The following is a 64,974-nucleotide window of genomic DNA, read 5'->3' on the forward strand; positions in this document are numbered from 1 at the left end:
CTCGGTTTACAAGGGGCCGTCAGACACCCTGGCCAGCCCAGGAGCTGCAGTTTTCGTGAGAAACTTAGAGTCATGGGATGTTTCCCAGTGATGGAGCCCAGCCGTGTCCCCCTGGGGCAGCGCAGCCGCTCAGCAGCCGGGGCGATGCTGGGTGTGTGCGAGGCTGCCCGGCTGCGCTCACCACTTCCTCCCCCGCAGTGTGCTGAGCTCATGAAGGGTTGTACTCAGGGTTACCAGCTGACATTTCACTGCTTACTCTTGGGTCACGCTGTTCAGCTTTGCCTCTGAATCCCAAGAGCTGGAAACACATGCACACATTTTTATATAGGAAGCTCTCTCTTCTGATGTAAACCCATTAGCCCCAAAGTCGGGGTGCTAGAGCAAAGCCTACAAAGTTCATGTGTCCTTTGCTAATCCAGAGAAGCAGCCTGGACACCCAGCCAGTGTTAGGAAGCCCTCAGGACATGTACTGTGGTTGGCTCCATGCAGAACTGTGGAAGCAGCCCTGAAAAGCAGTATCAGTGTGTCTGCACAGAAGCATTTTTTTGGTCTGACCTTCATTGCTGTGGCCGCATCCTACTCTCAGCTGTAGTTCTTCCAGTGTACAATAACCAGCACTAGCTTAGAGACTCACATTTCAAGCAGTTCCCCTGGAAAAAGTTATGTGTTCAATTACATTAGTAAATTTCATAATCCTGAGAGAGATTAATGTTTATTTTAAAGCAGATAGGATGACAAACTGCAAGCTAAGCTGCAAGGGAGACAGAAGGTTGGCATTAGGAAATCATAGACTCACCAAGCAGTTTGGATTGGAAGGGACCTTTAAAGGTCATCTTGTCCAATACCCCTGCAATGAGCAGGGACATCTGCAATTAGATCAGGTTGCTCAGAGTCCCATCCAACCTGAACCTGAATGTTTCCAGGGATGGGATGTCCACCACCTCTCTGGGCAATCAGTTCCAGTGCTTAACCACCCTCATTATAATAAATTTGTTCCTTATATCTAGTCTCATTCACCCTCTTTTACTGTAAACCATTATGCTTTGCCCTATCACTACAGGCCTTAGTAAAAAGTTGTCTCCATATTTCTTACACACCTGCTCTAACTGTACTGATAGCACTGCAGCTGCAGATCCCTGGAGAAAAATGTGAAATTACCACCAACTCAGGTTTTTAAGAAGAGTTTGGCCATATTTGACCCTGCTCTAAAACAGATACAGAGAACTGAGTGATGTCTCTTTATGATTACTTTTCCAAGCTTCTGGGCTTTTATCTGTGATGCTTATTCTCTCTTCTCACAGCAGTGAGTTAGAGACTGAATGTTTTAAGACTTAAGTGAAATTAAATTACAGTGCTATTGATGCCTTGAGAAGGATGACTTAGAACAGAGGCTAGACAGAATTAAGAATAAAGTAGGTGTTTATTAAAAGACCTTAAAGGATACACCTTGGGCAGTACAGGACTACATCCAAGATGGACCCAAAACGGTCACAAATTGGACAACTGGTCATGAGGTCTCACATTTTTATAAGTTTTGGTCCATCTGCATATTTGGGTTAATTGTCCAATTACAGCTTCAGATTATGAAGTCTTATCCTTCTTGTTATTTCTCTTCAGTCCACTATTTATGCTTTTGGGCCTGATGATTATCCTTGGTATCAAGCTAGAAAAGGAATTGTTTTGTCAACCTGCTCTGTGAAGAGAGCTCACTTACACTTAATATGAAGCTCAAAACTACACATCTAGACAGCACAGCATCTGAAAAATATGAAAGCTAAAATGTAAGGCCTCACTATGAAATGCTTTCAGAAAAATATGGAAACACTGTTAATGGGAATATAAATATTCTTAAATAGGATGACATATCTAACAAAAATCTTAGATATTTGAAGTAAAATCCAAAGTGAACATGAGCTAGGTAGCTATCTTTGTTACCTTTTCTAATAGATTATAGCTGAGTTTGTCTTCTGCTTTTATAGTTGATAGCTGCATTTTCACAGTTCTTAAAATGGTACTCTAGGGTTTTTTAATAGTTTGCTTTCATTGTTAACTTTGATAATACAACATCCAACATTTCCTGAGAATAAAAGACATACTTTTTTTCCCATGTTCTTTGACAGTGCCCAGATGAGGTGGTAACTTATAAACAAGTGCATTCTTTACAACCCTTTCATTACCCCATTTATTTTAATAGAACTTTATAGGGCTTTTCTGCTATTTTTGCTTACTCAGAACAGCCAGACAGATGTCCGTTCTTGTTCTGACAAAAGCATCAGTTGCTTTGTTTTTAATAAATACATTGTTCTCCTGCCAGCAGAGAGCCTTTCCACTTGGTCAAGGACAAAATTCCAGCCAAATTTTTTTTAAGAATGTGAACAATGACAAAAATCTTGCCAATAAGAATTGCTTTCCTCTTAGTGTTGAGAGGTCACAAATTTGTTCTAATTATCTGGCCATTTCCCCTAGAATTTATGTTAGTCACAGAGACTTGCTTCAGTCTCAAAGACTGGACTAAGGAGGAGAAGCAGACTCGTAAGTTAATCAGGCCATTAGTGCTCTGCATTCTCGCTATATGCTTCCCCAAAGCCTGCCATTTTAAAAAATAAAAACTTATTATTCATAGGGCTATTATCTAGCCAAAAGAGAACATTCAAATGATATACCTTTTATTTGATATAGCTGCACCTTGTTGATTTTTAGAAAGTCACATTTCAGCTCAACAGTTTGCTTCACTCAGCTCAGCTTGTGCTCTATTTTATCTGACGACATCTTACATATTGTCAGTCTGTCATGAAGAACACAAACGTAGCACTGGCTAAAATTAAAAAGGAACAACACTCACTAAATACATATCAAACAAAACTTGGGACTTTCAAGGTGAAGAAAGGTGCCTGATACTTTTTTCTAATCCTGAACTTCATGTCCTTTCTGAGAAACTCAGATCAGCTATTGAACAATAGCTAATCACATTTTCAATAATTCAATATGTTTTCAATATGTTTTTCAAATTATATAGCTGTGTATGTTGCACCCTTGCAAGCCTTGTGCAGGTAAAACTGCCAGTGACTGACTTGTCTCTTGGCTTATCTGGAGATTTGTTCTCTGTTTGAAAGATTAAAATCATACTAGCAATAATACAGGGTTGTGGATTTACTCTGCTCAACAATCCACCCAGGCAGCTACGAACCTTAAAACTGACTGGACACCCAGAGCTCAGGTGCTGACGGGTGTGGAGAGATTCACTCATGGTAAAAGTGAAATAGGAGGATTTGGGTCTTCCTTTGGAGAAATTATTGCTAAAGAGGATTAGGACAGGAAGGGGGGAAGTAGAACAGAAAGGATATGACGGCTTTGAGCAACGGGTGTCATACACAAAAAATTGAACATTTGCAGAAAAAACACCAAAAATCAAAGAATAGACAAACTAAGTATTGCATTTCTTCCCATATATATCTATACTAAGGACCATCTTCAGAGCATATAGACACCACTGCCGTGGACAACAGTCTGGTGTTTTACTAGTCAACATGTTTTTCAAAGCATTATAGAAAGGAAAATCTCTCCATAAATGCAAAGCTTTGAGAGAATTACCTTGTTTCGACAGAAAAAAAAAGTCTATTAAAAAAAAGTCTATTGCTGCAAAGCTTTCTTTCTGCCTTGGCAAAGGAAATCTCGTTCCCAGTATCCCCAGCAGTATTCTCCATTGCCACGATGACATCTGCTGGAGGGGATAGGGTTGAACAAGGATTGTGCTGTCCAAGTGTGAAGGCTTGTAACGTCAGCAGGGTTGGTGTAATTTTACTCACTGAGAACTACTACGGTATTAAAGAGTGTGAAGAGCAACACGACAATGTTAGTGTCTTCTAGATGTTTTAAATTGCAACACCCTCAAGAGACACAAGAAAAAAAGGATTAGAAGAAACAATTCAAATCTCATCTAATACGTGTAAACAAAACTGGCTCAGCCAGATAATTTTAAATTATTATTATATGAAAAGAAACTTGTTAAATGTATCTTGAAATATTCAAATATGCATTAACTGTACAATAATAGGTATTATTGTGGCACTCCAAAGACATGCTAACCTGAAGCACGTGTTTGTTAAAACAAAGGAGATATTAGAAATCAGTTATGCAAAACAGTATAAATTAAAACGAAAATATATGCAATGCTCTACATATGAGATTTTTACTTTTCTCCACAATAAAAATACCACACGTTGGCTTGAAAAAATACTGTATATTCTTGCTACATTTTCACTTCATTTTGCAAATGCAAATAGATCCTCACAATAACTGAAAAGGAGAATTGAGAATCAATATGTCTTCTGAAGCATCATATCTAACTTCTTTTGTTGGAAATGAGTTTCTGCAATTTGTTTAAATGAAACTGAAGTCGCTACCTGTTGTAGATGTGTTCTCAAAATAAAATTTTGCAGGGAAGCACATTTATTTTCCTTTAAGCCCATTCCACTGTCAGACTATGGCTGCAGCTTGGCTGCCTCCTCCCAGCCTCCAGAGGTTCACCACCTGCATGAGGGGTGGTATGTGCCAAGTTATTCTGTTGTCCTCTTGTTCACTCTATTCTGTTCCTTTTCGATGGACAGGAGCAGAGAATAATGGTGTGGGGCAAATGCTGTGTGCTAGCAGGTGGTGTCTGCAGGCTCAGTCTGTGTCTGGGATGGAGAGGATGTGTGTGGATTCTGGCTCTTGCTCCTGAGTAAGTTTATAGAGGAATTTCCCAGAAAAGAAGTGCACACAAAAGGCCAGATTTTGCCATGAAACCAAAGCAAACAAAATATTCCTGATCAAATAAATTTGCAAATAAGTAACCCAAATCCTCCTGATTAAATAAACTTGCAAATAAGTCTGCACAATCACAGATTCACTGTAAAAGAGGGCTTTAATTAACAAAAGGGTTTGTTTGCCTCCTGGAGCTCCTGTTGCTTTCCTGTGCAGGAAGAGAAACGGTAACAGGTGCCTGCAGATGAGGTGGTAGTCTGAAATTAATGAATTCTTCAGAAAAATTCACTATATACAAAATGAGATAATTTTTTCCACATGAAGAAAATTCACTGTAATAAGGGTAAGAAGTGAGGACAGGAGTATAACATGAAGGAATCGTTTCTGTGGAAGCAAGAAGAGGAAAAAATGAGACTATAATATCACAAGGGTGTTTGACAGCAAGGCCCTGGATCTTGAACTTGGCAATAGTTAGAGACACTGAAGGCTTCAAATGGCAAAATTAGAACTTGGTATCAAGACAGCAGCATGAGATAATGCAGGATAAACTGGGATGAAGCAGTGTCTGCAGCCAGCAGGCCAGCAAGGGAGAGCAACATGTCTGATATGTGCTGAGCAGCTGCTTGGTCTACAAATGGGTAGGAATCCTGATGTGCCCTTTGTCAAACTTCCTGAGCACGCCTGTCCCCTGTCCCGGACTCCAACTCGTCTAGAAATCAGAAGTGCATTGGCAAGGTAATTTGGCAGCAGATGACTGCTGCTAAAAGCAGCCATCTACTGCCAAAGGTATTAAGGTTGGCAGCCTGGGAATGTGCTGTCAATGCCTGGCAGCTTAGGAACAAGTCACAAGCTGAAAAAAAACCCAGTAAATACTACAGCTCTATCAAAAAGATAAGAAGATACTTCTAAAAGATTTTACAAAAGGCTTTTTCAAGCTACTCCACTTAACCGGATGATGTTAAATCACACTTCGAGGAAACACTAGTGCATTTTCTCAGAAAGATATTACCCACATAGCTGGAGGAATAGTTACAAAAACTACTAGTACATGCAACTATCTAACAGGATCATTCATAAAATCCTACCCTTAGGATTACACATACCAAAAATGAGAAGACAGTAAAAAGTAGAATCACAGATACGGAGTAGGAAAAGGACATGAAGAGAAGAATATAGTTCTTTTTTTTTTTTTTTTTTTTTTTTTTAATGGGTAAATGTTGCTTATTAGCATTGCTATACTTGAAAAATACCTCTGACCCCAGTCTGAGCAGGTTTCTTCCCACATAACAAGCCTGTAGTTATCATCTTTTTTTATGTGTGTGTGATGAAATATCATGATGCTTCTTCTTCCTGCTGGGGTCCTGTCTACACTTCCAGCCTATTAGTTACAACTGTCCTTGTCCTTCACACATGACTGTGCTCCTGTTTTCTCCAGTGTCAACAGTGCCAGAGGTAATGAATGGACAGCTTAAATCCACATCTATTACTTACATATGAAAGATAAAAATATCTCTAAAACTGTGGAACTGTCCACATGTACAACTGGCAGGCTTGCCATTCTCCTGGCCCAGGGGGGCTGTGTTAATGGAGAATGCCTGAGCATTCTCACACCATTCAAGGAGTTCCACATACGTGACCCAACATTTTAACTGACAGGACTGGAGCTCCTTTACAGAGGGCAGCTCCAGTGAGCCAATGAATGATCCCTTTTGACTCCTTGTTCACACACACATTCATTCTCAGGTGTGTTTCTTTCTCCTTCAGTCTGAACCCCAGGTTTCTTGCAGCAGAGTCTGAGGCTTTGGATTTTTTAAGAATAAATAATTTATTAGAGTGATACAGCAGCAGAGTCAGTTTGATCTGGGTGTCTCCAGAGAGGTACTGCAAACAAGGACATCCCTGGGCAATTACACCCTAATGATTTATTTATAACACCTTGCCTCATGTGCTCTGCACATGACTTTTTATTTCAATGGTGATTTGTGGTCTGGGGTGTTCTAACACCATCTGGGATTCTTCCTTCACCTCCACATAGTCAGGCCATTAACTGTTCTTATTTCCCCAGTTGTATCTTCTGCTGCTAACTGTGTCCTCTTTCTCTTCTGGTTTGTGCTTCTTGTGCACTTGCTCACCAATCACATATGGGAAACTAAAAAAGTCCTTGACCTAGGAAAAAACCATTTATAAGCAACAACTAAATCATCAGTGTGTTATCAATATTATTCTCGTACTAAATCCAAAGCAGAGCACTGTACAAACTACTAGGAGAATTAGTAAGAAAACAAATTTAAACCATCCAAAAGCATAGACATCAGTGAAAGTTCACAGCTTGTGTCCTAAGACTTCAGCAAATCCAGTTACTCATGCTAAGAAAGTAAAACTAAGCAAATAGTATACTAAATCATACAACTTTATAACTCTAATTGAATCATTCTATTTAAAACTTACTTATTTAATCTAAACTACTAACATCTCTCAACAGTCAGATATATTTAAATTCTCTTCACAATCTCTCTCCTTCAGTTTGTCTCCACAGGGAACTTCTGAAAGGTTATCTTCCCCTCCTGTGTCTTCTCAAAGGGTTTATAAGTCTATCAACTCCTTTTGATATTCAAGGTCTCAGACTGAAGTTTGTTTCTCCTTGGAGATTGCGTGCCATGTCCCTGAATCCTGCTAGTTTCACTCATCTTTTCAATGTAGGCTTGTCTGTTCTTGTGTGGGAACAATTACATGTTCTTTGTTTGCTCTTCCCACACCCTCAGGCTAAGTTAGATGAAGATGGGACACTCAGAATCCATCCTGTACATGAAATGTTTTCCCTGGTGAGTCAGATCTGTATCTTTCACCACCTTGTTGCATCTCAGTGCTAATAATTTTATTACATACCCTCCTTTTTTTTTCAGTAACCCATTGTAAGCATCCCAAACTGCTGTCATTCACACTGCTTGGATCAAAGGTTATCCACCTTTGGATCTAAATGTGACTCTGCACAAAGAACATCACCAACAAACCCTCGCTGCTGTCGCTGCATTATGCACATGTCAGCTGCTGAAAGTCCACCTTAGTAATCTGTAAATACTTCACTGTGTAACTTAAATGAAGGTTAGAACTGTGAGCATTCTTGCACTGCCAGAGTTCTTTACTTATACAGATGCCCACATAGAAACTCATGTTGACTAAATTAAAACCATATTTTAATTTCTCCTGAAAAGTCCTGTTTACTTATCTTTAACACTGAGAATACAAACTCCTGAGAAAGATGCAACTTTAGTGGGAAGAACTGGAGTGCAACTCCCATGCAGCTGCCCTGATTAGGGAATGGGATCAGCACAATCTAATCTAATGTAGACAGATTATCAGAAGTAATTTCTTGTACCAAAGGTCAAACAACTTGCTCCAGTGTGATTCAGACACAGCAGTGCTGGTCTGGAAATTGGTGCTGAAGCCAGTGGAGACCATTATCTGTTCCAGCACTTTTTCCATTCCCATGTGGAGTTTCCCTTCTCAAGAAAACAGATAAAAATAGTCCTTGCAACCAGCAGTGTCTGCTCTGAAGCTCCAACTTCTGCAGTTCTGGTTCCCTGCCTCACTCTAGATGTGTGTAACTCAAGGTCAATGGGACTAATGTTTTTAGACACTTGACAAGATCAAGCCATGGTGACTGCCACTTGTAAAACTAAGACTATTTTGAGCAGCCCTTTGAACATTATAGTCATGCTTCTTGCTGGCCATGTAGTGCCTGCACTTCTCTGCTATGCTTCATAGATCCTGCACTGGAATATCATGTTTATTGGGCCCTTGAGATCAGAAGTTTTATTTCTTCTCTAACAATCTCATACTTGTCCGTGATGTAGCCAGTTCATCCAGCCAGATTCTAATCTGCTTCGTAGAGAGCTGCAAGAATCACTTACACAAGCAGCGGCTTGACAGAACACTCCTGTGCTACACAGGGCAGGAAAAAACATATCCATCCAAAGAAAAACTGAGCAGAATTTTAGATAGATAGATGCAATTTTTCCACTGAAATCTATCCAAAGAACCACCGTGAGCTGGACTCTCTGCTTAATTAAGTGGATACAGCTCTGCTGACGTCAGTGGATTTGCAGCTGTTCACAACAACATGAATTTGGCCTTGGATCTAACAATCTTATTGTTTGGAGGGAGGAGAGAGAAGGGTTGTTTGTTTCAGATAAAACTGGGTCAGTGATTGTGTCACAGCCCTGTTCACTGCCTGATGGAAACCAGTAAAGCCCCTATTATATCCCAGTAGCACTGGGGAGACAGTAACACTCTGCCACAGCTGAACAAGGGAGATATCGTCGGTCAGTGTGTATCAGGCACTGACTTTTACATACTCATAAAGAGTTTTATTAATTTCCTTGAATTTCAGAGGATTTTATAAAGGGATAACACACTACTGAAAGCAGCCATACCATTCCCATCATCCATGCAGCACATACTCAGCACCATCTGGGCTTGGATACAGACAGATCACTGCATGCTGTAACCTCCTGTCTAGTGAGTCTTTCAACCCTCTCTTGGTCACCTTCTCTGTCAGCCCCCAGGGGTTCAGCTATCTGTAACAAGGATCAGGTCCACCATGTCCTAGCTGCATAACCTTGGCTTGTACTTTTGAGAGAATTATGAGGCTGTGAACAAAAGCTGTGAGAAAGTTCAGGCAAAAGGAAGGGAAAATTACAGGTAGAGGTGCTGAATAGGTGTAATCAAGATGTCCAAGAAAATCCAAGAGGAGGAATACTAAAAAGAAAAGGCATAAAATATTATAGGTGGGGAAATACAGAGGAACCACTGTCACTGGAGGGCTCAGTGAAAGATGGCAATGCAGACACCCTCGTGACTGTTCCAGAAAGCAGCTGACTACGGAACAGCTTCTTTTAATCCCCATTAATTATTTCTTTCAAAACCAGCTTCTTCCTACCCACAAAACAAATGTGCAGTCAAATGAACATGACAAATACATCAGTGTCATTATAAGATGATTTCTCAAAGCTAGTTTCTCCCAATAGCACATGCATTATCAACACAAACGATCCCTACTCCTCCAGTAGTCATTCAGCATCCAGAAATAATTCCAAGCTCTGTGCTATGGAAAACCTCCAAAAACCTCAGCCTGATGAGTGACCGGAGAGAGAAGAGTTGGAGGGGCTAGGTACTTCATTTTCTTAAAGTAAATGCTGAAATTACAGATCTTGTCTGTATAGTGCCTTCACCCTGTCAAATAACCAGTGCTTTCTAGGTTTCCTTCTACAGCCCTTATTCACCCTGCGTCCTGTCAGCTCCTGGGAGAGTGGAAGAAGGTCAGCTCATCCTTGTGCTAGCCCCATATGGCACAGGCATGTTAGCCCAGGAATGATGGACCTATTCCAACAGGACCTATTCCAGCAGTAGGATGGAACGACAGGAATAACAAGAAAGCGTTAGCTCTGTTCAGGGTCCTGCTGGCTGCACGGGTGGATTCCACAGTTCTTCAGTTCATGCATCAGGTCACACAAAAGGATCTTTCTCCTTCTGAGCAAGGTGTACCCTTGTTCCTATTTTGTGAGACCCTCTGTCTCACACATGCAACAAACAGGCTCTAGCATATATTTACCTCTTCTCAAAGCTTCCTTTTCTCGCATTAGTCCTCCCAGACCTCTTAGAGTAGAAGAACTCAAAACTAGAGCCAAGGGTTTGAGACAGACAGCAAGCATTAAGCCCACATATCACTGGGAATTTGTGAAAATCTATTTTATAATAGTATTTTCATAATCCAGAAAGGTACACAGAAAAAAAGAACAGTCCACACAAGTTTGTGTTATCTTACCTACCAAATCCACAGATGAGTTCTTCATCTGCCCTAAGGTTCCCACATTAGCCTTCAGAAGGTATCTTCTACATTCAGACATTCAAATAAGCTTTTAATAAGGAGTAAAAATGTTATGCATCTTAAATGATCACAGGCTAATATTTCTTAACATAATCCAGAATAAACTATCACTGAAATGGCATTTTAATCTTCATGTGATGTTATTCTAGCTTTTAACATCAACAACTCAGCATTATTTCTTACTGTCATAAAAAAAAACCAGATTGCTTCTAAGGCCATTGGACAATTATGTGAGTAACATAATACTGTTTATAATTGGATATTTTAGATGGATGTACATGGCTTTGTTCCAAAGGAGGTGCCTCAGCTGTAGGTCTCCTGAGGATGACTCATTGTTTCCTTGAAGGCATCCTCTTCCAGACAGCATTTGGATTGGAAAAATATGATTTGTTTAAAAACATATATATATATATAACTATCATTTATATAATATATATTTATATAATTTATATTTGTATTTATAATATATAGAACTATTGCTGAGGCATAGGCACTGTGAGGTCATTTAAATGATGGTAGAATTCAACATGACTATGAAGGCAGTTTTGTCATTTCCTCTTTTGCTGCCATTAAAAATTTTACATTTTTTCCCTGCTAAGAGTTTTCCTTACATGAGAGCAATCTTTTCTTCTCCTTTTTTTTTTGGTCTGTGAACAAAAAGTAATTAATTGGCTTATTCAAGTAGAAGGGCCTGAGGAATACCCCTTGTTCACCCTGGGAAATGTGTAAAAAGCTGTAAATTGGAACTGCTGATACCAGCTTTTCTGTTTTGCAATCCTCCACTGGTAGGTGAGAGGGCATAAACTTCGCTCAGCTGTTAGTGTTATGCTCCTTTTCTGTACCTCAGTTTAGCTGTGGGTAAAGCTCACAGAGACAATCTCAGATAAACCCAGTCCTCGGTGTCACTGTTCCTACATTGCCCTGCATGTTCCTACTTTAAAAAGTATTTAAAAAATAAAAAATAAATATACTAAGTATAAAATTATATTGCAAATAGACACACTCAAAGAGTTCATTTACAGATTTTTACTGGAAGGTCAGATCATGTTTATTATTTGGCTGAGAACAAATCTCTGAACTGATGGAGCCCTTGTGGAAAGACTGATGTTCTCTGTAACACAACACAGCAGTTTTACCCATCCACTCGGACTTTTGCACAACAGTTTCACTACTCTCTGATGCAGTTTCCAGCATGGAGGTTAACCTACTGTGAGCTTAAACAAGTTCAAACACTTAGACACATACTGCCTGAATTCCCCTATTTAGCAAGAGGATTATTAACACTGAGAGCCACCCCCAAGAGGGGATATTTAGGTGTAAATAATCTTTCCTGCTAGGTTTCTCCCAAAAAAAGACTAGTTCTCAAAAGGAGAGCACAGCTCTTGGCAGGGACTGGGGTTGTTAGAACATGCTGAAGGGCAGAACATGCTGGAAGAAGACAAGGCAATATCCTATTTTACGTTGCCTCTTTAAGGTTATGGTATTTCAAACTCACTAAAAGAATGTATGTTTAAGTGTTCATCAAATTGATGCCCAAGAACTTTAAAGCAATAAAATCAAGTAGGCTGCTTTTTTTCAATTCATTCCCCTGTACACTTAATTTATATATTTTTTTTTTTAATCGTATGCTTATTATGACCTTGCTACAAAAATCCCTTTCTAGGGTTGCCTGCTTTTCCCTCTCATGGGCAAGGAAGTCGAGGCCATTTTGCAGTATCCAGAAATTAGTCACTAGGTTCAGGCTCTGCAGGCCCATGGCAAGCTCCCATGGGTCCCAGAGGGCAGGAGTCTGTGCTACCAGCAGACAGCAAAGCCAACCCCAGCTCCTTACACCTCACAGACAGGCTATGTTCAGCTGCTCTACTGCTATGTTGCTACAGTAATTACTGAACTGGCTTTAGGAGACATCAAATATTATTTTTTTCCCTTGACAAAGGGAAAAAGAAGTAGGCTGGATTAGAAGCATTGCAGACAGCCTAAGTATTTATTGTTCTTCAGAGCGGAAAATCTGAATGAAGGAAAAGGTCTGGAATAAGTTCCAAATGACACCGAAGGCCTGGAAATACATTCATTTCCAGGAGATGTTAATGGCTTTGTGTAACACCTCCTGTGGCAGAATTACTCACTGTCTGGGGTCAGCCAAACAGCAATACAGGAATCCTCTGCTTTCTGTGTCTTGTTTATCTGTTTCTGAAAGGAGATTGTTTTCAGAGTTTTCATTTGTCACAGTTACTGCCTTTGGCTGGCTCTGGCTACAAATCATTCCACAATAATCTAAAATGGAAATGCTGGCATGAAAAAGGACTGCTGCCTGACAGAAGGCACGTCCTATCCTGGCTGCCAGGACAAAGCAGCCCGTCACGTCCCCAGCCTGACCAGTGAAGCACAGAGGAGCTATATTACAACAACAGTACAACTAAACAACATTAAATTCAGCTTGGGAGAATGCAGGAGGCACACTTTCAAAACCAAATATGTCTGGCTGGAAGAACTTCCCTCACCCAAACTGTTGGAGCCCTGAGCACCCTGGCAGGCTTCAGCGCCCTGACCACGCTCTCCCAGGGACTGCAGCTCCTTGTCACCTCAGCTCCTCTGGTGACCACTGGATCATCGGCAGGTCCTGTCACAGCCCTGGCTCTGTTCAGATGTGGGGGAAGGCACCCTGCCCAAGAAGGCATTCACATGCCAGGATGGGGTCTCCTCCACAGCTGGCTCCCTCCTGGGGCAGCCCTGATCTTCCTGCTCCCTGGCACAAATGTGCTGCTTTCAAATAAGCATTGCTGCTTGGCTGAACAAGCAGTAAAAATTACACAGTACACACAGCAGATTCACAGAGTGAAAAGTGCCAGTTGTGGCTTCAATTTTAAATTATTTCATGGTCTAAGTTTTCAAAGAGGACCTTAATCTTTAATGCAAAAAGGGAGAAAAACCCCACACCTACCTCACATCATGAAAAAACAAATAAAGTATAATTTCTTTCTAGTCTCTCTTCCCTTTGCCTGTAAAGTTTTAATGCAACTGATGCATCTGTCAGGACAGAAAATTTGGGATGTCAGGGGATATTGCAAGTCATACTTCATGTCATGGTAAGAAAACAAGAGTTTTCCTTTCATTAGCACTGAAGACACAAATTTAAAACTTGAGAGAAAGAAAAAAGGGAAGAATTTTGTTTAAAAAAAGAGAAATAAAGCCATGTGAAAAGGGTCCTTGGATTCCAGAAACAAGCAGTGAGAAAACCTCCATTCAAAACATTGAAACAATTCTCCAAGGAAAGAAATCTAGTAAAGGTCTGGGAAAGACCTCTAGTAAACTGTAGATAGGAGAGTATCCTGGAAATACTTCAAACATGAAGAAACAGTTCAGACCAAATTCTCCTCGTGCTCTGGCACAACTTGGTGGGACAAGGCATCCTTGCTCAATAGAAGCCACTGGCACCCAGTAAGACCGTGCTCCTGAGAAGACCAGCAGCTAACAATGTACTGGTCAAAACTGGAATATTGATTTCAGGAAGTCTAAGTTCTCCCATTGCTCATGGGACTACAAGGAAATAAACCTTTGATCTTCTTAATGTACACAGAAAAACACCCTGGCTAATGTGGTGATAAGCTCATTTTCTCCTTGAAGTTTATGTCTCTTGTAAGCATCAATGCTATGACTTGTCCTGGCACTCCTTCTGGCATAACACAGTTTAAAATCCTGTGTGTAGCTGGATGGAAAAAAAAATGACTGCTCTGGAATAAAGAACAGCCCTGAGGTTGTTTTTTGTTAAAAAAAAAAATATCTGGGATGGGCTAAGATGAAAAGAGTCAGAAACATTACAATTTGGAAAGTATCTTGCTACGGAGTTAGAAATTACGTGAGACCCACATGCAGTTCACTTCAAAAAGTTAAACCTGCTGACAATCCCTGGTTTAATACTGTCCCAATCAAGCATCTATTTTCTTCTTTGATGTCCTATTTCCACTAATCCAGTAAAGTCTTGTCTGAGCATTTGTCATTGATATTTTTGGTCTCTGCTGTGACTAGTTTGTATTTCTCTAATCCACTGAATACGAATCAATGACAAACTCAGGAGAACTGGTTTTAAAACCAGCATCTGCTAAACGCATAATTTGGACCTCATCTGGGCAATCTTTCTTTCATGCCACATATGTCAGCTCCTCTTCAGTCAACATGCACTGAACACAGCCTGTTACTGATCCCAAGTCACAGGTTTGATTTCACTGCTTCACCTGGACTGCTGGCTCTGCTCGTGACAGCAGCACTGCTTGGACCTGTCAGTCATCCACACCAGGTTAGCAGAGTGCATCCAACCTGTCACAAAAGCTGAACAAAGGCATTTGAGTCTCTCACTACGCTACTGCCAGAAATAAAATCACAGTACTGCTAAGTGTCATAATAGAATGAAATCTTTCAGAGAGCATCACTGAGCTTTTTAAGCAAGGTGACTTGGCATGGGAAGAGGGAGTTCTCCAGATCTCTGTGAGAAGAATGCAGGGTTCTCTTGGCAGCTTTCCTTTCAGGGCAAAAGTGGCACTGCAAATTGGTACAAGATGTCCTCTCTATCCAGCACAACCCTCCCCTTCTCACTCATGTTCCTACTAGAACACATAATTTTCCTCATCTTCCACATCTTCTCAAACACATACACTTTGCCTATAAAAGACAGGAGGCACTACATGCAAAACAATGGGAAAGGAAAGGAGAGGCCTTGCAAGTGATGCTTCATCTGAATGAAGGAAAGGCATGTGGAGATGGGTTACTAGTCACAGGCTTAAGGGAAAAGACACAAAACTGCAACAATGACAGATGAATTTGTAGCATGGCTGCAGATTCCATACAAAGTCTGTATCATTGTGACATAATTGATGTCCAGGTGTCAGAAAGATAAATTACTCGTAGGTAGAATTGCCTCGTTAAAGTTTAGAGCTTGAGATGCTTTAATGATCTCAGACCTAGTGGGAGGGTAACAAAACCTAAGGGAGAAGGATATAATGAATGTAATGTAATGAGATGGATGTAATGAACACAAAGGACGCAGAATTTACAGGCTACTAGGACATTTGGCAGAACCCCCAAGACAAGGGAGAAACTGACAAAACCAACTCAGCAACTGTGCTGAAACCAGCTCTGACTGGGTAAAAGGTAATTTCAGCAGGGGGATCTGCGACCACTGACCCAAGAAACCCATGAATCAAAAGAAAAGAAAGACTGGGCATGCAGACTAATTAGCATGAGAAGTGAGGAAATCCTTAAACATAAAAGAAGGAATACTAATTAATAAAAGAATGAGATAACTTGTAGCCAATGAACATTAGCGCCTTTGTTTGCTAAAATGTATAAATAGTGAAAAGTTTTCATAGTGGTAGTCCTGGCTTTGAGGATTTCCCACCCAGCACCCCTTTCCACACAGAACTGTCAATAAATTGACCCTGTGTGTGGACTGGTCTCTTGCACAATGGGTTAAAGAACTTATTTAGGTGACATTATGAGGTATCTCCTATATTCACATTCAGAACTTCTACATCCTGTCTTACTTTTTGAATCAGAAAAAAACAAAGCATGGGTGAATTGTTACCATTTATAAACAGTATATTATAAATTATTAATGCCAAAGTAACTGAGCAGCCTTCCTCCTGGCCGAAGAAGCACAGGGTCCCGGAGAGAAAAGGATACTGTAAATATCATACCTTTCATTCCCAGGCTAGAATAAAGAGGTAAACATGTCACCCTGCATCATTCTGGATCTGTACTGAAAAGTCAGGACTTGAAAATCTCATTTCAGTACAATATGTTTATCACTTCAGCTTCTAATGGAAAGATCTCTACCATAAGTATGCATTAGAGACTATTAGATTAAAACAATGTTTACTAAACATTTCAGGATATCTATCTATCTTGCACCAGTCTGTTTAGCAGCATTAGTTGATGGCTTAAAATGTAATTTGATATGTTTTTGAAACCAAAATGGATACCATATTGTTTGTGTCGGGCCAATGGTTTTCCTGTCGTGAGCATTAGAGGATAATACCTTTTTATTTTTGATTTTAACTTCAGTTTGTAAATTGAGGGATAAAATACCATTAAACTATTGGTGTTTGTAAAGTGCTTTGAAAATATCAGTGTGCTTAGTAGAGACATAGTACATTACAATGCTTTCACTTGTATTAAATCTATTATAAACAACCTATTCATTTGAATTATTTGAATTTAATTTCTTAGCATTCACAAAGAGCTAACTCTTCTTTCCAATCCTTACCTCCAAATTTTGAGTAAGAGATTTCTGTCCCTGAGATTCCTGCCACTGTATTTTCTCCCATCCCTCAAAGATGGTGATTTCTTGGCCTTGAAATCTAGTACCTCTGTAAGTTTGGATGTTTTTTCATCATGACATGCTCTTGTATTTGTTTAATTACACATGGCAGTGCATGAATGCATGTATATCCCAACATAAGAAATCAAACATAGAACTGTTGGAGCAAGTCCAGAGGAGGCCACAAAGTTGCTAAGAGGACTGGAACACTTCCAGGAACACTTCAGGCTGAGAAGGTTGGGGCTGTTCAGCCTAGAGAAGGTTATGTGGAAACCTCATAGCACCTTTCTAGTATCTGAACAGGGCTTACAGGGAAGCCAGAGAGGGATGCTTCATCAGGAACTGTAGTGATAAGACAAAGAATAATCAGGAGAAATTGAAAGAGGGGAAACTTAGGCTAGATATTAGGAATAAACTCATTACTGTGACAGTGGTGAGACATTGTAACAGGCTTCCCAGGGAAATTGTGGATGCCCCAAGCCCCAAGCCCCACCCAAGCCTGACAGTGCTCAAGGCCAGGTTGAATGGGGCTCTGAGCAACCTAATCTAGTGGAAGGTGTTGGCACTAGATGATTTCTAAGATGTCTCCAACCCAAGCCATTCTATGGTTCTATGTACACACAATAACTGGTTTTCATCAAAAAGGTGGATATCTCATACAAAATATCATTTAACCCTGAAAGCATTTCAGTTCAAAGTAAATCTAGACCTTTCCCACACAGCATGCCAGCTTCTTATCGGTAAGGCAACTGCTCCCACCTGCCTTGGTATCATGCTCTGCTCCTGGCTCAAAATTGCTTTCAAAGCAGGTGGCCCTTGTTGTTCCCTCACAAGCTGTCCATCTTGTACTATGGCCTGAAGTAGTGAAAACTTCATGAAAGAAATTGGCCTTGTGCTATGTTGCTCTTTAGGGAGTACAGGTGTCAAATCCCACTGAAGCTGCTCTCAGAATTCAGGTATGGCTGATCCTTCCTGATTTGAGCCTGATCTAGATATGGACATCATGCTAGCTGCCTGCCTGTGTTACAGGCAGCTCCCTGGATATCTCCTATACACTGATGCTAATCGTTAGGGCAGTAATGCTGCCCACCCCAGACACAGAGCCGTACAAAGGGAGGTACCACACAGAGCGCTGTCAGGGTATCAAGTGTTGTTTCTCACTGTAAAAGGAGTCAGCAGTAAATTCTCTGCTTAAAATCAGGTCTCCAGGGAAAGGAGGGGCAGCACCTCTGCTTTTATTTTCCCTCGCCACAGCTCGTGTCAGCAAAGGACCCGACCTTGGGAGCAACAAGCTGAACTCCTCAACCTGGCCAACTAATCTTCCAGAACATGGCAGTGCACTCGGGACCCAGCACAGACATTTATCCTCCATAAATAACCTCCACAGTTATTTCTGTGTATCCCACAGATAAAGCAGGCATCTTATGATGCCTTCAAGAGGATATTAAAACTACAAGTAAACTCTTTATACCATGAAATCTGACAATAGCCGGAAGTACATTCCCAGTTTTCTTATATTTTTAACTGTTACAAGATAAAATCTGGAAAGTCAAGTGATAGCTGTGTCAGTTTTGCTTATTGCAATGAAGCAAAGGTCAAATGCATTTAAATTCTTACAGATTCTGTGCAGCAGGAATTTTTAGACGGCAGAACCACAGAATATCAAAGTCTGTTTTTTTAAATCTTGCCATATGGGATATGCTATCAGGAACAAAGTGGCTCATTCATTTTCTTAATGAAAGACCCTCATGTTATTTCTGCAGGAATCTCTTTCCCTTCAAGTCATGGCACTAAGCTGTTCAACGCCTTATCTGTGGAATTAAAATTGGGAACATCACACAAATGCACAAACAGCAAAGTCACACTAAAACGTTGTTTTGACTGTCACTATCCTACCCAAAAAACGAGAATCAAAGCACCAAACATTTTGGCATTATTTCTGGAAGAGGGGTGGCTGCAGTTGTCAAGACAAAGAGGTTTTACTCTTGGATCACGTTTATTTCCTTAGCCAGACCACGTGAGACTAGAACGTTGCCAAGACGGGACGAGATCCCTCCAGCGGGAGCTGCAGGAGCCATTCCTCCCCTTGCTCCCACCCTCGGGGCAGAGGAAGCCCACCCAGCCCTTAAGCAGGGCAGCCCCATGCTCCGGGGCAAGGCAGGGTGTCCAGCAGCACGGCCAGGCCCGGAGGGCTCCGGGCGCGCCAGTCAAGGACCGGGATCGCATTTCCCGGGAAGGAGCCCCGGCCCCGCGCGGGAACGGCCCCGCCCCGCCCCCTCGGCCGCATGACCCCGCCCCATTGCTCGCGCCCCCAAAGGGGCGTGTCCTCGCAGGAAAGCCACACCCCCAAGGGACCGCGCCCCTCAGGCTGCCGCGCACGCGTCCTCCACGTGACGCTACCGAGTCCCTCCCCGCCCTTTGTTTACCCCGCGTGGGGCCTCGCGCCGGCCGATGGCGTCAGCGCGCCCGGCCCCGCCCCCAGGCCGCGTCCGCCGCGGCGACAGCAGCGCTGCGGGAGCTGCCCGCGTCCCCCGGGCGTGCCGCTCCCCGCCTGCCGCCCCAGCCGAGCGCCGCCACACGCCGTTCGCCGCCCGGCAGCCGGCGGGCGCATGTTCCCGGGCGGGCTCGGCGCGCCGGCGGTGAGCGCGGGCGAGCATGGCCGCGCCCGGGTCGGAGAAGAGCAGCAAGAAGAAGACGGAGAAGAAGCTCGCCGCCCGCGAGGAGGCGAAGCTGCTCGCCTCCTTCATGGGCGTCATGAACGCCATGCGCAAGCAGGTACGGGAGGCGCTCGCTGGGGCCGGCGGCCCGCGGTGTCCGTGCTGCCCTGAGGGCAGATCCCGCTCCCGCGCCGAGGGTCCCTTGGGTTTCCCGTCTCTTGGGCCCGACTGCGGGGAAAATGCCACCGGAACCGGCACTGCCGGTGCCTCAGGGGCTCCGGAGCCGCACAGGAGAGCGGCGAGTTCCGATTCCGTTTGCGCCGGCTCCTTGTGGTTCTGGAGGCCGAAGACGCCGTGGATCTGTTTTTCCTTAGCTGATAGCGCGGTGCGTGTGGTAGGGCAGGAGTGAGGCTGGGATGGATGGATGGATGGATGGATGGATGGATGGATGGATGGATGGATGGATGGATGGATGGATGGATGGATGGATGGATGGATGGCCCAGTGTCTCCGGTCGGAGCATTCACGGAGCCCTTTTCGAACCGAAGCCTGAGGGCAGTGGCAAGGCGCTTGGTGCTGGATTTTTGACCAGAAACTCTTCTCTGAACAAATTGACTGTGCACCCTGTGAACAGTGAAACTGCAGCGGGAGGAGAGGCATGAGTGGAAACATTGTTTGGTTTCACAGGTGGCATTTTTGTCTTGAGTACCTCTGCCCATCGCACTACGAAGCCAGTGGCAGTGTAGGAGTTTGGTGGCTTCATCAGGCCTCAAATTCTTGGGCAGATAGCTTCCATGGTGAATAGTTTAATGAGTATTAAAGATGACTCCTCTGTTTACCAATAGAGCAAGAGTGGTAACCAAAATTGCAATTATACAAATGCATGTCAGTTTAGCTGTCTAAAATGAAATAAATACTTGTTTTTAATTATTTTTTTTATAAAAACCATGAAATTAATGGCACAAGAGCAGAAGGATATGTGTAACTTCATGCATATGAAGAAATTCCACTTCTCAGAGGAGGAGCTCATTGATTGTGGAACTTTGGTTTGTTTTTTTTAAAAAGAGATGTGGAGCCAGAGTTAAAGCTAAATCTGAAGCCAGACTACACAGGGGCTTCGCACTTGGTGCTGTCATGTGTTGTGTCTTCTAGGGTTTAGTTTCTTGTCCTCCAGTGTTAGTCTTGCCAGAGGCCCAGTCCAGCTTTTAATGCTGTCTGTACCAGCAGTCTGGGTCCTGACCTCACAAGTATTGGTGTTGGTTCTGCTTTTCTCTAGCACTTCAGCCCTATTCTTCTCTCACTAATAGGCAGTCAGTTATTTCGTCTGCATAAACCATTTCACACAACTAAGCTGTTACGTATAAAAACCTAAATTTTTTTCACTGACTTAGGGTAGTAGGATTAAGACTTAAAACCTGTGATCTATGTTTATGCAGGCTTTGTTTCTGATCTAAAAGTGTGAACATATTCCAAGGTGTGGCTGAATTCATAACGTGGTTCCTAAGTGTTTAGTTCATACCTCTGCCATTGTTTAAAAGGGAATGCCAAATGCTGTTATGATTTGTAAGCAGATAAAGGAAATATTACCCTCTTGTCAATATATGTACAGTCCCCAGCACAGAAATTCACAGTGCTTTACTGTGCCCCTGTTCCAGTGTGTGGCATCACATTGTTCTGTGTAAGTGCCTCATCTTGCACTGGAATGCCAGCTCCCATGTAGCTATAAGCCATTCCAAATAAGGAGTGAGAGGATCAGGATTAAGTGCTGTGAAGTTTGTGTGTACTCCTGATTCAGATTCCAGAATCTGTTATGCCCAAGGAGGTGCAGCTCTGAGTTTTGCCTGCAAACTTCTCATCTGACCTCAGGTGAGCTTTACATATCCCACACAGTGTTGACTGGTCCAGAAATTTTTGCAGATCTCATGAAACTTATGCTTCCTTTAGGAGTCATTTGTAAGAGGAGCTTATGTATTACTGAGGGGGTAGGAGGAGGTGTGAATATACAGGATAAATTTGGGAAGTCAGCAGGAGCCAGAGGAAGGCAGACTAAGTTTCAGCTGATTAGTCATGCTAAAGTTGTAAGAGGATTTGTAGTCAGCTCTTTCCTCTTGTGTTTTCTAAGTCAAGAACTATGGTGTAGTTACAAAACCTGATTATAAGCTAAAATGTCCTGTGGTGGAAATGTCAAGGTGCATATGCAGCTCTAGATATTTAGCTCATTAGTTTAATCCTACAGGAATCTGGCCCAATGGGAACTTACAGTTCATTATAATGAGGCTGCTTTTTGTGTGAGCTGGGATGAAGAGGAACCCTCCATGAGTGTGGGAGTTTGGAGTAAGCTATGTACATACCTGCACTCAGTACAGGTGAGGTGTTGGGGCCAAGTGTGCTGAGTACTTGGAGGACTTTTTGCTTGTCTCCAGCACGGATGACCCACATCTTTGTGGGTTTTCCAGAGCTATAGGACAGCATGTGCATAAAGCATTTGTTACAACATTGCAGCTCAGTGGAGGTCAGCCAAGAATGAAGTCACTGGGAATGAAGCTGGGATAGAGCTGCAAGGTGTTGCTGAACCTGTTATTTGGAAGGTGAAGCACCCTGCAGAAGCCGACGCTCGGGTGTGTCCTTTGGTTAACACCAGTCACCTGTTCCATCATGGAGGTGACCCAGTGACAACAGTGGGTCCTTCTGTAAGGAAGTGAAGAAATCCTCAGAAGAGCATTAGTTGAAATTGAACTGTCACACCCAGAAACATCCCAGGGAAAGAAGTTAAAATGATGGTCTGTTTTGGTTGGCAAATGCACCCAGAGGGGCCTTAGAACATCTGAGGTGTTTCAAATGCTGAGCTGAGGCATTTAATGTGTTTTAGAAATGCAGCGTGCTGCTCAAGCAACAGCTGCAAGTCTTGGCAAAGCTTGGCCACAGGATTTTATGGTATCTTGTACTGCTAGGTTCCAATGGTTGTTTTGAACCAGAAGTGTTAGAAATTTCAGCTTTTAAAGGATTTCCTCTGAAACTTTTCCAGAATGGTCTCTTTTTTTTGTTGTTGTTTCAATCCTAAATGGTTTAAAACTACAAAGGAAGCTCTATGTCACCCACATCCAATTTCCGCTTAGATAATGTTTTTGAAAGTATTATTTATATTTTGTCTAGTATGTGCTTTTGAGTGTCCTGTAAAAAAATAAGAACAGGCATGTTTAAAGGAATTGTAAATGTGGGTTATCAGCCCTAGATAATATTGTCTCCATGTGGAAAACACCACTGCAGTTCTAAGCAAATATATATTTCCCACAGTAGAAATGTTCTTTTCTGGGGCTGGCCTTGGGATGGGTGAACACAGATGTTTTTGAAAGCAGTTCCATAAACTTAAGGTGATCTTCAAAATTATTTCCTATTTTTTGAGGAAGCAGTGCTGCTCAGTTTTTCTTAATAGATAGTTATAATTAACTGTAGTATGATATGGATTTATTTCACTCAATATGTTTTTAGAAGAGATAGCATTTTAGAATCTATTCAAATTATGTGGTTTTACCCCAGCCCTTCCTGGAAGCTTTTATAAGTTCTGTTGCTTTCCTTTCTTTTTCTAGAACATGACAGTTCACATGTAGGGAGAAACTAGCTGCCTACATATAAACAACAAACAAATGAGAAGTAAATTGTTTTGTTTGGAAGCTAGTTGCTCATCAGGTATGGCCAGTCAAACCCTTCCACAGAAATGATATTTTTTGATACATTTTCTTTAAATGCTCCACTGAATGCTTTAAACTCATTCATCACTTTGACTCCAGTTGGGCAATAGGATGGCAGACTTCAGATATGAGGTTCCTGTGAATTTTTTTGAAAATCAGCAGCAGAGACACTGATAGATGAAAGCAGTACAATATACATGTAGCCTCTACTAACTGCTACATTATTGTAAGCTGATGTAAAAGCTACAGCAAGTACTTTAATCAGAGTTCATATTATTCATGACCATCTTGTACAAATTCATGGGTAAACTGATGTTTGCTAGTTCTCCAGGTTACAGAACTTTGATTTTCAGAAAATCTTTTTATCACATAATGCTCTTGAGTTGTTTGTGTTACAAAAAACAATGTATTTCAATAAGCTGTTTCTAAAGAAATATTGCTGTAATATTTTTTTAAGTGCTGATTTTTGTCTTTTTCTCCCTCTGATTCAGAAAACTCTTTGTGATGTCATTCTTATGGTTCAAGAAAGAAAGATCCCAGCTCACCGTGTAGTGCTTGCCTCAGCCAGTCATTTTTTTAACTTGATGTTTACTAGTAAGTCTTTTGAAAATTGATTAATTTTAAACTTTCATGATTATATCCTGTTTTGTCTGTCAACCTGTTTATCGTATGAAAGTGATTCATTTGAAGGATAAGTCTAAGTGAAGATATCTCATTTTGTGTCCTTATTCCATTAATTTCTGTTTACCACTCCCATTATTTTTCCTCTCTTTTGATCAAGTGAAGTGTTACTTCATTTGTAAGCTTTCTTAATAATTGAGGCCTATACATTGTATTAGAGTTTATCTCCATTCCCTAACCTGAAAATTGGGAATTTTTTTGTCCCATTACAGAATTTGTCTGCCATCAGGCAGTTCTGCATATAAATTGGGCTTTCAGAGGTTAGAGACATGGTTTAGTGGCTGGAGTGGATGATCTTAGAGATCTTTTCCTACCTTAATGTGATTACCTTAATTCTGTGGTTCTGTAGTTCTTTCATTTATGCTCTCTTTAAAAATTCAGTTATGTAGTATCTTATTTTTTGTATACCTTACCCATGAATTGTAAAATTACTGTAAAATCAAAGTTGAATGGAAGTAAAATAACCATTCATTCCAGTGGTCAATGGTAACCACCTGTGGGCAAAGCCTAGTGCTGAGTCTGGGTGTGGGGAGCTCAGAGCTGTCTCCATTGTTATCAGCTTTAATGTGGAAATGGCTTTTGACAGTGCTAATGCTAACATGGCAGTCTGGCTGCAGTCAACAACGTCTAGGACTTTTTCAACTCAAGGCAGTTTATCATAATTTAGATAATACAAGGATGTACTCACACCAGTTATCTCGTTTGTTCCACTGCCTCCTTTCCTGACTTGCATTAGCAATCCTGGGAAAACAGCAATCAACTCTGAGCAGTTTTTAGCAGGTTACCACTTCGTATAATTGCTTTATTTTCTACTGTTTGCAAAACATACAATAACTAGAGTGACTTCTTGATTAAAAGTTTGTCTTTTAATCTGTTTGCAGCAAATATGATTGAATCAAAGTCCTTTGAAGTGGAGCTAAAAGATGCAGAGCCTGACATTATTGAACAGCTCGTGGAGTTTGCTTATACTGCAAGGTAGTTTTGTTATTTAAAGCTCATGCTTTTCTAGGAAGTCTGCCGATTTTAAATTATAAAAGCTTAAAATGATGCTTTTGTGATTAATCTGTTTTGTTACCATTAAAATTCTTTCCTTTTTTTAAAGCCTGATATGACTAGACCTTCTATCCTTCCTCCCTCTTCCTTTTTACTTAACCAGTAGGAAGCCCTACAGACAAAAGAGAGTGGTATTTGTCTCCAGAAAGCAATTCAAAGCACTTCAAGCTTTTGACTTCAGTGTTGGAGCCAAATGGTGTTTCCCATGGTTCTGTAATTCAGGTCCTTATTGATATCAGCAGGGTCTCTCTTTGTGGCCATAGTAGCTATGGCACAGAACCATTTCCAGGAGTTATACCTTCATCTCAAAACAGGCAGGGTGGATAACTGTCCTATGAACAGTGTTTTTCCCCCATCTCAGCTTGTCCATGTATTTGCGGGTTTTGTGGTTGTGTTTTTTTCTCTTCCAACCCCTCCCTACCCTGCAGAGCTCTTGCAGATGGCTAGGATTGTAAACAGTACTTAATCAGCTTTAATCAGACCTATGGATGGCAGACCTTCCATCTAATGGGGTTAACTCTCATTAGGGAGGCTTTCTCCTTTCTTTTGAGGGGAATCTTATTGTATATGCCATCAGTGGTAGCAGATAGTCTGTGTCAACAGCCCACCCCAGCCACATGGTTGCATGCCCTGATACCCAAACCCTAGACTGTGGCTTCCATAACTTCTCTTGAAGCACTGCCAAACTGGTTATTCTGCTTATGCACTCTGGGCAAATCAACCAGACCAGTCCTGACAGACTTTAGACAGGTTTTTCTGATGTGTGTTTGGGAGTTGAAAATGGTCATTAAAAATGGTTCTGGGATTGTTTTTTTTTCTTTTCCTTTTGTGCAAGTGGTTAATCATATAACTCATAGCAATAGTACAGGACTGCAGAGAACCTGTGTTAAAGGCTTATTCTTCAGCTTCCAGGACTGGTTATTCTTTGCACTGCCTGGGTAAAGTAGAGCAAACAAAAGCAGTTTGGAAAGATCATGAAGGATGTGTCCTTAGAGTGTATGTGAAAGATTCTTGGGTAAATAGGAGGGAAATAATATTGCCATTTATGTGAATTTGTGTAAGTTGCTTTTTTTATTGCTGCAACATAGGTCATTTCAGTGATGCTAATTTTACACCTTCTGTTTTGCAGAATCTCAGTTAACAGCAATAATGTCCAGTCTTTACTAGATGCAGCAAACCAGTATCAGATTGAACCTGTCAAAAAAATGTGTGTGGACTTTTTAAAAGAACAAGTTGATGCTTCCAATTGTCTTGGTAAGAGAAATAGACTTAAATTTACTGTTTATTTTTTAACTTTGCTTTACTGTCTATTTGTGGATAGACAGTAACATTTTGCTAAATCCAGGCATGTAAAAATAATTTTTCTCTGAATCTGAACTGTTTCCCCTTGCCACAGGACTGCAAGGACTCACCCAGCTTGTCAGGACGTTGGGGCTTCTTGTTTGTTAGAGGACTACATGTGTTTAGTGAGGTGGAGCTTTCAGTTGTTACTGTACTTGCAGGCAGAATTTGATATATTTGTAACTTTTACAAAACTGGCATATATTTTAAAAATATAAACAGAGTAAGTTTAGGGTACTTTTGGTTTTATTCACTTTTAATTTTGACTGAAAACAATGAATGTCATCTGGGCAGGTTTGATATCATGTTCCGTAGCTCTAATGTGAACTTGGTGTTACAGAAAAGTCAAACAACAAGTAGAACTAAATACTTTTTCATGCTTAAAATTTGGTGCACCTTATATAATCAGAAATTTAAGAGAAATTTTTTTTAATGTTTTTTATTGACATTGTTAGGTAATTCTTCTAGTAACATCTCAATCATTACTGATGTTTACAGCAGCAATAGAAGTGCTTTGCAGAGTATATCTGAATTGCAGTGACTCAACTGACACTTCAGTGCAGCACACCTGCAGCTCTGAAACAACTGCTGGAAGACAGGCATTACCTAAGGAAGATGCCACTTAGGCTTGCTTTGAGGCATATTTCTGCCCTGTGGCTTCTGTTGGGTGGAAAATTAATTTTGGTCTTTAAGACTTGCATACTTTGTTGCTAATTTATTGCAAAAAGATTAAAACAATTTTTCCTTAGGGCGTTGTTTTTAAATTTAAACATATTTTGTGCAGACTCACAAGCAAGTACACAGTTCATAAAAAAAAAAGAGTATTTGAAAGAAACCATGGTTTAATTTGAATCTTGAAATTTTGTCATATATGTGGATTTTATCTTTCTAGTTCACATTTTACTACTCTGAGCAGCTCAGACTAATTTCAACCCATATGTTAGTGAGTTGCTCGTGCCACACTTGCCATTTCTTCTGTGAGAAGGAAGACTGTGGAATGATGAAAAGCTGCCTGATGAAGAGCTCTGTGCTTACATTGTTTTTAATGGCAAAGTTGGCAGTGGTGCTTCTCAGCTGCTATTGCTGTTTATGCCAACCTTCTGTTCTTTCAGCAACATCAACTTCACTTTGTGTAGTCTGCAGCTGACTGTGCTGTGTGTATAGAGAGGTCTCAGTTCACCATGACTCTTGAAGGAAAGTGGGCTTGGTTGGTGACTGATGCTGCATGAGCAGGTCAGGAGAGGTTGTAAAATGTGGATCCAGTTTCTCAAGCTGTTCTGGTTAGACATGATTAGTGTGGCTTGGCTCAAACTTGGTTAAGGTACTTTTGTGTGCTTTGTAATTGGGAAAGAAACAGTGAGGAAATATGCTGGAGAGACAGTTAATATAGCAGATGTTGCCGGTCTGACTGTCCAATTAGTTCAGCAGGTATAGGGATCAGCAGCTTGTCCCTGTCTTAGTTTGCCTTGGATTGCAGGTGAGTCATGATAGCATGTGTTTTAATGGGGGAGAAAAAAAGCATGGTAATAAATATTAAACTGGAATTGTAAGTATCACTGAAATTACAGCAATTGTATTCTATTTTAATATGTTGAAGGTAATTGCAGTTCAAGTTTAGACAGGTTTTTTTCCTGACTTTCCTTCATAGGCATAAGTGTGCTAGCAGAATGCCTAGACTGCCCAGAACTGAAAGCCACTGCAGATGACTTCATCCATCAGCATTTCACTGAGGTTTACAAGACAGATGAGTTTCTTCAGCTTGATGTTAAGCGTGTGACACATCTCCTGAACCAAGATACATTGACAGTGAGGGCAGAAGACCAGGTGAGATCCCTGTTTCATAGCAGCTAAAAGCATTGAACTTAATGATCTTCTTTTAATCAAGAAATGGCTTCAGGTATTCAAGTATCTCACTTCTGATGTTCCTAGAGGATATGATGCACATAGTGCTTGCTAAATTGTGGAATAAAAAGGTGCATCCTAACTTGGTCAAAACCAAATATTAATAAATATTCACATTTCAAGTGTGGTTTACAGATGTATTGTTTCAGCAGACTTGGAAGAAGTCACAGAGGGAATAAGCAGAACAGTTTCCTTTGTCAAGATACTTATAAGGCTTCTGATTCAATAGCGTATGTGAGCTAAATTGTTTTGTAGTGGATGCTTCTAGATTGGGATTTATGTGCTTTTGTTGAAACTGGATCACTTCAAACCTCACTTCAAAGTGAAGCAAGTTTGCTTCACTTCAGTTGAGCAAAATGCACCTTAATGGATGCACATTTCTACCTGAGAATGGCCTAGCCCATTCCAGAGAGGAGTTTTCTGATGGAAACATAGATATACACAAACCTGGAGAACTGAGGGACTTGGAATTAAGACGAGTAAAACACTGAAAGCTACATGCATTGACAGTGGTGGATTGCTGGGCATAAAAAAGTTTAGGTGGCTGAAAGGAGCCTGGAGTTCACTCAATTAAAATTTGTAACCTGTGGTAGAAATTGCATTCACGGCTATCCCATTTGGAATGCTTGATTCAGCTTAGAGCACAGCCTGTTCTTCCTACTGCAAGAAAATAGGAAACATAGAGGTATCTACAGTTCAGCCCAGACAGGTGATTGTAGTCTGGTTGGAGCAGTTGAGTGTCACTTGCAGCTGCTGGGCACTTGTAGCTTCTTAGCAAAGCTGTTGAAAACAAACTGAAATCTTGCCTTTGTAGCTCTGCTGTTATGGTGCTTGAATTAGCTAACTTAAGTTTGTGTGGGCATGGCATTGTGAGTTGACTCAAACCTTTGAAGTGCAACAGAGGGATGTTGTAGCTGAGATGGTATGTATATATCCTCTTGGAAATGGATGTTCTGCTGACTGAAGTTTCCATTGACATTGACCTCCATCAGGCAGGAGAATTCATTTGCAGCATTAAGGTTTAGTTATTTGTCTTACTGTAGGGTGATGTAACATATGAAAACAGAAGTTTGACTGTTCTACAGGAATCTCTCAGGAATTTCTCAGGAGTACTGCTAGAAATTTGACATTATACTCTAACTTTTGTTTTGGTGTGGAGCGTAGTTATATTTAGCAAAAAGAGAAGGTAGCATTAAGTACTCCCTGTCCTATATGATGTTCCTGTTCAAGTCATTCTGTTGAATTTCCTTAGCTGATGGAATTGAGCCTTTAATTATTGTTTTCTTTTCTCTCCCACATTTTCTGGTAATTTTGCAGAGTTACAGCTGGGGTGGTCTAGTAGTCCTGACTAATTCTTCCATGAAGTGTCTTTCCATGTTATCTGTCACTCAGCACCAGTCACTGACCAGTTTCAGCTACAGGTGTAGACACTGGCTGTGCTATTGCTTGCAGTGAGGTTGTCCTGCCATTTCAGAGTCAGTGCTACTCCATAAGCTTGCTGTGTCCGAGAGCAGCATGGAAGTATCAGAATATACATGTAATCCTAGATTTATTTCATTTTTTTCATCCTGACCCACTGGACAATTATAAATAGCGCAGATTTCTTGATTATCTTCCCTGATGTACCTTCCCTGACCCCTAAGAAAACCCAGTATCTTTTCCTGTGAGAAGGAGAAAAAGAAGAAACACTGGTAAATTTACAGTAGTTTGCAGATAAAACTTTGATTTAAATGGTCCCCTAAGACACAACAATAGCAGTGTATTTGGATACCCAACATGATGATTGGTAAGAGAACCAGTTTATCACCTCAGGAGACTATATCAGATAGAAGTTATTTCATTTCTGTGCAAGCATTACTGGTGCTGTGCCACAGAACTTGAAGAGTATTAGATTTAACCTGGTACAGGAGTTACCCACATAAATGTGAATTGCAGATTCATGTTTTCCATTTAGAGGGAAAAAAGTTAAACAGCAGAAGTAGTAGGCTTTTGAAGTTTGTAGATGAGATTTATTTCAGTGGTTGTGCATTTTTTTTACTTGTCTGAGCATTGTCCTTTTTTGGGCTTGGTTGACTTTGAAAAGTCAACCTTTTTTGGGCTTGGTTGACTTTGAAAAACATAGGGTTTTTTGAGGGGGGGTGGTTTTTGAAAGATGGCAATGGGATCCACACATAATAAAATGTTAGCATAGGTTAACCTCCAGTAGGCATTAGAATCAATTCATAGCATTAAGGTTCTGTTGCTTGTCTTGCTGTGTGGTGATGTACCTTATCCCTTTCTCTCCTTGTCTCTTGTTTAAGGTTTATGATGCAGCAGTCAGATGGCTGAAGTATGATGAGCCAAATCGCCAGCCATACATGGTTGATATTCTTGCTAAAGTCCGATTTCCTCTAATATCAAAGAACTTCTTAAGTAAAACAGTTCAGGCTGAACCACTTATTCAGGATAACCCAGAATGCCTTAAAATGGTGATCAGTAAGTTGACCTCTAGCTGAAATCTTTATGAATTTCTGTATAATTAAAAAATTGCTTTGAAAATTTTTGAAAATTCTTTGCTTTAAAATGCTCTAACATTTTCACATTAAATCCATCTGTGTTCCCTATAGGATGCCGTGTTTAGCTGAAGTTGGATTGGCAGATTATTATGTAAATAAAACTCATCTTATGTAACAGTATGACTTTCATTTGTTTTCTCCTAGCAAATGGAATGAACTCCATGAGAAGTAATGGAATAGAGATTTTGTCAATGACTCATTAGGGTAACTGAAAGTTAGTCTGCCTTGTGACAGGCTTGTAATTTCAATATTGTTCATGTTTGTATGTGCATTAATAAAAGAAATATGTCAACATTTTTAATATTTGCAAGCTTTCCTAAGCAAATTAGAATTTTAGGTTTACATTTTACTGTTTTTATCTGTTGTATTCTGACCATTAATCCTACAATGATCCTACATTTGAATTCTCAGTGTGCAAATGAAATAGGAAACAAGCTTTCCTGTTGTTTTTAGACACCATTTGTAAAATTTTATCATGTAAGATAGAAAATCAATTTCAGTAGCAGTTAACTAGTTGGCTTCAATTTAGTGTAGATATAAAAATCAGTACACAACTGTTTTCCTTCAGACTCATTGAGTAGGATTCAGATTTACCCTATATGTTGGTAAGTATTTGCTGACATTCGACATCACAGTCATACTTCTTGTGTGACACCAAGTTGGGTGCATTGTATAGGAAATAAGGATTTTTGTCTGGTTTTAGAGGCTTGTAATGTCACCAGTGTTTTTGCATTCTTTGGAATGCTTTTGGGCTTGCTTCCTTTTGACTTTGTTGTTTTAATGCAACAATCTTAATTGCTTGTTAATATTGGGTAAATGAGCTGATCATTGGTAAATGAGTTGAGCATTGGTACATAACATGAGTCTGTATCTGTCCTGTTTTCACATGGAGCAGCCAGTTTGGAATAGGGTGTAAATCTGGATGTATGCTCCCACCCTCACATGCTGCTGTGCATTCTTCCGTTTTGAATCAAAGCTGTATAGGTGTAATGTAGAAACTTGGTTTTCCTCCTTTCCTTCCCTTCCATCTCTCCCCCATCCCTGCCTCTGAAACATCCCTATCCATGTGTGAGCTACACTGGATCTGCAACAGTTGTTGTCTTCCTTGCAGGTGGGATGAGATACCACCTCCTTTCCCCAGAAGACCGAGAAGAGTTAGTGGAAGGTACCCGACCAAGAAGAAAAAAACATGATTATCGCATTGCTTTGTTTGGAGGCTCTCAGCCCCAGTCCTGCAGATATTTTAATCCCAAGGTAATCGTTACCTCAGAATGCATTAAGATTCACTGTTTGTAATCTTACCTGTTTTCTTTGTTGATGATACTAATTAAGACATAATGATCTACAGAACGGTATTAGGAAGGAAGTATTCCCTACCTCCTGGGTATACAATTGGAAGAATATGGTTAATTAAGTATTTTTAAGTCTGTGTACCTAGATGTAATACTTCATTTTTAATAGAATGATTGTATTCGTTTCTTAGCAATATTAGATATGCAGAGCTGATCAATCTGTCTGAGTTGAGCATTGATTGGTATGTGCATTCCACAGCTGCAAATAAACAAAAGGTCACTGAAATGTTAGGAAATTGGTTAGGAATATATGGAAGTCTGTATGCACGTGCATGCACTTAGGTGTTTAGATATTAACTCAAAGCAGGTTTTTTTAGCGCATGTTAAGTTACTGGCTAGTATGTTAGTGTAGAACCTAGTTTTTGTAGGGGTTTTTTAGTGCATTTATTTTAAATATACAACCACTTCTAAATCCCAATAGTTCACAGGTTTTTTTTTATTAAGAGTATATAAGGAAAAGAATGGGGAGCCAAGTATTACATAAGTGGAAAAGAGTGAGTTTCTACAACAAAAAACTTAGAGGTGATCAATTTAAGAACAAGCAAGCTCTGCCTGAAATTTGTTCCCATGATTCTTGAATAAAATCAAGCCACAGGAATGGTGTCTATTTCAGCTATGCAGACTAAAGGGTCTGAAAATGTCACCTGCATACAGAAGGATTACCCATACCCTGTTTTACCAGGCAAACATATACAGTAACACAGAATAAATTTGCTACGTAAACATCAGGGCTCTCTTAAGTTATGAGATCCTGTGCATGTAATACTTTGTTGAAGCAATTCTGGTTCTAACTCAGCATATTAAATGCTTTTTAAAATTTCAAACAGTTTTGTGTGCTGTGTGAACTTTATAGTCAATGTGAGCCCTGTCAAATCTAATTCTGAATGAATGAGCCTTTGGGGTGTGTTTTGAACTTTTCTTTCACATTCCTTTTGTAAGATAAAATTCAAGCCACCTTCTCTGACTACCACTCAAGTCTGGGGGGAAAAAACCTCAAACCTGCCAGCTTTGCTGACTTAGCTTGAGAGACATTTAATATGTATTCCTATTGGGAATTGAAAATTCTTAACTAAGGACTGCCTTTTTCCTTCATACACATACTCAAGATAAGCAGCACTTCAGCTGGGGGTGAGGAGGTGAGGGATACAGAACAGATAATTCTCTCCTTTACAAGGTCTAAGTTTGAGAAGCTTTTGATCAGGGCATTCGTAACTTTTCAGTCAGTTGCATGGTTTTGGCAAAGCAATCTGTTCTGTAGACAAAAAGTAGCTTTATGTAGTCTTTGAAAGACTACATAAAGCATAGGATACAAGAGCTTTACCTTTCATAGACTACTTGTCCAGGTATAACACAAAAAAACACCTGAATTTGGAAGAAACGTTGAAGAATTGCCTTTTAATCAAGACTTAAAGCCTTGCATGTGGAGTAAGGAGTGGGAGAAGAATAGGGCAGGGAAGGAAAATTTTAAAAGTGTGTAATTGGAGAGCTTTATTCTAACAAGCATGTGTTACTTCACATAGTGTTTTCCTAGTGCTTATATGCTTTCTTGGATACTCTTAGCTAGCCTGTCATGTCTTGTTGAACAGCTTTTACTTAATTTCCAACTCCTAAGCTATTTAAAGGTCCTTTTCTGGAAGTTTTGATTGAGTATTTGATTTTAATCTTTAAACTGTGACAATAGCTTATTAAATGCAACAAACCAAGGATCCAGAACCTCTGCTGAATTACCATTTAACTCACTTTAATTGGTCTCATCAAAAGATGATGGGAGGGTTACAGAACAGAGAATTAAGTTTGTGTATGTACTTTTGCAAGGTTAAGACCTTGGGGAAAAAATTGGAATTTTGCTTGTCTGTTGAACTGATTGAATAGTGACCTAGTCCTTCACTTCTGATTTTAATTAAAACCAGAAATTTAATTAAATTGTTGCAAAAATAATTTAAAACAGAGGTTAAATTTTTCCTGAAAATATTTTCTTGGTTGCAGTACAACTTTCCATAGCTGTTATATGATAATAAAAAGTAGTGCAAAAATTTTAATTTTCACCAATTCCTTTGCACACAAAATTAGTGTCTCATGCTAATATTAATTTCCTTGTTGTCAGAAGGGTTCTTTAAATAAGACTGGATTGGGTACTGTGTTTTATTCGTTGGGAATGTTAGCAGTATTATTTTAAGACTATATTTGCTATCTTTGTTGCACTGTAACTGGTATTTCTATTGATGCATGTACTTCAGCAAGAGAGCAAAATGATGCAACGGGACAGATGCAGATGGGCATAACACTTGTGGAGCAGTCTGGCACTAATTTGAGTAGACATACATGATTTCAGAATACTACTAGAAATCCTAGATGTTCTATTAACAGTTGTGGGAAGCATTTTCTTGTTGAATTTTTCACAGAATATTAAAAAAAAATTTCCTGAGGTTGGGAATAAAATACTTGTTTTGTTTTGTGAATTCTCAGTACAGAATTTATATATGATTGAGATTTTGTGTCAGCAATATGCTTATTCTTTTGAAACTACTATCTCTAGAGGCCAGAAATGGTTGGAAGTTTTAAATTTCCAGCAGTGCAAAATTCAACAATGGCAAAGAAAAAGTAACAGATGCCTGGCAATGCTATTTCTTGATGATTAAGGGAACCAACATACCTTTTATGAGGAGATAGAGCTGTAGTCAGTAAGCTGTTAGTGGGGAGGTTGTCCACAGTGGGCATGTCTGCTGGCTTTTGTGACAAACAAGGAAGAGGAATCAACTGAAAATGAGGAAGAGTCTTAAACAAAAAAATGGTACTTTTTCACAGGGCCTATAGTTGTATGTGTTCCATTCTTGTCATAGGGTCTTGAAGCTCTCAGGAGTTCAGGTAGTTTTAATAAGTGATTCAATAAATTGATGAAAGAGAGAAAGGTATAGCTTTTGCCTCTGGTGTCCTGCATTGCAATTTGATGAAAACAGAGATCAGCAGGGAAAGAGTCACCATCTTGGTCCGTCTTTCCCTACTCAGTCCCCCAGAACCGAGACTTGCACTGCCCAGGGCTGTGTGGATCTTGACTGTGGTGTAAAGCAACACTTCTGCTTAATTCCTACATGTGTTAAATTCAAAAATTGAAATCAGTTCTATGTGGTACAGACTAACATCGAAGAGTATTGCAAGAAGATGACCTAAATTGCCTCCTGCTGAAAGAGGAGGATACTGATGAGTATACTCAGGTTATGGCTTTTCATTTGATAAAGGTATGGATGAAATGGATACATGAACAGAAGCCATAAAAGTGGGTCAGGTCACAGCCCTTTATAACAGTAAAGTAAAACAACAGGGATATTTTGTAAAATTGCCAGAAGTTTGAGCTAGAAAGTATGTTGATCTTACACAATGCACTGAGACATTTTCTTAAGATTTATGCAGCTATTTATTTTGCCATGCTGTAGTATGGCTTTCCTTTCTAGGATGCCCCAGGACCTGTTTCTCACCATAAAGGGCCACATGCAGCTGACAGCTCTTCTTGATATGGGGGATGCTACAAGAAAAGATTGTAAGATGTTCTGGACTATAACATGCTCTGCCTCTCTTTCTTTGAACCCCCATGTAGGAGTCGCTGTTCTTCCTCATTGACCAAGGTGTTTGAAGTATGTCCTTGCTAAGAAAATGTAATGATGTAACGTCTTGTGTGAACCATTCCAGTGAAGGTCATTCAGCAGGTTGAGGTAGACCTTCTTGAGGTGGCACAGACAACAGTTAAGGTCCCATACTTTCCTGTTCAGTATAGGATTCAAGCTATGCTCATGGAATATGTGAGATGCTATTACTCAAGAAGTGTTTCTTGTGCTGTATGCTATCCTGGTCTGCCATCAGTTGTCGAGTTCGGTGTTTTTAAAGGCTTTGGGCATTACTGCTCATATTTGATACTTGCTGATTTTGCCAATCTATGCAAAATCAGTTCCTAGGCATCATGACTGCCAGTATTTGTGATGGAGCATTACCCTATTTCTCATGCTATCAACTGTGGATAGCTATAGAACATTTGTGTTTTGTAAATTCTGTAAATAAGCTTCTAGTTGTCATGGTAATAAAGTATGTATCAGAGCTTTTTTACTGAGTTGCTTGTCAATTTGGATATTATATTCTCCTTTTTCCATTGTCTCTGTTTGGTACATTCTGTATTTTATTATTTTTTAGAAAGAATCTGTTACTATATGTAAGATGTATTTTTCCATTGCTATAAAAGAAAATGCAATCCTACTTTATTGATTACATGCATTGTTTCTAACATGATAGCAGTAGGAGGTCAATTGTGTTGGAAAAAACACCAAAACTGTTTTTCAGGGAAGCTGTACTGGGTGCACACAGGGAATGAGGAAATAGAAATTCATAATGTCATGGTTCATTGCAGCTAACTATGTCTGTGTCTAAGAGAATTTTTCAAGAGTACGCCTGAGGAGTATTCTTCAATAAACAGTGTTCATGTTTGTTTTGAAAAGGAACTTAAAACTGACCATATCTAAATCTCTATGAAAAGCTCTGTTTGAAAAACACTCACTGTGCAGGTAAGTGTTATAATCTATTAGACATTACTTGTTCTTTGTAATGCAGGATTACAGCTGGACAGACATCCGATGTCCCTTTGAAAAGCGCAGGGATGCAGCTTGTGTCTTCTGGGACAACGTAGTTTATATTTTGGGTGGTTCCCAGCTCTTCCCTATAAAGCGAATGGACTGCTACAATGTGGTGAAGGATAGCTGGTATTCCAAGCTAGGACCTCCAACACCTCGAGATAGCCTTGCAGCCTGTGCTGCTGAGGGCAAAATTTATACATCTGGTGGTTCAGAAGTGGGTAAGACACTAAAAATCTTTAAAACAAACAAAAAAGCACAAAGAAAGATAGCTGGAAAATTTTCTGGTTTTTGCATGATTTTGTTGACAAGAAACTGCACGTTGCCATGTTAGCCTAATGAGTTTATTTTCCGTATTTAGGATTTTTCCCCTTTTGCCCAGTCCAACAACCTATTTCTGTTGTGTTTTGAAAATGGTTTCACTGATTGAAATTAATAATAACTGGAGTAATTAACTAGAGTAAGAAGTACACTGCAGCTCTTAGAGTTAAATAGGGACAAGATTGGATGGAGCTCTGAGCAACCTGATCTAGTGGAAGGTGTCCCTGTCCATGGCAGAGGGGTTGAAATAGATGATCTGTAAGGTCCCTTCCAACCCTAAAAATTCTATGATGGTGTGATTCGATGAAATGTATTTCAGGAGTCCCACTCTTACCTTTCTTCTATAAGGCCACAGAATTCCATGTGGTCTAAAATTTTCTGGAATGTTTGACCAGAATAGCTGCATTTTGACAATGACCAACATATGTTGGGCCTAATGAGGTCTTTGGAGGTTGGCGGGGGGAAGTGGAAATCTTTTACAACTACTGCTTTTGGTGGTGAAATTGTACTTGGTCCTGTAAAGGAATTTTGCCAATTTTTCTGTCAAATGACAGGAGTTATTTTGTTACTCTATTGGTTTGCTTCCACAAATACAGAAATGATACTTCTTTAGATGCATTATTCAGCATAGTAAAGGAAAAAAAACCAAAACCATTGGGATTTTTTTCTCTCTTGAAAAAGCTTAGAGGAGGACTTATACTGTGGTGTTACAGGAACATATTCTTTTGTCTAAACATGGTACATCATCAACAACCCAAAGGTTGAAATGCAGGCATGGTATAGCCATAAAAACAGCTATGCTGATAAAGCTATGTTCTGGGGAATAAAAAAAAATGGGAAAAAAGTCCTAGAAGGAGGATCCTTTTGAGGTCTGCCTTGCTGCAGAGGGACATAAACAGAGGAAAAAATTGTCATGATCGGTGCTTAACATTGATAAATCACTTCATGGAGGTTGTAACATTTAGGCCATGTTATCTGAACTCTAAAATATTTTAAGAGGTCTAATGTAACAGCAGAATAAGCAGTTCCCAGCTGCCACCTCGTGTAGTGAATGTGAAATAGCACCTTTCCCATTACTTGAAATAGGCTTAGCTAAGGCCACATTGGGAAACTTGGAACAATACATCATCTCATGAATCTTCAGTTTCCCATGTTTCAATTCATGGGGAATAACAACAGAAACTTTTCATTGTATGTATATTTTCTAGTGCATGGTAATAGTTAATGCAACTACAGTTGAAATTTTAATGTAGCAGTTTTCTTCTGGATACACCCTTACATTACTGCAAAGTTGCACTTTGCTTCCATAAATATTAATCAAGACAGAATAGTGAAAGCTAAACATGAATAATGGAATTTATTTTACCTGTACTTTTTCTTCAGAATTCAGTGAATACTGAAAGTTTGGAAAGGTCTGTCTCTCCTGAATCTAATATTTTCCAATTTGAATCACACAATTATGTTGAAAGCGTTCATCTCATAAAATGCTGCAGTGTGTTTAGCTGTAAAGAAATCTAAAAACTGCATGTTTTTTCCATCAATTGAAGAGGTTGGATTACTGTGCCAGTCCATTACAGACAACATGGCTCATTTCTCCTTCTTGAATTGATGGGAGTCCTATTCTATTTGCAATAACTGGCAGAGTCTGGAAACTGAACACACCAGATTCCACTCTTGTTTCAGTGCAGGAGAAATACTGATAGAAAATACATTATACTAAATATATGAGATACACATTATATTAAAAATGGAAGCTTCTACCTGGTTAAAAACAAAAAAAAAGACAGGTCTGCTGGCTTTTCCATGGATGGGAATTTCTGCAACTTCAAAGCAATAAGAACATCTATTTACATCAAAGAAAACATCTATTTACATGAAAGAAAAAAATGTACACTCTGTACAGTTTTTGGTGATACTGAGAATGACAGGGTGGGAGTGAACAAATGCATACTTTATAGGAGTGTTGATAGGAGTTATTTTGGGTCTGGAAATACAGCATCTCTTTGAAGGTTCAAATCCTCAGCTGATAGTAAGTGCTGCTAGTGTGACATGCTTAATTTTTAGAAGTAGAAAGCCAAGGTAAAACAGGCACAAGAAAAAGCACCTTTAACTGTTCTAGGTGAATATATATTTTGAAACAAAGAGAAGGATGTGGTTCTTTTCTGAGAAAGTTGTATTCAGCCTTCTCTGCCCTGGCTATGATTCAGTCACTTAGCTGAGCACGTGTTTTAGGCCCCCATCTATATATTTTCATTAGAAAATTTGTTTTTTATTTCAAGAATAGTTTTCTTGGCTTTTGAGGGAAGAGTACACACACCCTGCACTTCCAGACAATAAGTATCTATCAGCCTTCAGGAAGAAAGTAAATTGGGCAGAGGTAGCTGTTTTGCGGTTGCTAATAATTCCAGGAGTATGTTATGACATAAGCTATCAAATTCCAAAGGCAATGAGTATTCTGGGTATTGGGCAAGTCACATTGCTTAGAGGAAAAAGACTCATGAACCTGTAGTGAGTTTATAAAGCTGGTTTCATCTCCACATCTGAAAGTTCAATATATTTCCAAGCAGTAAGAGTAGCATGAGCTGATGACAATGGGATGGGTAATTTATATACATCTCTATTTAGCATTTATTCCCCTCCAAGAAAGAAAAAAACTTTTTTTTTTCTTGTTGTTTTTAAACACAAATAGCAGTTTTAAAAACTTACTTGCATATTTTGGAACAAAAGAGTCAAAATAATTACAAGTATGTGCTTTCTGAATAATCCCAAGTTTGAAGGAGGTTAGTTCTACTTTTGGAGGCAGGAAAGCAGCTTTCCCTTTTCCACTAACAAAGCATCAGTTTGATAATTGCTATTAGACTCTTCTCTTGAAAGACAGCCATGAAGATTAATGCCACTTTGGTGGGTTTCTATTTTTTTTTAAGGCAATTCTGCACTGTATTTATTTGAATGCTATGACACGAGAACAGAGAGCTGGCACACAAAGCCCAGCATGCTGACTCAGCGATGCAGCCATGGAATGGTAGAGGCCAATGGGCTCATTTATGTATGCGGAGGGAGCCTGGGGAACAATGTTTCTGGAAGAGTCCTGAATTCCTGTGAAGTTTATGATCCAGCCACAGAAACGTAAGTGTTAAGTCAGGTTGGCTTTAGTCACTTGTGTCTGTGCTAGCTCTGTAAATGATTGAAGTATAGATGACTACAGGAAAAACTCTGGTAAGGAGTTTTTCCTGAATCAGCATTAAGAAATCAGTTCTTTCTAGTTCTGCTTGAAAGATGGTTTTTCTTAAGCAGCTTTCTTCCATATTTTATTTTCCTAATGATTGGTTATACTTACTTTCTATGAACCAGATGGTGATTTGTCCTTTTCTGTTTGATTTATTTCCCCAGGTGGACTGAACTGTGTCCAATGATTGAAGCCAGAAAGAATCATGGGCTGGTGTTTGTAAAGGACAAAATATTTGCTGTGGGTGGACAAAATAGTTTAGGTACTTTAATTCTATTAATTCTCTAGCTGGTCACACATGGTTTCATGGACATTTTTTTCTTTTTTGGAATGAATTCATTCTACTCTGTTCAGCTGAAAAGCTTTGGGCAGCACCATCAAACATGTCCTGTTCTTGTCACATCTGTGTTGCCTTCTTCCTTTCACATTCCCACTTCACTGTTACCTTACTTTTCAAATTCTTGTACTAATGACAGTCAAGTTCAGATATACACCCCTACTGTAGCCCAGTTAATTAACTGAAACAGTTAATATGGCTAAACCAGGCATCTGAGAAGATTTTTGGTTTGTTTGTTTTTTATTTGGGGTATGTGGGTTATTTTTAGTTATTCATGTGTTTTCAGAAATTTTAGCATTCTTTTGAGAGACAGGTAAAGGTGTAGCCACGATTTTAGGAACTTCAGTCTCAGACTAAATATAGTCTGGTATTGTAAAATGGTGAAAATGTGAGACCTCTTTTGAGTGCTTTAGCTTTGAAATACAATTTACTGTCATGGCCAGGTCAATTATGATCTGCCTGTTTCCTTGTCTTTAAAACTAGAAGAAGAATACTTTGCAAGAAGAATTTAATTTTAGTTGCACAGGGTTTGTGAAATGCTTTTCAAAATGGAAAATTCTCATTAATGAGGTTTTTTAATCACTATTCATGGTACGTGGAATGCTTTATTTCAGATGAATTCTATTTTAGAATATAGCTTGATTTTTGATTGGCTATGGAAACTATTCCATCATGATTGATTCTTAATGCAAAAGTAAGAGATACATTTATTGCACAAACATTTTATCAATCCGTAATCTGCCATCTTGCAAAATATACATGTATTCACTGAATGCTCCTCTTAGAAGTGTTAAAAATTGTTCTTACTGGAATAAAATGAAGAAAAGTTGTCTGGGGTGAAAAACTCTTACCTATTAATATATGATAGATTTCTTAATCTCTCAGATATAATAATTCAGTACTGGAAGTGAAAATTGAGTTAAATAGGGACAACAGGATGCATATAGCTATTGTCAAGTGTAATTACTACCATATTTCCTGAAGAAGCAAATCTTAGTCACAAAATCTACTCATCTCTAATAACTTTTGGTTCCTTTCGCCCTTTTCAAAGGGACTTAGGCTTCTAGACTTTGATGATTTTAATATCATCATGATGAGAGACCTCCTCCATCAGTAAATGGCCAGTTTTACTAAAAGCACCCATTAGCCCTCTAGAATGAAATGCTATTGCTATAGGAAAGTTTCAGGTAATTCTTCACTTTTAGTCACTAGCTCCAAATCCACCAGAAATTCAACATAAGGAGTTCTTCTGTTCGTGAAATAACGTGTTGGAATCTCTAGAAAGCATCTAGTGTGAATTTGTTAGAGTACATCTTACTTTCTATCTCCTTTTCACTTTGCTCGTGTTTTGTATTTATACAAGGATAAGCTGCTAGTTTAGAAACTGGGGTATATTTTCAGATTTGCTTTTTTTTAAGTGTAGGGTTTTTGAAACCGTGAAAATAAAAGATTTAAGATTGCATGCTCTAGTGCAGTCCATACAGTGCAACATAATCAGTTATCTATCTCATTGCTTTGTAGGTGGCCTTGATAATGTAGAATATTACGATATCAAGATGAATGAATGGAAGATGGTGTCTCCAATGCCATGGAAAGGTGTAACAGTGAAGTGCGCTGCGGTGGGATCTATAGTCTATGTCCTGGCTGGTTTTCAGGGTGTTGGTCGCTTAGGGCACATTCTTGAATATAACACTGAAACAGACAAGTGGATAGCCAACTCCAAAGTCCGTGCTTTTCCAGTGACGAGTTGTTTAATCTGTGTTGTAGACACTTGTGGGGCAAATGAAGAAACTCTAGAGATCTGAAGACTGTAGGAGATGCCAAGGCGTTCTTCAAGGACTTGGGAAAAGATGGTTATTGGTGGTTTGCTTCCATGTTTTACTGAATCATGTTAAATTTAGTAACAGGAAAAGAAATGAGATGCAGTCTTTCAATTTGTATATACAGCATATTATATAATGTGGATTTTGTCATGCCCATTTTCTTACCTGTTTTAAAGAGATGGGGATGTGTTTTGAGAATCCACTTACATAGGTGATATCACATGGCATCTTCCTTTAAAAGGACTGTGGGTGTGGCCTTGTCAAACAGAAACTCAGTCCAAATATTTAGAATGCCTCTAAAGCATTTGATGAAGAAAAAATTTCTGGTTAAATGACACTTTACCAAGATCAGTTGCAGAGACACTTCCTGTAATGAAGGTGAGTAAATACAGCTTGGCTTATTGAGAAAGAGGAACAACAATTTTTTCTCCTTCATACCTACCTGCAGAAATCTTACTGGGATAAAATGAAGATATTTTCTCAGGAAAGACCAAGGACTGCTGTCTAATAAAGATTCCCAAGGTTTTAGCAGCTCTCTAGATCATGATAACTGCCCTCTTCCGTGAGTTTCTTCCATCATTTGCATGACTGCTTATCAATTCTTTAAGGTTGGAGAGGCCATACATAGAAATTAGAGGAACACTTTAATGGTCTCATTGGCATTTTATGGAGCTTTCTCAAAAAGACTTTTTGATTTTATTTTTTTTATTACACTGAGGTAGGGAATGTGGGGCAAGTCGACGAGAATTGTGCACTATAATTAGCAAGTTGGAAACTTGGAAAGAATTTTCAATCTATCTTCCCAGGCATCAGACTGTAGATGCCAAACCATTAGCAAACATGGGAACAGGAATAATGAGAAAAGCAAAGTCAATACAACAGATATATTGATTTTCTTCTTGAAAATGACTGTTTTTAAAATGGCATGAACCAAGTAATTAAAGATACTTTACAGAAGTCTTCAGAAGTTGCGCATGGTTATTCATCTCTGGTTAAGAAGCACAGAATTTTGTAAATGCTTCCAGCCCACATGATGGTAAATTTCGTCATGCAGCCTCCAAGTCCAACCTCTCAAGCTCTGGGTGTCATCGATGTGGTGTGCATCTTCCCAGTTCTGGAAAACGATACATATGATATCTGTCCTGCTCCCGTGCTAGTTTATTCATAGCTGCATCATAGTTACATCACCTCTCTTCTAACCTGCTGGTTTTTTCAGGTCTGTTTCTATGAGACTAGTGAATTAACTTCAAAAGTTGGTGCTTGCCTACCTCTACCTCGCTGGTGCTGTGGATGTTTAGTCTGTTTTAGTTCTGAAGTTCCTCCAGCTTCTCCTAAGTAAATCCTGGTTTTTCAAAGTCAGTGCTTCTTTGTAGGCTTGTTCCTCATTTCCTTCCTCATTCTGACAACTCTGCCTGTACAGACAGGACTAGATGTACTCACGGCCTCCATTGTGGTTCCTGCAACTCCGTTCTTTATTCAGCAGTAAGTGAAGGGCATGCTACTTTTTTTTCTGTTTTTCCTTTTCTTTTCAGTCGTATCCATGAAACGCGTTCCTGGTGTCTCCACTCCTTGATTCCGAACTACTGGAATCCTGGGGGCAACCGTGTGCTTTTTAGACTGGACAGGCTCTTTTATCTGTTTTGCATCCGCTTTTAAACTCGAGGCCGCCGTTTTCCTGAGGAGTGAATAATAGTCCCCGGCACGCTGGGCGGCGGCAGCAATAGGCGGACGCGCTCGTCCTTCGGCTCTGCGGGGCTACGGCCGCCTCGGGGACCGGCGCCGGGAGGAGCGTCCCCGCGCTCCGGGCACCCGCACCTCCGGGCCAGGAGCCCCGAGCGCGGTGGGGCGGGCGGGCTGGACGCGGGGGCTGCGGGCGGCTCCCGGAGCTGCCCCGCTGCGGCCGCTGCCCGCGGGAGCTCCGCAGCAGAGCGGGCCCGGCGGGTCTCGGCCACGGCTGTCGGCGGCAGCCTCTGGTCCGGCACTCGCAGGGTTGAGCTCTGGCCAAGGGACTGCGGGATGGGCCACGAGGCCGTGGGAAACCAGCTCGGGGATCTTTGCTGCCAGGAGCAGCGTGCAGCAGCTGCGTGTTGTTTCCATTCTCACCGGCTTCGGTGTTGGGGAGCTTTGGAAGGCGAGGGATTAACGGAGAGCTGAAGGCTGCAGTTGCTTGTCTTTATTCCCATTTTGAGAGACCGTGTTTGCCAATTCATTTGAGGTGTTTACACCCCTGAAGTTCTCTTATGAATCTTTCCTGTGTCCGACTGTAACTGTTTCAAGACAGACAAGACAATGTAGCAAGGTCCATGTCTTTGTAGCTATGCAGAGTGGTTAGAAGTATTAATCTGTTTTCTTGGAAGTTTTTGCTTTTTCCTTTCCTTGCAGGCTTTTCAGATGTCTTTTCAGAAGAACTGCATCTGGAGCACTATGACAGCAAACAATATATTTGGGAAATATGTAAGCAGTTTAACAGTGACTCATGGGGACAGTCTTTGGGATAAGACTTACTAGCAATCTGCAGGTGGCAACTCTTGACCTATTTATCTCACAACTCTAGGAGATGATCAGAATGCCAAAATGTCCTTCAATTCCTGTGCACCAAAGAGAATGCCAAAATTGCAGCTGGTCTATATGATCTACCTTAACATGACCTTTTTGTCTGAGATCTCTGGCTCAGACTTTCCAATCTGATATTGCTCTTTATGTAAAGACATAAAAAACTGATAAAAGGGTAATAGGAAGATTATTTAAAGGAATCTTGTATTATTAACAAAAATGCAATATTTTCAACTCGAAGTAGAAGGAAAGCAAAATTCTGATGGATTAGTGAAGCTTCTTTTCTGATTCAAAATACCTTTGTTTGGTTCAGTTGAGAGACCAATTTTCTTCTTTTTTTTTTTTTTCAAAATCTTCTCCAATAATAAAGATATGCACTTTTTTCTCTCTCTCTTTTCAGACAGATGCTATTGAACTGTTAGCAGAACAGTGGGAAAATTATTGGTTGATTCAGTGGAAAGCTTCAATAGCAGTAGCAAAAACCAGCTTTGGTAAGTGTTCACAAATGGCAACATGTCTCTGTGCCTGATGTAATTTTTTTATGAAGTAATTTACACGGATGTTTCTTACAAAGACCTCAGAGCTGGGGTAATTGTGATGTGCCACCTGGGCATCTTCTCTGAGTCCTGAAATGAGTGAATTGCAGGTGGTATAATAAACCCCTTCAGTTAACTGGGAAAAAAATGTATAGCTATGGTTCCATGTTAGCGAGGCAGCAGCTGATCCCAGCTTTGGAACACTCTCATTGCAAGCCACATGAAAGCAACCGGAGCTTAAGTTTGGGATCTGGTCATGTGCATGAGCAGGAAGAGGCCAATCCCCACTGCACCTTTTTTCCCATGTGCTGCTGCTGGTGTTGACTCTCCCAAGACAGAATCAGCAGCCTGGAGCAGAATTGCTCTCCAAGAGACCTCAGGATAAATGGAGCATTTGGCCAATGCCAGAAATGAGAGATAGGTGGGAGAGAAGCCCTTTGGGTAACACTGGAAGATAGAAATGAGTCATTGGTCCGGGGCAGGTATCAAACACTTGTGTAGGAGATGGGTTTTCAGAAGCAAAGAGTTCAAGCCCCTGTGAAATAAATAATCAGGGAGACAGAGGAAGTGGCTCTATTTGAGTGCAGTGTGCATGAAGTGCAGTAAAGGTTGAGTGATACGATGCCAGCCCTTGGTCTGCTCAGTGCTGAAGGTGGACAAGCAGGATTTGGGCTTTACCACGGGAGATGGGATGTGCCAGGGAGACAGAAGAGAGTGAGTCAAAGCTGTGCCCTAAATGCAGTTACTGAGCACAAGTTGGAATAGGAAGAGGTGAGAAAGAGAGCTCCCAGAGATGATCAGGTCAGTGACTGAGAGGCAAAAATGGATCAGTTGGGACAGATTTGCATTTCTGGAGGGTTTTACAGAGAAGAGCATTTGTGGCCTTAGAGCACTTAAAGCACTGCAAGAGCAGGCAGTTGCGAGGAGTGATCACTGTCCAGCACGGTCTGAGTCTGATTCAGTAGGACTGGGCAGCTCTATTTTCCTTTCAAATAGTTAAATAGAGAGAGAGCTCCTTGTTTTGGAGTCTAGTTTTCTTGTATGTCTCTGGAATTTTTTCAGCTCTCTGCTTTCAAGGCCATGGGCACTCAACCTGTACCTGCCTTTGGAATGGGAGGACAGCAAACCTCAAGCTTTGGGCTGTCAAGTAAGTTCCTGTTCTAAGACCCAAAACATTTGAACCTTTTCTGTAGTTTGCTGCTGCTGCATCTTTGAAAAACAGCAGTGGTTTAGTGTCCCTGGGGTAAGCCATTCTGATATATTTTGTAAATTCTCTACTTGCAGGCTTTCCTGTGAGCAGCAGCAGCAGTACCAGTGCCAGCAGTTTCTCCTTTAAAACCGGTTCCAACCTCACAAATTCAGCATCATCTGGGAGCAGCCCTGCTGCTGGGAGTTCTCCTGCTGCTGCAAATCCTCCTGCATTTGGGACAGCATCCTCTCCTAGTGCACCCCAATCCGTCGGCTTTGGCAGCCCGGCCGCTCCATCCGCAGCCTCCTTCTCCTTTAAAACAGCTGCCACAGCTGGTGGCTTTGGGACTTCTGGCTTTTCAGGCTTTGGCAGCGCTTCTGCTGTGAACTCTGCAAGCACCACTCCGCTCCCAGCCTTTGGAGCCTTCAGTGCCACCATAGGCACTTCTGCCTCGCCTTTGAGCGGTGCTTTATTTGGACAGAGCGCCAGTGCCTCTGGACATGCTGTCACCTCAGCCTCTGCTGCAGGCAGCAGCTCCAGCCCTGCCTCAGAGAAGTTATTCACACCCAAGAGCGAGTTATCAGCTGAAGAGTGGCAACAGTTTGAAGCAAAGGAGTTCACAATTGGAAAGATTCCTCTTAAGCCACCACCATTAGAACTTTTAAATGCTTTCAACCTTTTAAGTTTTTTCTGAAATGTTGTTAATTTTTATTTCCTTTGTCAATTCTCTTCTGCAGAAATAAATGTACAAGTATAAACTTTTGAATGTTAATTTGGGACAGACTTTTTACATCTGAGATATGAACTGTTGAAACTAAAATGGAACATTTCCTTCTATATGCTGTCCTGTGAACTTCTGTGCAAAGACTGTGTGAAAAATATGGTGTCAAAAGAGAGAATGTTGCACTGACGTATTTAAAATCTACCCTTTGATCAATTTATTGTCTCCAAATGCACGCTCCATGACTTGTAGGACTGGCCACTACAGCTTTTTTCCCCATTGCTCCAACAATTGGTATTGTAACTTTATTGGTGAGCCCATTGGTGATAGTTATAACTGAATGTGTGCCTTTGCTGTCTATCAAAAATCTGTTGCTTTATTCCCCAGCTTTACTGAAACATGAACTGTGAGGGATGCCTCCACACTTTCCTCCAGTCCCCTTCACTCCTTATCGAAATCATCCAGCATCCTAATGTTTGTATCTTTAAGTTGACCATTCCTGTCCATAAATGGCATGTGGATTCAGGTCAAAAGGAGGGGCCATTTCTGACCCCTCAACCCCTGCTTATCTTTTTGCCTTCTCTAATACCATTCTCTTTTCATACACATTAAAAAGGGGTTCAATATAGCCTGCATATCAAACCGGTTAGGATGATGAGTCAGCACGATAGTTTCCAAAAGCTGATACATTCCTTCAGGTTTCTCTCATTATGAACAAACAGATCATTTCCAATTAAAAAAAAATCAAAAGGAGAACAAGGAACATGTCCAGAAAAAAAACGGCTGTTGCTCTGCACCCACCCAAGTGGTTTGTCTTACCACTGGCTGGGTATGTCTCTGAGTACAGGCCACAACAAGACTAAAATCCTCACTTCCTGTGTTCTCTTTATTTTGATCTGTATCCTCTTTATCCACCCTGCTGTTATAGGAGTGTGGAATGAAGGGAACTAACATTTGCACATAAACCCTCATCCCATTTTCCAACATCCACTGTAAGATAATATTAATCTGCAATTACACATTTTCCCCCTACTTCAATTTTTAAAGTGGCCACCAGTGATGACAATATCTCTTAATTTCATCTTTAGTCACTGGATCTCCCCTAAATATATTCTGGTTTTTTGGGATGCATCCTAGACACCTGTGGGGAGGAACTGTTAAATTTATATTAAGTTTAATAATATAATTAATATAATAATTAATTTAATAATATTCAAGATCCCAAATTCCTATACCCTTAGGTCCAGACCTTCAGTATTTACAAGACCCCAGTCCCCCTGATTGGTTACACTGCTAAACATATACCATTTGAAAGAGGAACACTAGTGCACCTACCAATCTAAGAATTCTGTTCCCCTTTTGGCACTTTCTTGACTCTCTCTACGGCACCTTTGAGTTGCTCACCACCATGGTACTGGAGAGGATTTGATGGAGTTCATGATCAGCTGGTCAGTAGATGCATGTACATGTACAGTCTCATCCAATTCTCCATTGCCAGAGGAAGCAAAATGGTCTAGTCAAGGCTTTTGTCCACCCCAACTGGATACCCAGAACTCCTAAATATGGATTCTATTGGGTGCAAGAAGCAGATTTGCACACCGAGTAGAGTTCATAGAATATCCTGAGTTGGAAGGGACCCACAAGGATCATGAAGTCCAGCTCCTGGCTTTGTACAGGACCATCCCCAAGAGCCATACCATGTGCCTGAATTCTCTCAGGTTGGTGCTGTGACCACTTCCCTGGGGAGCTTTTCTACAGTGCCCAACCACCCTCCAGGTGAAGAACCTTTTTCTAATATCCAACCTAAGCCCCCTGACACCACATCATGCCATTCCCTCAGGTGTTGGTCACCAGTGAGAGGAGATCAGTGCCTACCCCTCCACTTCCTGCGATGTTGCAGACTGCAACTCAGTCTCATCTTCTCCAGGCTGAGCAGACCAAGTGTTCCTCACACAGCTTCTCCTCAAGGCCCTTGATCTTCATTGCCTTCCTTTGGATGCTCTCTAACAGCTTTATATCCTTCTTGTACTGAGGTGCTCAAAACTGCCCCCAGCAGTGGAGGTGAGGCTGCCCCAGTGCAGAGCCGAGCGGGACAATCCCCGCCTTGCCTGGCTGGCAGTGCTGCGCCTGATGCACAGAAGTCTTTGTTACATGGCTGTACACATGGGTGCTAGGTGGTGAATTCATAAATGCAGCACAGCCTCTGTGTGCCAGCTACCCACTGTTATACACTTCAAACAGCAACAGGTCAACATCTGCCATACAGACACAAGAATCTGAAGCTATACTGTACATACAGCAGGAGGACTAAGAAAATGGCCTTAACCTGAGACAGGGGAGATTCAGGTTAGAAATTAGAAAAAAGTTTTTCTCTGTTAGGGTGGTCAGGCATTGGAATAGGTTGCAAAGGGAGGTGGTGGAGTCACTGCAATATGTGGTACAATTTTCTTTAAAAAGGGTGTTCAATGCTTGATCTTTATCTACTTTCAAGCCTAACCAACAAGGGACATTAAATTCCTGAAACAGATAGCAGCTGGCAGGCTCTAAATGATGCTCATGTGTTAGAAAAACAAATTACCTGTAGGTAGAATTGCCTTGTTAAGTTCAGGGCTGGACATGCTTCAGTGATCTCAGACCTGGGTGAGGTCAACAAAGCTTGGGAAGAAGGATGAATCACTGATAATGGACACAAAGAACGCAGAATTCACGGGCCACAAGGACATTTGTCAGAACCCCCAAGACAGGGAAGAAACTAATAAAAACAACTCGACAACTGTGCTGAAACCAGCTCTGACTGGGTGAAAGGTAATTCCAGCAGGGGGATCTGTGACCACCAACTCATGGACCACTATCCCAAGAAACCCATGGGCCCACAAGAAGAGAAAGACTGAGCATGCAGACTAATTGGCATGAGAAGTGAGAGAATAATTAACCAATAAAAGATAGAATATGAATTAATAAGAGAGCTATGTAACTTGTAGCCAATGAATGCTAATTCCTTTGTTTGCTAAAATGCATAAATAGCAAAAAGTTTTGATAGTTGGTGTGCTTGATTTGTGGAATACTATCTGGCACCCAGGCTTGTGCAACTCTGAAATAAACAGTCTTTCAAATTCATAGTTTTTGGCTTGTCCCTTGGTAACGATCCAATTTTTGCAGACAACATCACCATCCCTGGGAGCGTTTAAGAAGCACCTGGATCTGCTGGGTGATGTGGTTTAGTGGATTACAGTGGTAGTGATGGGATGGTGGTTGGACTGGATGATAAAGGTCTCTTCCAACCCTGATGATTCTGTAGCCATGGGCTGTACCTTCCTTATTCTCCCCATGAAGATACAGCACACAAAGGTCTTACCGCGCAGGCTGCGTGAAGGGCCTTAGTGAGCGAGGGGCCTTCACAGCCGAGGGCGGCTATTTTACTGTGTGAGTGACTGAAGCCTTGCACAGCACAAATCAAACCCGTGTTTGGCTTTATCAGCAGCTCGTTACTGTGTTATCCCTCGGTTTGACTGGATGTACGTGCCGGTCTATTCCCGCCTCTCGGCGGCGGCCCCCGTTTGCCGCTGGCTCTGCTGGCGCCGAGCTCCGCGCTGCCTCACGGCGCGCTCCCGGCACGTCAGAGCCGCGCGACGGCGGGGCGGCCATGGGCGTCTGCCAGTTCTTCCTGCGGGGCTACTGCCGCTTCGGGGAGCGCTGCTGGAACGAGCACCCCCGCGGCGGCGCGGGCCGCCCCGGGGCTCCCCCGGCCCACGGTACCCACACGGCGCCGGGACGGGGCGGGAGGGTGCGCTGGGCCCGTCCCGGGGCGCTCCGTGCGGCCGCTGCCGGCGGGAGCTCCGCAGCAGAGCGGGCCCGGCGGGTCTCGGCCGCGGCTGTCGGCGGCAGCCTCTGGTCCGGCACTCGCAGGGTTGAGCCAAGGGACTGGAGCACAAGTCCTGTGAGGGTGCTGGGGGTGTTTAGACTGGAGCAAAGGAGACTTGGGGAGGCTTACCGCTTTCTACAAGTGCCTGAAAGGGGCTGTAGCCAGGCGGGGGTCAGTCTCTCCTCCCAGACAACCAGCGACTGGAGGAGAGGACACAGCCTTAAGCTGCACCAGGAGAGGTTTGGCTTGGGCATTCACAGAAATGGTGACGAAACGTTGGAGTGGGTCCCCGGGGAGATGCTGGTGTCACTGTCTCTGGAGGTGTTTGAGGAAGGCCTGGATGTGGCACTTGTGCCCTGGTCTAGTTGGCAAAGTGCTGTTTGGTCATAGGGTGAACTCGATGGTCTCAGAGCTCTTTTCCAGCTTAATTGATCTTGTGATTCCGTGACTGTGGGATGTGGCACAAGGCAGTGGGAAGCTGTTCTCGTGGGCAGCGAGCAAGTTTCCAGCGGCTGTGTGTTGTACCCAGTGAAATCTGTTTCCATTCTCATCAGCTCTGGATGTTTGGGAGCTTTGGGAAGGAAAGGTGCACGATAGAGAGCTGAGGGCTGCAGTGATGGCACGGCAGGAACTCACTGCAGCCGCTTGTCCTTTTTCCTGCTGGAAGGAGGGTCGGGGTTTTGCCTGTAACAACATGCACAGGTGTGTCTCAGAACGAAACTCAGGAGTTCCCCGTGCTGGAGCAGAGCCCCTGCTGTAGTTATGGAGGCAGGAGCCCCTAACATAAACTTATGGTGTGTTAAATTGAATTTTTTTCTGCTGGGGTAGTTACTTCATGAAACAACCTAAGCAAACCTGAGCCAGTGTCTTTCTGCAGCGCCACAGTTGTTGCAGGCACAGCGATCTAGTTGGTGTCTCTGCTTGTTAAGGCACAGGGCAGATGGAACTAGATGTCTTTTAAAGATGCCTTCCAACCCAAACTGTTGCATTTGAAAACTACCCTGGATAACTCACTAGCTAAGCTGACTAAATGATGAGATTAACTCATGAGGAAAAAAACTACATTTTAATTTCAAACATTTTATTGTCATTGTAAGACTAGTAATACTTACAATTTTTGTTGATAATGTTGAGTCATATCTTAATGTTTAAAATTTTCTGTTCTTTGCTTTTTGTTTGGTTTTTTTTTAATTTGAAGTTACTAGCGGAAGAGGAGGAGGAGGATGGGGTACCTCTAACCAGAGATACAGTAATGTTATCCAGCCGTCTTCATTCAAGTCTGATACATGGGGTGGCAGCAGAGATCATGGAAGAGGATTCTTTGGCTCCTCTGACTTTGGATCATCAGGTGGCAGCAGCAGAAATGCAGACTTTTCCCAGAACAGGTTCTCTGCCTTAGCCAACAGTCAAAGCGTTGCTGAGGGCTCCAAAGATGAAGAGGAGAGACTTCTGTAAGTTATAGTCCTGTCTTACTAAAAGCATTTAGAATGAAGAGGTTGAAAGCTTACTGACTTCCTAGAGATAACGCAGAGGACAGGATCATGAGGAGAAAGCTGGGACACGGGAAGAAACATAGTGAACATCATTTGATTCTCTGGAATGATGCTGGCATAGGGAGGAAGTGATCCTTGTTTGGGAGCTGGGCAGATAGTCAACTGTGATATTAGTAAGATGGTGTGGTATTTAAATTGTGGAGGATAAGGAAGGAAACAGATTTCAGTGCTTGAAAATAAGAAATCAGAGCCCCTTTAAGAAAACTAATTTTACTTGGTTTTTTGACACTTAAGACAGGAGATCTTTCTGTCAATGGTATAGCTATTGAAACCTGGTTTCACAGACGTGTATGTTCCAGTCAGTTACAGGTGACCAGCAGCTGCAGCTACAGGGCAGGAACTGAGAACAGCACAGTGTGATTTCCCAAAGAAGCAAGGTTTTGGAAAGACTTTCCATTACTTTCTTTAAAATGACATTTAGAAAAGGCCTGGTTTTCATGACAGCAGGTTTTTGACTCTGGATTAGGATCCAAACCAATTGTCTGAATTGGCTGTTACTGGTGTTTTTTGGGTTTACCATGCAATTTCCCCTTCATCTGTGATTTTGTTTTGCTTGTTAGTGAATGTGTAGTGAAAGACATGGAAATTTGGGAATCTTCTGGACAATGGATATTTTCATGTTACTCACCAATGAAAGAAAAACTGAATGTCTCAGGTAGGTAATGTTTTCAGTGTTGTGTTCTGCTGCTCTTTAGGATGTTTCTGTGACTTGCCCACACTGTTGTACCTCTGTGCAGCCATTTACAAGGTGATGATTTGCCTTGTGATACCACAGAAAGGAATACTAGTTGATGGCAGTTTAATTTTGGCCATTCACATCTCTGACACTCTGTAATGAATCTTTTTTTTTGTCTCTGACTGTAAGTCTCTTAAGACAGACAATGTATCAAGGTCCATGTCTTTATAACTGTAGAGGGTAGCTGGAAGTATGAATCTGTTTTCTTGGAGGTTTTTGACTATTCCTGTCCTTGTAGGCTTTTCAGATGTCTCACCAGAAGAGCTGCGTCTGGAGTATTACGACAGCAGAGCAAACAATATTGTTGGGAATTATGTAAGTATTTAAAAAGTGTTGGCTGGTGTGGACACTCTTGGGACAGGACTTGTTACTGTTCTTCAGTTTGAAGTATGAACTCTTGATTCATGTATCTCCCAACTCCAGGAGATGATCAGAATGCCAAAATCTTTTTCAATTCCTGTGCATCAAAATGTAGAATGCAAAAATAGCTGCTAGACACTCCTTGACTTAATCTTGTCTCTGCTCCCTGTGTGTTATTTGTAGAAGTTACTTGAATCCTGTCTCAGAAGTTTAATACTTTATAAGCTATTAGTCAGTTTGATTGTTATAGGTGGCTATTTGGTGCTTTAAATAGAAGACTGGGCAAGTTCATTTGTCCTTGTTCTTTTACACACCTTTGCTGCAGGGAATTAATTATGAAAATAGCAGATAATTATTTTCTAGAAACAGATACGTATATACTCATTTGGGAGTAAGGTGTATATTTTTATATAAAACATCTCCCTATATATATATATCATTCCTTCCTTGTAGTCCTGTCAATACCAAAGAAGCTAGCAGAGTTTAATGTTATGCCAGGGAAGAAATTAGGCTGTTGGATATATGTAAAATATATGTAATCTATATGTAATATATATAAGTAAAAATTAATTCAAGCTACATTGCACTCTTTTCTCTTCTTCCTGATTCCTTCCTACAGAAGGAATCATTCTTGTCACCACTCTTGCTTCATATGTTTAGATTTACCAGAATTGCATTTTAGAGACAGGAGGCACATATTTTTTTTAAACTTCAGTTAAGATAATAAACCAAAATAATAATAAATAACAAGTAATAAACAATATGCTATACATGGCTATTTAAATATATAAATAAATAAATTGTGATCTCGTCAAAGCAGTAAATGCAAGTTTGAGAGCAGTAAATACAAGTTTTCCAAACTCTCAGTGTATAGATGATAACTGTATGATACGGTTCTCTTACAAAATGTTTAAGTACAGCATATCTTTTCCATGTTTCTATTCTTAAACTGGATCAAAATCTGAATTTTCCAGTTTGTTGTATAGGAGCAGATACCAAACAACATGATCTTCCAACATGTGACTAGACACAAAAGAATTATTGATGTTTGTGATGTAAGACTCTTTTGAAAAATTAAGGAATTTGTCTACAAAAAGCTTACTCATTCAATTTTTGCAGGCATTTGTGACACTAGGTGTTTTACTTGTTTAGGTTTTAAGGAATATTCAATTAGGCCAGGCATCAAATTAGATGTATTTCTAAACTTAAGTATGAATGTAGGAAATTTAAACTTGGAATTCTTGAAAGTTTGTTTGAAGACTTTTCAGGTTTTTGCTTAAAACTAAATCACAGTTATCAAGACACAGATACCATTTATTATTGCACTGTTCTGTGCAGTTGTCTGATGGATCACACTAAGGGGGTTGATTTAAATCAAGGAAGTTAATTTCATCAAAACTAACTATTTTAGGATGGTACTATTGAACTGTTCTGAATTAGTGTCCTGAGAGTGGGTATTTTTTTCTGAAAATATGGAAGAAGCTAAGGTAAATCTTAGGACTTCAGCTTAGTGTATGAGTGCATAAGTAGAAAAGCCAAATTGAGGAGTCTGTTCTCGTATATATAGAACATATATGGTCTTGTGTCTTTTTTTTTTTTTTTCCCAAGCATCTCATTCAGTAAAAAATTTGATTTGAAAAGTCCCAGAACTTGTTTGAATATTACTCCTATGTAAACTAAAAGGGTTGATTTAAGGACAATAGCAAGTGAGTTTAAAGGAACTCTCTGTTAAAAACAAAGACATCAGCTTCTCACATTGAAGTTTCAGGAAAGAAAATATCTTCTTGGGTTAATGAAATTTCTTTCATATTTCCAGATATCTTTTTCCATTCAGTTGCCAGATGACTCTTTTGTTTTTAAGTCTTCAGTAATAAAAACATGCGTTTATTTACTCCTTTTCAGATAGATGCTGTCCAAAAGTTAGCACTACAATGGAAAGATCGGCTACTTCAGTTGAAAGCTTTAAATGCATCAACAAAAGCAGCTTTGGTAAGTGTTCACAAATGGCAACATGTCTCTGTGCCTGATGTAATTTTTTTATGAAGTAATTTACATGGATGTTTCTTACAAAGACCTCAGAGCTGGGGTAATTGTGATGTGCCACCTGGGCATCTTCTCTGAGTCCTGAAATGAGTGAATTGCAGGTGGTATAATAAACCCCTTCAGTTAACTGGGAAAAAAATATATAGCTATGGTTCCATGTTAGCGAGGCAGCAGCTGATCCCAGCTTTGGAACACTCTCATTGCAAGCCACATGAAAGCAACCGGAGCTTAAGTTTGGGATCTGGTCATGTGCATGAGCAGGAAGAGGCCAATCCCCACTGCACCTTTTTTCCCATGTGCTGCTGCTGGTGTTGACTCTCCCAAGACAGAATCAGCAGCCTGGAGCAGAATTGCTCTCCAAGAGACCTCAGGATAAATGGAGCATTTGGCCAATGCCAGAAATGAGAGATAGGTGGGAGAGAAGCCCTTTGGGTAACACTGGAAGATAGAAATGAGTCATTGGTCCGGGGCAGGTATCAAACACTTGTGTAGGAGATGGGTTTTCAGAAGCAAAGAGTTCAAGCCCCTGTGAAATAAATAATCAGGGAGACAGAGGAAGTGGCTCTATTTGAGTGCAGTGTGCATGAAGTGCAGTAAAGGTTGAGTGATACGATGCCAGCCCTTGGTCTGCTCAGTGCTGAAGGTGGACAAGCAGGATTTGGGCTTTACCACGGGAGATGGGATGTGCCAGGGAGACAGAAGAGAGTGAGTCAAAGCTGTGCCCTAAATGCAGTTACTGAGCACAAGTTGGAATAGGAAGAGGTGAGAAAGAGAGCTCCCAGAGATGATCAGGTCAGTGACTGAGAGGCAAAAATGGATCAGTTGGGACAGATTTGCATTTCTGGAGGGTTTTACAGAGAAGAGCATTTGTGGCCTTAGAGCACTTAAAGCACTGCAAGAGCAGGCAGTTGCGAGGAGTGATCACTGTCCAGCACGGTCTGAGTCTGATTCAGTAGGACTGGGCAGCTCTATTTTCCTTTCAAATAGTTAAATAGAGAGAGAGCTCCTTGTTTTGGAATCTAGTTTTCTTGTATGTCTCTGGAATTTTTTCAGCTCTCTGCTTTCAAGGCCATGGGCACTCAACCTGTACCTGCCTTTGGAATGGGAGGACAGCAAACCTCAAGCTTTGGGCTGTCAAGTAAGTTCCTGTTCTAAGACCCAAAACATTTGAACCTTTTCTGTAGTTTGCTGCTGCTGCATCTTTGAAAAACAGCAGTGGTTTAGTGTCCCTGGGGTAAGCCATTCTGATATATTTTGTAAATTCTCTACTTGCAGGCTTTCCTGTGAGCAGCAGCAGCAGTACCAGTGCCAGCAGTTTCTCCTTTAAAACCGGTTCCAACCTCACAAATTCAGCATCATCTGGGAGCAGCCCTGCTGCTGGGAGTTCTCCTGCTGCTGCAAATCCTCCTGCATTTGGGACAGCATCCTCTCCTAGTGCACCCCAATCCATCGGCTTTGGCAGCCCGGCCGCTCCATCCGCAGCCTCCTTCTCCTTTAAAACAGCTGCCACAGCTGGTGGCTTTGGGACTTCTGGCTTTTCAGGCTTTGGCAGCGCTTCTGCTGTGAACTCTGCAAGCACCACTCCGCTCCCAGCCTTTGGAGCCTTCAGTGCCACCATAGGCACTTCTGCCTCGCCTTTGAGCGGTGCTTTATTTGGACAGAGCGCCAGTGCCTCTGGACATGCTGTCACCTCAGCCTCTGCTGCAGGCAGCAGCTCCAGCCCTGCCTCAGAGAAGTTATTCACACCCAAGAGCGAGTTATCAGCTGAAGAGTGGCAACAGTTTGAAGCAAAGGAGTTCACAATTGGAAAGATTCCTCTTAAGCCACCACCATTAGAACTTTTAAATGCTTTTGACCTTTTAAGTTTATTCAGAAGTAACATGTTTTGAAATGAAACAAAATGCTACTGTTAACTTTTTACATTTTACATTTGAGAAATGACCTGTTGGAAATAAAATGGAACATTTCCTTCTATTTGTTGTCCTGTGAAATTTTGGGGAAACACTGTATATAAAAAAGTTGTGTCAAAAGAAACAGTACTTCAGTGAAGTACTCACAGCCTTCTGTGAATGGAACCCTAGAAAGACATATGCAGTGCAAGTGCCTCTTATTGGATAGCCTTGTCTTCTGCCTCTTCAAAGGTTTGTGCAGCATTTAAGGATTGTGTGTCGAGAGAAGGGGCTGGCTCCTGTGTGGTCTGTGCCACTCCCTTCTTTCCTTGTCCTGCACAGTTCCCTGTGCCAGTTGACACAATTCAGCTGTTGTTAGTAGTTTTGCCTGAGGTCACCAAGCCTGTAGGAATGTCATATAATTGGGAGAGGATGACCCTGAAAGCATTCATCCTGCAGAAGGAGCTTGTGGGTTGTTATTTTGATGCCTCTTAGGTGAAACTATGCAAGCAATAGCAAAACTGTCATTCTGTGAATGATGGCATTTTGTTGTCAGGTTCTCAAAACTTGATGGGTGTATATACTAATGTTACCTGTCCTGAAGTCATGATGTTAAGGGATCGATTTTGTTGCCAAGACACTCTAAAGCAGGAGTCAGGAGTCTTCCAGAGGATGTCCTAAACTCAGGGAAGGAGAACATTTGCTATCAGGATTCAGGAGAGACAGGACCACTGGGAGACATTTTAAAGTGTGATTTATGATTCTTCTTTTATGGTCTCATCAAGGTGTGAGTGTCTTCACCATGTTCACAAGAGCACAGGTTACAAGATCTCTTAAAGGTTAATTAGCCAGTAAACTACTGCCACAAAAGAATGTTTCTACTTTCACACCAATAGTTAATTATTTTGTTTTATACATTCTTGCCGCAGTGTAGACACTTTTAACCAATAAGACAGTGACACACAAAACTACTTGGTATACTGTAAACTTCTTATTACCTTTATAACTACTCCTATATCTTAACTTTAAAACCTTAAAACTTTCTACTACTTTAATGTCTTTCTATCTAAACTACAAACACACATTTTTGCTCACAGTATCTAAATCTGGAAGCCTTTTCCAGTGTCTCAGGTTGAACCCTCTGTTCATGTCTGTGTTTAAACCTGCATTCACAAGATTTTGAGTACTTTCTGTGCTTGGAATTCCCACATTTGCTGTTGACCAGGCCCTTCCCTTAATAGTCTATAATTACCAAACCTCATCTTTAAGAAAAAACCAAATGTTTACTTCAGGATACACATAACTAAATCAATGGTGTCTTTCACACTTGTAGATAATATTTCAGTTCTCAGTATGGACCCTGTGGTCCTCTGTAAAACTTCACCTGTGTCATGTATCCGACCACAGGTCCATCAGATACTGGCTTGCTAAAACAGTGGGAATGACAGGAACAATATCTAGAATGGTGGGCTGGGGGGAGAAGCTCTGCAGCCTTCATGGAGATCCAGGTTCCTCAGTGTGTGTGCTCAGTGCAGATGTAGCAGAAATTTGCAGGTGTTAATATCTCAGCAGCCTGCTGCTGCTAAACTGCTCTAAGAGCTTTCCAGGCTTACAAAGTGAGCATATGCTGTTTTAAACGGAAGTATTTTGCTTTTAAAAAAAAGAAAGAAATTGTAAGGCCGTAAAAATCTGGATATTCTCTTGAACACACCCAAGCAATATTGGCTAGATGTTCTCAAACATCCTTCTAACACACAGAGACCTAGAGGAAGAAGGGAATTTTTAAATGCTAGGTCACATTGCTGTCAATAAACAAAGATTAGGTGAGGTGTTCCTAATTCCAATGACAAAAACAAAAAAGTTCAATCAAATGTGCTTTCTTAAAAACATCTCCTCACCCTTAAAAGTTTTTTTTAAATTACTATTACAGAGGTACTAGGTTTTGGTGTTTTCACAAATGGGCTTCTGAGCAGCTGAAAAGATGGCAGGGAGCAGTGTGATATGACTTACCTGGCAAAAGGCAAGCTGTGTGTTTGGCTGCAGAGGTAGGGATAAGGATAGGATAGAAGAGAAGAGAAGGGAATAATATTACTCTAGGGGGCTCACGAAACTGCAGAAAATAGGCAACAATTTGTTAGACCGAAGCAATCTATCCCAAAATTTTCTCTGTATTTCTTTGGTTTTATTTTTTTAATGTTTGTCCTTTTCTGCTTTTGGTATACTTGATATCAAAGTTGGTTGCAAGCACAAAAAATAATACCTTCTATTAGCTACAATTCTTTCATTTTTTTTAGCTTCTCCTTTTTGCAACTGTTTTTTTTTTCATTTGTTTGGTATATGGCTACTCCCCAGAAAATCATATTGTGGTCCGGCATATAAAAACATATAGGGCGGCAGCAAACTCACAGATGTCACTTACTGTATTTTGATTTAGAACAGAAAACATGAGGCGAATGTCCAAGCAAAGATGTGTAATGTCCTGATTAGCTGAAAATCTTGGTCTGTGAAATAGGCTGGAACATTCAAGCTCCATGTGATACTTTCAAGTACTTCCCCTTCTTTGAAATAACAGGATTTATGAGTCACTGAAATTCCTGCAGTGTGGTGCAAACAACTAATTTGAAGAATGAAGTTTTGGTTTTCAAGAGATCATGGATTAATCCCCAGACAGCAGCACTTGAGGCTGGCTGTATGCAGGAGAGAAACTCTCCACTGCCCCAGCTGAGGAACCAACCCAGCATCTAACAAATGGAATTTTCTCTGCCCTTTTTCTTCGCATACTAGCAGCACTGGCAGATCTCAAAATGTGATTTAGCAGCTGAGAAGGAAAAAAAACAACCGTGAACCTCAGAAAGCATTACAATTAGGTCTTAAAAAATTAAACATCACAGTAGCCCTGTGCTCTGGAGTTTCACAACGTGCAGCAGCAAGTGGCATGGTAGCCTCACACTGAATGAGGGAAGATGGACTGCAAATAATCAGCTGACTGGATTTAAGCCTCAGAGAACAAGCTAAGGGCATCCACAACAATAAATTAACAATGACCAGAAGGCTAAGGAAAGAAGAGCTTTCATAAATGTGCCTGGGGAGGGAAAGGAATATGAAAAGCCTATTAATACAGGAACACTGAACTGAGATTGATAAGACTGAAATAGTGGAAATCTATTTTAAAAGTACTTGAAATGAGGGATGGTTGAAAATCAATAAGGATGTTATGCAGTAACTGATAAAAACAAGTAAGAAAATGTTTGTGAAATGTGAGCTTACTGCAGCATAGTGGGAGTCCAGATAGTTTGCTGTACGGGTCAGTAAGGGAATCAGATAATGGACTTGCTACAGTTCTGGTAAGTGATATCACTCAAATAAGTGGCTGAACACCAGGGATGTGCTAGCAAACCAAGGAAAAAAACTTAGCTCAGTGAGCAAAGGTACTTAATTTGTTGACAGCTACAAATAATTTGAGGAGATTGTAAAGAAAGATCAATTGGCTTTGAGAAAGATCAATAAGGCATTTGATACAAGCATTTAGGAAGTTTCAGAGGTTTATGTGACAGTGATTAGGGTTAGTGATTAATCAGAAACATCTATGAGTGAATGCTTTTGTTTCTAGTCCACTTTCCATGTCCTAACGCAGAGGATAGACAATTTACCCAGGCAACAGTGGAGGAAAAAAGCCACAAATTGTACTTAGACAATTTGTCTATATTGATATCTACTTATGTATCAATTTAAGTAGGTGTCTAATTATATTTGACCCAATATAAACCTAATGTAAGCCAAAAGAAAAGTCTGGACTACTAGTGTTCAGAGAGTGGGAGCAAACTGTAGAGTTGAAAGGTGCTGACAGTGAAATCTGAAGTCATGGTGGTTCAGATCAGCAAAATGTAGTTTGAGCTGTAGGAATCTCCTAGAGCTACAGTAATGCTGTGCTTAATTCTGAGCCTGCAATTGCCAGAGAGCTGCAAGATGAGTAGGAGATTCAGAGTGCAAGCAAAAGCCATTGGAAATGAGAATTCAGGAGGGAACTTAAGAGCTGAATATTTACTTCTTGGTGAAAGCAGAGGCTGTGACATGCAATGACTGTCTTTTTGAAGGCGTACCCTCTCTGGAAGGAGGAAACAGGACTTTTCTAGTAACCAGAATATTGCGCTACTTTCACAGTCTTAGACAGGAAGTTTCCCACCTGGAAAAGTCCTGTTCTACACCTCTGTTAAGATCTGGCCAAGCCAAAACCAAAACACAAGAAGCAAGTCCCTGCTTGTTAAGACTAGCAGTACATGTCCTCAGGGATGCAGCAGTCAGCACAAGCAGATTTGATCCCTTCCCTTTGAACTAAAACACACCAGTACTTCCACAGAGAGTGACAGGATTGCAATCTGAGCATTTGGGGCAGGGAGCTGTATGTGCCTGCCACCTCTTCTGGGAATGATTCAAGGTGCTGGTCAAAGAGGGAACCTGATTTTGAAGAGGCAGATTGACTCTAATCCTGAGAGGGAATATGCCTCTTGGTCTTGAAACTCTCACTTGCAATTGCCTGGTTCTCCTGTTAAGAATAGCTAAGTGAAAAAACCAGAGTTGTTCTTAGCAGCTCAGCCTTAGGCAATATGCTTATTTAATCTCCAACACTTTTGCAAATTTTCAGTATCACGCAACAGGCTCCTTGGTGGGACTTACTCTTTTACAAAAAAGAACAAAGCCAGATCTTAAAATGGAGAGAAGAAGAGCAAGAAGAACAAGATTTATATGTCAGTAGGCTGAAGAACATTTTTGTTCAGGTACACAGATTGCTTTGTCTTTCCTCCACAGCCAGTAGGATTTGTTCTTACCAAGTCACATGAGGGATGTAAGAAACAAGTTTTATGCCTTTCCCCTTCCAGCAAGCAAGTCTGTTATGCTGCTAATTGCATGGTAGTCATCTGAAATGCAACCTGGTGGTTTTAAAGTACCTGCAGCAATTATATCCTGTTCCACCTGAATTTCTATCTTGTTGTGGCAGTGGGTTCTTAGCAAACTAAACGCATTGTGGTTAATATCAAGGAAGGCTTCTCTTCTTCAATGGAGCCTTATCTTTGCAAGTCACATGAAATATTCCCATTGCATATGGCCTACAAACTAACTAGATTATTTTTAATTACACCAAATAAACCAACCCTCCTGTGTGAATCAAACAAGCAACATTCGCATGTGTGCATGTAAAACCATGTCACATCACATTTAAGAGGAGACTGAGGTACAGTTTTGATCCCTGATAACCTTTTTATTAGAGAAAATGCCACTCAATGCTGTGGTGGTTTTCTGACAAGGATCTGTGCATCTCTGGCTTGTGATTCATTTCAGCATAAAAGCACTCTTTATAGGCATGTGAAATTTTGTTACTGCAGTTTACTTTTGCAAGTGTGGGCTTCTCTTGAAGTATCTGCAATGGTGAAATAGAACTAAAATAATATAAAACTGAAACAAAAGTTTATAACCATGAGTTGCATTAAAAAAAAAAAAAAAAGACTGGTATCACCTACTGTTCCTGTATGATAAATGGGCAATAGATGAGGTGGAAAAGAACCTTCTGTATTCAGGATACATGAACTCTTTGGGGCAGAAACCTTCAGCATTCTCCCATAGCCTTGTTCAGGAGCTCCCATGGGCCTGGGGAGACAACTTGCAAAGTGAAACACTGCTGGAAATTCACCCCAGGAGCTTGGCAGAGCCTAAAAGAGAGCCCCAGCCTGCAGGCAGACCCGCCTGACTTGAGATAAGGCCTTTCCAAATTTCACTGCAGATCCTTCTGCCTGGAGCCTGCTTCAGACATCTCTGACTCTGTCTAACTTACCTGATCTGCTGTAGACTGATTTCTTTACTCCCTGTCCCATGTGCCTCCCACTCCTCCAAGCTCTTGCATACAAGGAGTGGTGACTCCCTCAGCCTCCCTGTGCAGGTTTTGCAGAGGGAAACAGCCACCAAGAACCCCTCTTCTCCAGAAGTCTCTGCCTCTACCTGAAGCCTGCATGGGAACTCACATGGTTTTGGGACACAGTATTCATGACTTGAGACACCTCCAAGCCAGCCCGGGCACACAAGCAGAGCTGTACATCACAGTGGGTGCTGATATAGCTCCAGCATGACCTGTCTTTCCAGCTGGTGCTGTTTCAAGGTTCTGTCCCATCAGTGCCCTCTGCTCACATATTCAAACTCCCTATCACATGGCATTTCTAGCAAAATGATTCCCATAACCACTGGTCAACTCCTCCTGCCTGTTGTTCCCAGACAGCTGCCTCTGCCCATACTTCTCAGCAATAGCACATCTAGAAACCCAGAGGTGCTAAAGCTCCTCCCTGACCCTGGCAGGAAAGTGCTTCTGCCTCTCCAGGCAGAAGATGTGTCTGAAACACATCTAAAGGTTTCTTTTCTCCTAAAGAACACTGATACAGTGATGTACCTTCCTGTCTGCGTTGTCCTCTATTCCCCCACCCCTTCAGTGCACTGGGGACAGAGGTGGCACCAAGTTTTGTCATCCATCAACCCAGGAAAGGAGGTGAAGACCTCTGGGTCTTCACACATGAATGACTGTAGTCTGTCTGCAAACAGTTGCTTAATTGTTTGTATCTGATAACAAATTAACTTTCTCCTATTTTTCCCTTCTGAGCATTGCTGTACAGAAGAGAGGAAAAGACAGGAAAAAAGGGCACAAAATAGTCAGGCAAGTTTGCTGAAATTCATGATACTGTCAGGGGAAAAAATCCAGAGACCCTAACCTTGGGTTATATGGCCAAAACACAAGCCCATCCTCCTTTTCCTAGCAAAGCTTTAGAGCAGCACCTCTCAAGGAACACACATTATACAATTAACACAAGCAATCTAAGTTGGTTCTTGCAGAAGGAAATACATATGGTTGCCAATAGATCCGTACTGAGGTAACCAAGGTATGCTGGACACCTGGTGACATAAGACTGTGCTCTCTGTGCTGAAAAAAACCAAGGATCTCTCTCTGACCTTTTCTTATGTATTTATCTACTTTGTTTTGGAAAAACATTGGATAACTTTA

The 64,974-nt window shown here is 40.9% G+C and overlaps 3 protein-coding genes across 5 annotated transcripts; all 3 read left to right on the plus strand.

The window, feature by feature from the left end:
* The first annotated feature begins 19,398 nt into the window (after positions 1–19,398).
* On the plus strand, positions 19,399–42,612 carry KLHL7 (kelch like family member 7). Its single transcript, XM_058830527.1, has 11 exons — positions 19,399–19,718; positions 23,781–23,883; positions 24,852–24,945; positions 26,153–26,277; positions 28,013–28,188; positions 30,567–30,741; positions 31,933–32,075; positions 36,767–37,007; positions 40,032–40,233; positions 40,498–40,595; positions 42,192–42,612. Exons 1-11 carry the CDS (start codon positions 19,599–19,601, stop codon positions 42,473–42,475), a joined length of 1,761 nt encoding a protein of 586 aa, XP_058686510.1. The 5' UTR covers positions 19,399–19,598; the 3' UTR covers positions 42,476–42,612.
* Positions 42,613–43,837: 1,225 nt separating this feature from the next.
* On the plus strand, positions 43,838–47,606 carry LOC131575297 (nucleoporin NUP42-like). Of its 3 annotated transcripts, XM_058830528.1 has the most exons (5): positions 43,838–43,975; positions 44,876–44,947; positions 45,447–45,537; positions 46,645–46,729; positions 46,867–47,606. In XM_058830528.1, the coding sequence occupies exons 4-5, from the start codon at positions 46,663–46,665 to the stop codon at positions 47,463–47,465; spliced, it is 666 nt and encodes a 221-aa protein (XP_058686511.1). In that variant the 5' UTR covers positions 43,838–43,975; positions 44,876–44,947; positions 45,447–45,537; positions 46,645–46,662; the 3' UTR covers positions 47,466–47,606. The 3 variants fall into 3 exon arrangements, with proteins under 3 accessions (XP_058686511.1, XP_058686512.1, XP_058686513.1); XM_058830529.1 differs by lacking the exon at positions 44,876–44,947 and having other exon boundaries at positions 43,849–43,975; XM_058830530.1 differs by lacking the exon at positions 43,838–43,975 and having other exon boundaries at positions 44,415–44,947; positions 46,867–47,056.
* A 3,513-nt stretch (positions 47,607–51,119) lies between these two features.
* LOC131576581 (nucleoporin NUP42-like) lies at positions 51,120–58,032 on the plus strand. Its single transcript, XM_058833457.1, has 7 exons — positions 51,120–51,244; positions 52,553–52,805; positions 53,468–53,562; positions 53,882–53,958; positions 55,906–55,992; positions 57,100–57,184; positions 57,322–58,032. Exons 1-7 carry the CDS (start codon positions 51,136–51,138, stop codon positions 57,933–57,935), a joined length of 1,320 nt encoding a protein of 439 aa, XP_058689440.1. The 5' UTR covers positions 51,120–51,135; the 3' UTR covers positions 57,936–58,032.
* The last annotated feature ends 6,942 nt before the right edge of the window (positions 58,033–64,974 follow it).

Source organism: Poecile atricapillus, chromosome 2 (genome assembly GCF_030490865.1).
Source record: "Poecile atricapillus isolate bPoeAtr1 chromosome 2, bPoeAtr1.hap1, whole genome shotgun sequence".
In the NCBI taxonomy this organism is placed as follows: domain Eukaryota; kingdom Metazoa; phylum Chordata; class Aves; order Passeriformes; family Paridae; genus Poecile; species Poecile atricapillus.

Bases quoted from the DNA above. Each gene is read 5' to 3' on its own strand.
- KLHL7 (XM_058830527.1), top strand. From the start codon at position 19,599: ATGGCCGCGCCCGGGTCGGAGAAGAGCAGCAAGAAGAAGACGGAGAAG. The intron at 30,742-31,932 runs GTAAGTTGACCT...TCTTCCTTGCAG, and splicing joins ATGCCTTAAAATGGTGATCA to GTGGGATGAGATACCACCTC. The intron at 37,008-40,031 runs GTAAGACACTAA...TTTTTTTTTAAG, and splicing joins ATCTGGTGGTTCAGAAGTGG to GCAATTCTGCACTGTATTTA.
- LOC131575297 (XM_058830528.1), top strand. From the start codon at position 46,663: ATGGGCACTCAACCTGTACCTGCCTTTGGAATGGGAGGACAGCAAACC. The intron at 46,730-46,866 runs GTAAGTTCCTGT...CTCTACTTGCAG, and splicing joins CTCAAGCTTTGGGCTGTCAA to GCTTTCCTGTGAGCAGCAGC.
- LOC131576581 (XM_058833457.1), top strand. From the start codon at position 51,136: ATGGGCGTCTGCCAGTTCTTCCTGCGGGGCTACTGCCGCTTCGGGGAG. The intron at 55,993-57,099 runs GTAAGTGTTCAC...GAATTTTTTCAG, and splicing joins CATCAACAAAAGCAGCTTTG to CTCTCTGCTTTCAAGGCCAT. The intron at 57,185-57,321 runs GTAAGTTCCTGT...CTCTACTTGCAG, and splicing joins CTCAAGCTTTGGGCTGTCAA to GCTTTCCTGTGAGCAGCAGC.